This window comes from Pinus tabuliformis, chromosome 1_2, assembly GCF_031772625.1.
Source record: "Pinus tabuliformis cultivar Carrire ecotype Pingquan chromosome 1_2, CPIR1, whole genome shotgun sequence".
Lineage (NCBI taxonomy): Eukaryota > Viridiplantae > Streptophyta > Pinopsida > Pinales > Pinaceae > Pinus > Pinus tabuliformis.
The window spans coordinates 1,162,848,207-1,162,920,295 of NC_142298.1; positions in this window are offsets into that span (position 1 = coordinate 1,162,848,207).

Here is a 72,089-nt window from a genome sequence, read left to right on the forward strand (position 1 = left end):
CCAAAACTTCCCTTGCAGATGGTTCATATTTTCCATCAACACTTCATCAGCCGAAGGTTGTAAGCAAGCATAGAGAAGACAGACACAAGATTGGTCAAGTGCAGTAGTGTCATAAGTCTCTTCCTATCTCAACCACATACTCTATTCAAAATCCAGAATGTGGTAATTGGAAGCAGTTATTTTCGGAAACAAAAATACTAATATATCAAGTGAACAAAATGAATGTAAACAAAAATAGAAAGCAAAACAAACAAATAAAAGAAAAATCAAAATTAAAAGTTAGAGTGAAGCGATTAAGCAAACACACAAGCAAGCAAGCAAACAAACATGCAAAGAAAGAAAGAAAACAAGCATGCAAGCAAGAAAACTAAAAGCAAACACTACAACTACTCCTAAACTAACGGTGCATGGGCCTGATCACGTGAAGTGATATTTCCAATGCAGCCACCGACACATTGGTTGACGCATGTTGGTGAAGTCTTGGTCCACAAGCAACCCAATTGTGTGAACCATCAAATGTGGAAGATACAATAATGAAAACAGACACACTCCAAGCTTACAAGCATCCACAGAACAAAAATGAGTGAAAGACCATGTCATGCACTCTATGGACTTGCCATGGTGTTGTGTTACATTGTGTGTAGATGTTGAGTGTATGCATTCCCTTGACCGTGATATGCAAGCAAATGTGAGAAAGGTAGACCACTTACATTGCACAAGTGTGCTTGATGTGTGATATTCCTCCAACGCATGAGCGATGGGATCTTGTAGTTGGAGTGGAGGAAGTAAAATTTGAGTGTTAGATTGATCTTGAGTGCATACATATGAGTGATGAGGAGCCTTGAGTGTTTGAAAAATTTCTTGATCAGAAGAGAAACCAACCTTAGAACAGCAAGGGCCTGACATAACCATCAGCTCAGGATGAAGTGCCTCGACCGTCTATGGGGTTTCAACATCGTCGACAGATGGATCTTTGTAGACCATTGGTGTTATGAAACCAGCTCAAGAAAAGATAGAAAAGATAGATCAACGCCTTAGAATTCAGCCTCTTCGAGGGGGCAACCTCCTTTACATTACATAAATGAACAATTCTTGGATGATTCAAATGACAAAACCTCCTTTCTATATATAGGAGTCTAAGGAGTCACAATATAACCCAGCCGACCTAACAATAAGAATATAAAGCCACAAAAATAGCAATAGAGGGATTCTATGGGGCACAGTAATAACAATATGGGGGCAATAGGGGCACAACAATATTAATAAGGGGTATAACTACAATAGTAATGGGGTAATCACTAGTATTATAGGGACCCAACATGCCCCTCTCCTTCAAAAAAGTGTTGTCCTCAATGCTTGAGTAGTTCTGGATACTTCTGTATAAAATTCTCATCCTCCCATGTGGAATCTTCAGCGGATAAGTTCTTCCACTTGATAAGATACTCTGAAATTGATCGATTTCGTAGCTGTCGAGTTCTTGTTTCTGTGACTGCTTCCGGTTCCAATATAACTTTTCCTTCCTCGTCAAGTTCTGGAAATATTGTTTGAACTGGGAGCTTGTCGCCTATCAACTTCTTTAAACATGAAACATGGAAAACTGGGTGCAATTGAGAAGTTGTAGGAAGCTCCAATTTCTATGTCATAGTACCAATCTTTTGCAACACCTTGTATGGACCATAATACTTTGGTGATAATTTATTATCCTTCTTAGCTTGCTTGAGGGACATTTGCTTATATGGTTTTAGACATAAGAATACCCAATCACCTACATCAAAACTTCTTTCACTGCAATGTTGATCTGCATGTTGTTTCATTCTATATTGTGCCAACACAAGGTTATCCTTTAAGAGTTGGAGGACTTGTTGTTGATGTTCGATGTGATGTTCCACTACCTGAACCTTAGAATTTTCTCTTAAATATGATGTGATGGATGGTGGTTGATACCCATAAAGTGCCATAAATGGGGTCATTTTTGTTGTTGTATGGAAGGAATTGTTATACCACCATTCAGCGAGAGGCAACCATTTGACCCATTGTGTCTGTTTATCATATACAAAGCAACGAAGATATCCTTCCAAACATTTGTTTACTATCTCAGTTTGCCCATCAAATTGAGGATGATAAGATGAGCTATGAGCTAACTGAGTACCAAGACAAGAAAATAATTCTGTCCAAAAGTTTCCAGTGAAAATGGGATCTCTGTCACTTACAATAATCTTTGGGTTTCCATGTAGCTTTTGAATTGTTTCCATAAATGCAGTAGAAATTGTATTGGATTTAAATGGATGTGATAATGCACAAAAGTGTGCATACTTGGTAAGTCTGTCAACTACCACCATGATGACACTCTTTCCCTCAAACTTGGGTAAACCTGCGATAAAATCCATTGAAACCTCGTCCCAACGTTGGCTTGGAATGGATAAAGGTTGTAATACACCCGGTGTCTTAATTGTTTCAACTTTATTTTGTTGGCAAACCAAACATTCTGCCACAAACTTTTGAATATCTGATTTAAGGCCATCCCAAAAAAATTCCTTCTTAACCTTGTGGTAAGTTTTTAAAAATCGTGAGTGCCCTCCTAATGGAGAAGTGTGCAATTCCATAAGAATCTTTTGTTTTAGCTAGGAATTCTTACAGAGGTATAAGCGATCTTTTTACCATAACGAATCATTTTGCCAGCTAAATGTATCAGACGTACTGGAATCTTGTTGTAACTTTTGAATAAGTTCCCACACTTCTTCGTCCTTCTTCCATTCCTCCCTTGCTTCATTTATCCAATCTGGTTGGATAATAGAAATGGCGCACAACAATGCTTCCACATCCTCATCCTTTCTTGAGAGTGCATCTGCCACCACATTTTGCTTCCCTTTTTTGTAGATGATTTCAAAGTCATAACCCAACATCTTTGTGACCCACTTTTGTTGCTCTTCAGAGGATAATCTTTGTTCTAAAAAGTATTTAAGGCTATCATGATCCGTTTTTACCTTGAAGTGTCTTCCCATTAGGTAGGGTTGCCATTTCTTAAGTGCATGGAGTATTGCCAACATTTCCTTCTCGTAAATAGCTTTTCTTAAAAACTTTCCCTTGATTGGACGACTTTCAAAAGCAATGGGTCTTTCATCTTGCATTAGAACAGCACCAATTCCATTTCATGAAGCATCACATTCCACAATAAAGGTTTTTGTGAAGTATGGTGTAGCTAAGACCGGTGCTTGGCACATTGCCTCTTTAAGATGTTCAAAGGCCTTTGTTGCTTCCGGAGTCCATGAAAATGCATATTTCTTCAATAATGTTGTTAGAGGTGCTGCTATTCTCCCATAATTCTTAACAAACTTGCGATAATACCTTTTCAACCCGAGAAATCCTCGCAGATGCTTTATGGATGTGGGGATTTTCCATTCCTTAATGGCTTGAATTTTGCTAGGGTCTACCTTAACTCCTTCATGAGATACAATATGACCCAGATATTCCACCTCTTGGACACCAAAGAAACATTTGGATCTTTTTTCATATAATTGTTTCTCCTCCAATAGTTGTAGCACCCTGTTAACATGTTCAACATGATCCTTCCAAGGCTTGTTGTAGATTAGTATATCATCAAAAAATACTAACAAAATTTTTCTAGGGAATGGTTTGAAAATTGAATTCATCAAACCTTGAAATGTTGAAGGTGCATTGGTAAGGCTAAAAGGCATGACCAAAAATTCATAATGACCCTCATGAGTTCTAAATGTTGTTTTCGGAATGTCTTCAGTCTTCATTCTAATTTGATGATATCCTGAACGAACATCCAACTTGGTGAAGTAAATTGATCCATGCAATTCATCAAGTAATTCATCAATGATAGGAATGGGGAACTTATCTTTATTAGTGATCTTGTTGAGCTCCCTATAATTCGGACAGATGCACCATGATCCATCCTTCTTGTGCACCAATACTACTAGATTAGAGAAAGAACTTTGACTCGGTTGAACTATACCAGCCTCTAGCATTTCTGCAACCATACGTTCAATTTCACTCTTTTGGACATAGGGATATTTGTACGGCCTGATGTTTGGAGGAACACTTCCTGGAATTAGATGAATAGCATGATCATGATCAGGCATAGGTGGGAGACCTTTGGGAGTCTCAAATACCTTGGAATGATTGTCCAGGAATTTTTGGAGATCTGGAGAAATAGATGATTCCGATGTGGAAACATCTAGCAAACATAATTGTGCAATTACACCTCTTTGTTCCTTTTTTAGAAGCTTTATCATGCCATTAGAGCTGATTATCTTTCCTGGTTTTCCTACAATACCCCTTAATTCAACTTCCTTTCCTTCCATAGAAAATTTGATGAAAAGCTCTTGAAAATTAAAAGCTATTATACCCAAGGATTGTAGCCATTAGACTCCTAGTACAACATCAGCACCTCCCATTGGAATGGAAAGCATTGGGCTAGTCATTACATATTCTCCCATTGATAGCTTGATATTATGGCACTTTTGTTATAGACATTTTTGTGCCTTATAGCACTGAGCATAAAATGTCCATAATCTAAGGGATCCAAAGTCCCTAAGCATGTTGTTCCTACCCCTAGAGGAACAAGGCTAACAAACCACAGCAATTCACAGAAGTTCTCCACCAGAAACTGCTCAAAAACAAGTCAATTCAGGATCATGTCAATGGCTCCACTGACCATCTGCGCTGAATGTCAATGGCAACACTAGCTACCTGCACTGAATGTCAAAGCCAACACTGGCTACCTGCGCTGAGCGAGAGTGGACATGTGGCAAGCTCATTTCTCAAGGTGTCAAAACCCAGGAAGCTTCCAAAATGACACTTGCCTCAGGGAATTCGACTGGTGATGAGTAAGAGGTTCCAAATCTCCAAGTGGAAGCAAGAACCTCCAAGTGGAATCAAGAACTGATAGAGGGAGAGGACACTAGTCAGATCTCAAGCTGACTCATCCTCTCTCCAAAACATCTATATATGGATCTCTCCTCCATGAGATCTGGGGGCTGGAATTTTGTTATTGCAAAGAATTGTTGTTGGTTTGAGACTGGAATCATTGGGTGCTTAATGCTTTGAAGGGAGGTGAAGATAGGAATTCCATTTTGCTGGGAAGGAGATGCTGGACTCTGGGTTGTATCTCTTCCTGAACCTTGTTATTCATCAATAAAGCTATCTTGGTTTTCTCCTATATACTGATGTATCTTTGATGTATGATTGCATTAGTGTATTTGGTTTATTTCTAATCCTGAATCAGTTATGAATGTGAATATCTGTCTTTGTGTAGTGTTCTTCTCTTGTCGCAAGTAGCTGTTCTCTTATGATCTTGCAGGAACCTGTTGAAGCTGGGCGAGCGAGAAGGCAAGTAGCTGTGAACACCCAAAGAGAAGAGGATCTGGATCGAGGGACAAACGGAAGACACCGGTTAGTCCATCCATCTCTCTTCATTCTTAATTCATAAAGGAAGAATACTAGAATAGCTGTCTCTGTTTGTTGCTAAGGCACTGTCACACCTTAGGTGGATAGGATCATCCTGCATAGGCATTTTTCCCCACAACAAATTGGTGACCACACTGGGGAGATTTGTTTTAGTCATTTTATTTGTGTCTCTATCATTGTTTGTTTCATAGACTCAACAACAACAATCGAACTGCTTCTGCTATTCTCAGTTGCAAAGTAGATAATTGCTGCCTTGATCCAATCACTGGATTTGTCTATGATCTGAACAATGGACTCACAAATGATTTGATGATCCTTTGTGATAGATCTTAGTACCCCCTCAAAGCATCCATTTGATTGTACCTTACTTGTGTTTTTGATTTGGCCTGAAACCGTTGATTAATTAGCAATCTGTGACCCAGAACCTAGTGAGAAACGAGAGTTTCTCCTTCAGCGCAACCACTGTGAAGGCATTCTGCATTTCAACGCAGGCCCCATGAAGGCTACCTGCGCTGAATGTCAAAACCACAGTGTTGAGGTTGCGCTGAACCAGTTTTGCCTTGTGCAGCTGGGGTTCTCTGCTCTCTGTTGCCCTGTTTTGATCTCTGATTTCTGCAGCCTGTAACCAGCATAGGTACCAGTCTGATAACTCCTTTTCTCTGCTTAAATTCTGCCTCCTTTTGTACAAAAAGACTATGAGTGTTTTTATGTGTTTGTGGCATCATTTACAGTTTTCCTTTGCATGAGCGAAATAATCATCTTGTAGCCCTTGATTCAGATCTGTTGATTGTGATCTTAGGAGAGAGTTCATTGGTTGTTTACAGTTGATTATACATTTGCTTTTGCTTATTGGTTTGAGTTTGTCTCTTTTAAGTGTCAAAACAAGTATTCATTTCGAAAGTCGCAAAGTGTTGTAATCTCTTCTACCCTTGTTGATTTCGAAAAAGTAAACTTGTTTGTACTTGTCATTTAAAAGCAAATTCAAAGTTGTACAAAAAGCTTTCTTTGTAGGCATCAATACTAAGAAAGCGGAAAACAAACACCTGCATTGTGCATTTGCATTTTGATAAGTTTGCATGCTTGATTTAGGAAAAAGTGCATTAGAGTGTGTTGATTGCTCTTTGAGAAAAGATGGTGTCTTTCTTTTCCCTTAGTAGCTAGAATTTTCAAAGTTGAAAGATATAAAGCTTGCTTATCATCTTAGACTACATTTAGGAATTGTATCATACATCTTGTGGTTATCCAGAAAGGCAAACTTCTAAAAAGATCAACTTAAAATAAACTGAATGAACCTAACAACGCTTTGCAACATAACGCACAACATAGAGGTCTAGGCTAGAGATGTGTTCCGACGTCGTTAAGCCTAGTGACTGTCGATCTCGTGGAAGGTGGGTGATTCCTCCCGAGGGACGATAGCGCCAGTACGGATTATGCTCCCACGTACCGTCGCGTATATATTGGGAGACCCCTATAGGAATATAACCTTTATCCTTAGGAAGCCGTGTCGGCTGCCCTACTGATCGCAATGCACTGAACACAGCATTCAGGAAGATCGACCGCCCGTACCTTAAAAAGTATTCTGCGGTTTTGCGAAAAGTTTGGCACACCCTCTGCCTAGAACTCCAGAGCAGTTCCTTTTGGCCTTTTTCAGACTCTATAATAGAAAAAGTCCATCCGAGCATTTGTCACTTCGGGCTCGTTAAAACATCGAAGGAGACTAGAGTCATCTTTAGCTTTTTCTCGTCTCTTTAAAAGTGAAAAACCAAGTTGTGTCTAAAGCGTCGTTAACAATTTATTTTAAACGGAACAATCACCCTTTATTCTCGCGTTGATCTTTAGGTTGAAAAGATGGAGCACACCAACCAAGGAATTCCCCTTGGTGGAAATCCTAGTCCCTTCTCCTCTTGGGGAGATGTTGGTGCACCCCACATGGCCACTTTGTCACTTCCAGGATTGACAATTGGCGTGCCGATTTGGCTCTTTTCAACCAATGTCATTCAGAACACCACTATTCCTGAACAGTCGAGTCAACAGTTAGATCAGACAAGAGTTGCCCACTAGCCTTCCACTTCATCTTCCTCTCCTCCTTCCTCTTCGCTTGATGGAACTGGTAGAACAAAAAATCGAGTTCCTAAGGAGAAGAAGGAGAAGAAGAAGAAAGAAAAGAAGAAGAAGGAGCCTAAGGCGACTGAGGGAAAACAAGTTTCGTCTGACGAAAATCCACACACAACACTCACTAGGCCTAAATCGCCATGTGTCATATGCAAGGGAGACCACTTCGATAGAGATTGTCCCTGTATCCCTCGGATACTGAGGGACTGGTCCCCCCAAATGCACAATTCGGTAGCATCGACCTCTGATAGCCATGTTGACTGCTCACCGTCAACTAGTGGGAGTGAAGCCCTAGGACAGAGAGGGAAAGCTAAATTTCCCTGCAGACTGTGTGAAGGCGATCATGCCATCCACCGTTGTCCCTTCTTAGACGAGGCAAAAAGAGTTCTGGAAGATCGCCCGATTTTACGAGCGCAACTTCCTCCTGGATATCAAAGACTCCTGCCAAGTCCTTCGCTAGTTGAGAACCCGGCTGGCCCGCTCAGGTGGTCAGCCGAAGCGCCTGTCATTGAAGATGAACCGTCTGAATCCATACCTGACGAAAGTCTAAAGGTTGAAACGACAGTTGACCTGGTTTTTCCTTCAGAGGCTCTATCTTCGAATGATACCATCACAGAGGAGAATAAAGACGACACTGTCCAAATTCTCTTCATCAACACTGACTCTGATGAACAAGGGGGCAATGCCCCCATTTCTTTATCGTAGGAAGGAAGTTTTTCAGAGCGATATCCGGCCGTATACTCGGTCCCACCACCAAGCAACCTAGTTGTCTCGTTCGACTGGAACCAACTAGGCAGACCCCGCTTGCCAGCTAGCATACCATTCAGAATTATCGTCCAAATATATAGGATGGTAATGGCTGGCACAGTTATTGATGAAGGGGCATCTGTGAGTATCCTTTCCTCTATTTCTTGGAAAGCGCTTGGTTCGCCAACGCTTTTGCCTGAAATGAGAAATCTATCAGGCTTTGATAAAGGAACCAGTCAACCTTTAGGGATCCTCCCCAATGTGCCCATAACATTGAAAGGGAAGACCGTTCAAATGAACGTGATGGTCGTTCAAGGACCCTTGGATTATAACCTACTCCTTGGACGAGACTATATATATTGCATGGGAGCCATCATCTCATCACTCTTTAGAGTAATGTGTTTTCTGCATGAAGGAAGAATGGTCAAGCTCGTGGACCAACTTTCTTTCCCCGGATCGTGCATCGCAAATAGTCATATACCATCCCTAAATGGTCTATTCACGCAAGAAGTGTCTCAACCCACGGTCCGTCCTCCTGATGAGCGCAAGTAATCTGGGAGGATATGACTGGAACCCAGGGGGCATGCGTCCTGGCCTGCTTCGGCAGGGAAACTTTGGGTATAGAGTAGGTTTCCGCGGGAGAATATGACTAGTCCGTACCCCGTCCGTCTACGAAGAGGGTTGTTCTAGAATAGGATTCTTTCGTCAAATTTATGTGAGTTGGCGGGCTACATCGCTCACCTTTGCCTATTTCGGTAGACATTGCTGAAGAAGTGTTTTGTTTGAAAGATTAACGAGACAATCTTTGGGTAACCTGAAAGAGGTAAGCCTCTCTCTTTGAAACAATTGTTTTGAAGGAAAAGAAGTAGAGGTAACCTTGAAATTGTACTTTATACCTGGGGGCATGCAAACCTTTTGGACTACAAGCAAGGGGCGGCTATTTATTTTTTAAATTTTTAGGTCCTTCCCTTTAAACCTGTAGGTCTACCCCTTTAAACTCGTAGGATTAGTCGTTCCCGAACTTGCATAAAGAAAGGATGCGGGGCAAAGCTTTGTGAGATGAAGCTCCATAAAAAATAGAATCTCAATGAGACACTCTTATCATATGACTGGTATAATCGAGCAGTTTTAGCACAAAGTTCATGCTCGTTAAAAAATAAACACAAGATCCGAGCAGTTTTAGCACATAGTTCATGCTCGTTAAAAAATAAACATAAGTTTGAGCAGTGTTTTTCCGTGTTCAAGCTCGTTAAAAAATGAACTACTCGGTAAATGACCACTGTGAATGTAACTTTATCAGCCATTGAAGCCTTCGTCGTGTTTGTACCGTCACCTCCACTTTTCATTTGGCCGATTGTTTACCTCCATATGATTGTTTACCCATTTTGAGGAACAACTACGAAGAGTGATTTCACCTAGCCATCCTTGTGACACTGCTGTGATTGGAAAATTCCAACATGTACCTGGAATCAGCAGCTAACCCTGTTTATCACTCGTTCCTCAAAAGACGAGTCTTCTTTAAGCTCTTTTCAACTGACTCGTAAAATATGAAAAGATTGCTGAGTTTTGGCCTTCCAGCTTGTTAAAGCGACCGGAAGTGCTATCCCTCCTCTAGATTTTAATCTTTTTGGACCTGAGGGATTATTGCACAAAAAGATCGAGCGCTTGTTTTGTTCGGCTTGTTAAAACTATCGAAAAATCATCCCTTATGTATTGTTTTATACTTTTTCGGACCTAAGGGATTAGATGACGAAAACGGAGTTTTGGAGTTAACTTTATGTACCTTTTCAGACTCTCTAAAAATGAAAAGGGCCGAGTTATCCTTGTCGTTAGACTCGTTAAAATCATTAAATAGTGACAAACTTGTCTTTAGACGAGAACGAGTTTCACTATTGCTAGGCTCGTTAAAACATAGCGATGGGCTTGCCCGAAGGGCAGGTTATAGAACAAGCATACGTTATCCTCCTCAAGCTTGACAAAAAAAAAGAGGTACTGGTCAGCAATGACTGGGGAAAAATTGGGAGAAACTAAAGAAAACTTTGATGGTAGCAAGTCGCTCTTGAACATGACACTTTTCCTCCGTATCACAATCGGGTTGGGTTGTCTCATTCACCGGTCACATCACCATGGTCTCGCCATACCATCCATAATTGGGGTAATGCTACCGATCCATCGCATCAGTGTCGCCATATGTTCAAGAGAAGTCGTTCAGAAAGAGTCAACCGTGTCCCATCCACTGCCATACATTATCCTTCATCCATTCATGACCGCCACCCTGAATCATATGTCACAGATCGTTTTCACCTCCATCAAAATCATTAGCTCCGTTCCGTGTCACTGATGTGGGATTCATTAAGGCCCTCCTTTGACGGATCGCTTCTTGTCGACGTCAGCTCATTATCCAAGAAGTTGATCTAGGAACAACCCCTTCAGTACTTTGAAGCTTGCATGCCTCAATGGCAAGTTTCTCACTTCCGGCGACAGGTATACATCAATGACCTTCAACCAGAAGATTTTGCGTGGTGTTCGACGCCAAGTCCTTTATTCACACCACGTGAATTGTACTGCAGTACCTTGAGGGTCATTATCATTATCGGTGATTCCTCTCGTGCTTGTTAACGGTTTACCTCATTGACCGGTAATCAAGAAATGTCTTTCCATGTTCGACTTTAGAACAATTATCACATGGATCGACTTGTACTTAGAGTGAAGATCGAACGAGTTTGAAGACCCCGGATCTAGTTTCATCCATCCGGGCTGCGATATATATTCAGGAAAAATAAAGACATTTGACATGTACATCATTGCAGCAGATGATCATCCTACTCAAAGGATGATAATTTCATCAAAATTATCAGTCTACCATCAGACGATTGTCTGTTCTATGTACAGAAAAATGAATCTATAAAGCTGAGCATGGGAATGCCCGCCTCAGCTAGATCATGAAAGCAGTATGAAAAATAATGTATTGTATTGTAACTTATTACAGGTCTCCTCCCAGCATTTGGATGAACTTCGGATCCTCCTGGATAAAGCATTTCACCCGATAAACGACCTCATACTTTAGGGGGCAACTATTATAGACATTTTTGTGCCGTACAACACTGAGCATGAAATGTCCATAATCTAAGGGATCCAAAGTCCCTAAGCATGTTGTTCCTACCCCTAGAGGAACAAGGCTAACAAACCACAGCAATTCATAGAAGTTCTCCACCAAAAACTGCTCAAAAACAAGTCAATTCAGGATCATGTCAATGGCTCCACTGACCATCTGCACTGAATGTCAATGGAAACACTGGCCACCTGCGCTGAATGTCAAAGCCAACACTGGCTACCTGCGCTGAGTGAGAGTGGACATGTGGCAAGCTCACTTCTCAAGGTGTCAAAACCCAGGAAGCTTCCAAAATGACACTTGCCTCAGGGAATTCGACTGGTGATGAGTAAGAGGTTCCAAATCTCCAAGTGGAAGCAAGAACCTCCAAGTGGAATCAAGAACTGATAGAGGGAGAGGACACTAGTCAGATCTCAAGCTGACTCATCCTCTCTCCAAAACATCTATATATGGATCTCTCCTCCATGAGATCTGGGGGCTGGAATTTTGTTATTGCAAAGAATTGTTGTTGGTTTGAGACTGGAATCATTGGGTGCTTAATGCTTTGAAGGGAGGTGAAGATAGGAATTCCATTTTGCTGGGAAGGAGATGCTGGATTGGAGCCCTCTGGGTTGTATCTCTTCCTGAACCTTGTTATTCATCAATAAATCTATCTTGGTTTTCTCCTATATACTGATGTATCTTTGATGTATGATTGCATTAGTGTATTTGGTTTATTTCTAATCTTGAATCAGTTATGAATGTGAATATCTGTCTTTGTGTAGTGTTCTTCTCTTGTCGCAAGTAGCTGTTCTCTTGTGATCTTGCAGGAACCTATTGAAGCTGGGTGAGCGAGAAGGCAAGTAGCAGTGAACACCCAAAGAGAAGAGGATCTGGATCGAGGGACAAACGGAATACACCGGTTAGTCCATCCATCTCTCTTCATTCTTAATTCATAAAGGAAAAATACTAGAATAGCTGTCTCTGTTTGTTGCTAAGGCACTGTCACACCTTAGGTGGATAGGATCGTCCTGCATAGGCATTTTTCCCCACAACAACTTTCTAAAGAAATTTATTGTTCCTCCATTTTCAATCATCACTTGACACTCTGGTGCTGGATATAGGAATCAATTCAATTCTTTTGCTACCTTACAATGAATAAAATTGTGGGTGCTTCCTGAATCAATCAACACTATTACCTTTTTCTTCTTGATTTGTCCTTCTATCTTGATGGTTTGAGGAGTGGTAATTCCTGCCAATGCATTACAAGATATGGTCGGATTTATTTGTTTTTCATCTAGGCTTTGTTCCTAGAGTATATCTTCTTCTTTTGACCTTTCTTGTTCCTTTTCTTCTTCCTCTTCACAATCTATGTAGAATAATTTATTCTCAGCACACTTATGACCTTTAGTGTATTTTCTATCACAACTGTAACAAAGCCCTTTTGCTCTTTTTTCTTCCAATTGTTATGGTGTCAACCTTATAGGTTGTGGAAGACTAGGGGCAACAACACTTCCGTCTTTATAGTTGTGAGTGGTATGCTTCCTGGTTGCCATAAGTTTGCTTTCCATTTTTCTTGCTAACCTGAACGCCTTCTCTAATGAATCAGGTTCCCAAAGGTGAACATCATGTTGGATATTATCCTTTAAAGACCCCATGAACACATCAATCCTATGCTCCTCTGGAATATCTTTTACCTTTATGTTCAATTTTTGGAACTCCTCAATGTGCTCCATTATTGAACCCTTTTGTTTGAGACTTATCAATTTGCTAAAAAAAGTGTTCCTTTTTGTATGCTCATAATGTGCTATCAATTCTTCCGTAAAAATTGCCCAAGTGATAAATTGTTTACGAGAGTAAAGCCATTGATACCATACAAACTGATTTGGTTCCAAATATAAAGTTTCCATACGTACCTTTTGTGTGTTTTGCACATTATTGAGATCGAAAAATTGCTCCATTTGTAATATCCATGTTGCAGGATCCTTGCCATCAAACTTCCTCATATCGATTTTTGGAATATGGTGGGTTTTCGATTCCACATTAGAGTCTAAGAAATCATGATTAACATTTGTTTTGTTCACATCATGAGTTTCCTTTACTACCTTCTCACCATTGGTAAGTATTTCTTGTAGAAAATTTGTCAAATTTGTCTTCAGATCTGCCATGCCTGTCTTCAAATTTGTGTTCAAATCTATCTTCAAGTTGTCCATCTTAGCTTCTATGCCATTCATTTTAGCTTCCACGCCATTCATCTTAGCTTCCACACCATTTATCTTAGCTTATGTTAGCTTTTGTGACATTGACATTTGTTGCACTTGTTCTTGTAATTTTGATATATCATGTAGCATTTCTTCCTCTTCTTCATGAGTCATGCTCAAGCTTTTAGGTTCCTTACTAGGTGTTTGCATTTTCTTTCCTCGAGGCATCAGTTACCAATAATAATGCTCTACTATTCCCTTTGAATTCCTTCAAAATAAATTTTCAAACCAAGCTTAAGCAAAAATTTAAGAAAATCTACACATCTTTTTTCACTTTGTAGGAGCTCGATATTGCCTCTGATGTATCTCTGTACTTTCCAATCATCTAGTTCTGAATTTGTGACCTGTAGTATCCCTATGTGTCCTATTTCCAGTGCCACAAGTCTGGCCCAATTTGGATTCTCCAAGGAAGAGTTATGCGAAATCTCCCACAGTGACTTGATTATAGACTAGTTCAGTAGAGTGAACTTGTACGACGTGCCACGAGTCACTGTTTCGACCTTTGGATCTGAAAAATGCATAAAAGAAACTACAGTCTATCCTCTTTCTGTACCTTCTTATGAAAGTTCAATCCGATCCCCAGAGAGAAAGTTATGACTATTTTCCCCAGGTCATCTGTTTGGAATGTAATTCAAGAGTCTGCAAAAAGACCAACTTCCTTAGATCATATCTCCGCAAATATAGCGCAAAAATCTATAAAATTCAGACCCAAGGTTCAGCGCGATTTATTCTAAAATGGTTTTTTTTTTTAGTAGAAAAAAAGTTATAGCAAAAATTCCACGATGACCTATTTGGAGCAGCAAAACCCTAGAATCCAAAGCTCTGATACCAAATGTTATGAAACCAGCTCAAGAAAAGATAGAAAAGATGGATCAACGCCTTAGAATTCAGCCTCTTTGAGGGGGCAACCTCCTTTACATTACATAAATGAACAATTCTTGGATTATTCAAATGACAAAACCTCTTTTCTATATATAGGAGTCTAAGGAGTCACAATATAACCCGGCTGACCTAACAATAATAATATAAAGCCACAAAAATAACAACAGAGGGATTCTATGGGGCACAGTAATAACAATATGGGGGCAATAGGGGCACAAAAATATTAATAAGGGGTATAACTACAATAGTAATGGGGTAATCACTAGTATTATAGGGACCCAACAATTGGATTAGATAGATTAAGAACGAGTGAATCAGCATCGTGATCATATGATGAGGTGAAGAGATCACGACAACTAAGATTAGAAAATTTAGGATGTTGGTTGGCATCCTCATGGTTTGATGAATCACACAGAGGGGTATATGAGAAGGAAGGATGTTCACCCTCTGTATTTCTAGAAAGAGTAGATGAAAGATCAAGTGGATTTTCAATGCATGATTGGTCCTCTCCATTTTTGGATGATGGCTTGATATACGGTGTGTCCTGCGAAGGATTAATAATGGGTGCATCCGTGGACGGAGATACACATGAAAAATCAGGGATGGGAGGATCAACAAGGATACCAGGAAAAAAATGGAGGAGGTACGAATAGACAAGGATGGTCCCCTGCTGCCGGTGGATGTTCAAGCTCCCTGTCATGCTCTTCATGAATGCTTGTGCGTGTTGGTTGTCCCACACCAACTTTGTCAGTAAATCTGTCCTTGTTCAAAACAAGTGTAGAGTCTAGAAGGGAAGAACACAAGAAGGTATCATCCAGAGGATGATCAGAATATGAAGATGGAGGTTGGGGTACAAATACATGTGTCAAGGTATGGGACTCACAACCAAATATGTGTGGAAATGAGAAGGACCGATGTCGAGAAGTCATGATGGTTCAACAAATGTGTGTGCATGCTCTCTGACATCCCTCTAAAGTGGTGGAGTGGTTTGATGAGGGGATGGCGGATAGTCACTTGTAACAGCGATCGTGTCCATCTGTGATTATGCAGCTCCACCAATGAAGAATTCTAAGTGGGGTTTGAGATTGAACTTCTTCTTTGGATGAGCAGATTTCTTAAGATAGTATTCAAATCGGTCCCAAAGATAGAAAAATTTCATCTAGATCTTTGGAGCTTGAAACTACAAAATACGGAAGCGCTGCCAAAAATCCATAGGCGATTCATGCAGAGCCTTACGTTGTTGTATCTATTTTTTTTCAAGATGTTCTGGATCAAAATGATGAAAATTGTATTCAATGAGATCACAGAAGTGCTCAAGTGAGTGCACACTACCAGCCAGTAGGATGCCAAGCCACTGATGTGGAGATTCGTGAAGTGTGGATGCAAGCAGCAAGCTAGTTTATTTGTCAGAACATCCATCATCCTCATGAAGCATGGAAAGAAAGTCATGTAAGAACTCAGTCTAGGCCACTTCGCCTTCACCATCATTTGTGTAAGTGGACAAGAGATCTAAAAATTCCCTTGTGATGGTGACATCTTCGGTATTGGAAAAACATCACGAAGGGAGAAGAGTGCAAGACTCCATGATAGATATGCAAAGGTTCAAAATAGGATGAGAGGACACAGCTTTTCATATGGCCCTCCTTCTAGCACCAGAAATCTTGATGGTGTTGGATTTGCCAACATTCAGGGGATCACCTCAGTATGAAGTCCCAACTAGACCTTACACCATTTGGTGTGGAATTCCCATATGGTACGATGGCCTGGTTGTCATTATCTTAAGGATTTGCCTCTACTCTTGCTTGTCAGCATGGGAGAGTGGTCTGCTTTGTCTTTGAGAAGTGAAGTTTGCATGCTTGGTGATTGTAAGTGTTACTTCTATCAATGGCTCTTTCATTGTAGAGGGAGAGAGGGTGAGAGCGAGCCCCAAGTTGGTTGGGAGAAGTCCCAACTCTGCTAGGAACACACAATGTAACAAGACATGCACATCTTCTGGTGGAATAGTCCACAGGGATGCGACAATCACAACACATAAGGGAAGAGAACACATATAACACTCAGCGGATTAGTCCGCACGAGTGCAACGATCGTTATAGCAAGTTTTGGTGAAAGGTTTTTCTGATGTCTAGGAGAGTATTCTGCACGGATGAGACAACGTTAACAACATATACAACACACTTCCATTAAAAAATTATCTATTACAAAAAGTGAAATAGTTCAAATGTAGAACACAGGTTAACGTAAGATGCATCACAAATGTTAAATATTAGTCTTACAATAGTTACAATACATGTGCAAAAACATGCTGACATGTTAGCAGGCTTCTAAATTAAGAAAAATTTTCAAGACACATCATTACAGCGTACATCACTAACCCCATGTGAGGGGCGTTGGGGCCACTGCTTACTCCTCAATGAAAATATTACAGACTCTCTTGGCTATGTGGGACGAGGTGAGGTGAAAAGTCCTTTGCATGTACAAATGAGGGGGTATTTATATCCAAGGGTAAAACTGACCCTTGTGCTTGTTCGACTAACCTCATGATTGTTTGACTTCCATGACTTTTCAACATTACATGACCCTTTGTACCATAAGTGGGTCTCTTGGACTTCCACGTTACATTACATTGATTTGGTAACATGGCCAAAAGTGCAGATGTGGACCACATGACTCATGACATGACTCAACATGACAGTGCTGGTACGTTCATGTTGCTGCTAGAGTACATGTCGAGCTACAGTACTACTAGGTGATGGATGTCTTTATGGTGTATCATGGCTTCACCTCCGCATGGAAAAGTGCACGGAGTTTTCGATGGTCGTTGTTCGCTTGATGTTGCTTTGGCACATTTCTCCTTTCTTGTATGTTGGAAGGCTTGACAAGTTCATCTATTCACGAAAGGTGCATGTTCATCCATTCATTTGTCCATGAGCACATCTCACATGTTTGCTTGCCCGCCCGTCACAAAAACTTCTTTTCATGATCACCCATTTACGAGAACATCTCTTTTCATGCATCATTTGTTCGTCTATTGATGAACCTATCACTTTGCATGTGCTCCCTTCGTTTATCCCATTTGTTGTTGCACCATGTTTGTTGGTGTACCTATATCTGTAGTCACTCATGATGAGATGACATCAAATCCAGAAACCTCCTAGTCTACCATGAAACATGATCATTTTGGATGCAGGTGACCAGGAGAGGCAACAAGGTTGCGAGTCAAGATTATGGCTCCGGGAATTGCTGATGAAAACTGTGCAAGAGTCAATGTGTGATGAAGATGGGCAATCCGAGTCAACAATTACTGTCCATGAGGTCTAGCTCAGTTGGAAGGAAAAACTACGCAAATTTTGATAGAAATGCTTCTTTATTGATCAAAACCCTTAAGGTAGGGAAACACCATACATTCACTCCTTAAGGAAGGAGAACACTCCACAAGCCATATGCCTATTCATACAATCATCCTTGACATCTCTCAATGTGGAGTCTCCAGCCTCTATATAGGCCTCATACATACAATACCATGGGTCAATACCATGGTTCCGTCAATACCATCTCTCTAATACCATGGGCCCATTACATTATTACTAACTACTTGTGGTCCCTTACACGATACGGGTTAACCACCTTATTTATTACTATGGCCCATCTCATTATTACATTATTCCCTTGGATACCTCCCTTTGTACCCCATACTATCCCCCCTAGGTATATAACATTCCACCCCCGTTAACATGTTTCGTCCCCGAAACATGGGAAGAACACAAATAATAAGATCTACTCAAAAGAGTACTCCACTGGTACCATGCAGATGCATCTAGCCATCTAAGAGAAAGGTGAACCCTTGATCTCGTTGGTGCCTTGCTCGCTTGAGATGGAAGTTGACTGTGGCAGCTCTTTTGTGTGTAGTAGGTGGATCTTCGCTCCTCGCTATCTGTCATTCGGGGGTTGTTGTGCTTGTGGCTAATTGGCTGCCATCTTGTCGGTTGTTTTCTTGCGGGGTGATGTGGGTGATGATATGTTGAAGTTTTAACCCATGGTGTCTTTTTCTTCAATTCAACCCTTACTAGAGCCTGACTGTTATCTGGTGCATGTTGTGGTGCCTCATGTGGTGTCTTATCTTCCAATATTACTTCAACCATTGAGCCCTCATCTAATGTGTCAACACCTGTAACCTTTTCTTCTTCAGCCTCTATTTTTGTTTGATTGTCGACCATCAACTACTCATCATCTGATGTATTAGAGCTTTGTACTTCTGCCTCCATAGTCTCTTCTTGGGTCTTAATGGAAATATCGTGCAATGTAATTTTCTTCCTTTTATACTATAGCTTCAGGAATTTCTTCTACACATTAATATTGATAGTACCCACGGATTCTATCCAAGGATATCCCAAAACAACCTCCATGTTATCCATATCTGAAGTATAAAAATCACCGTGCAACACATACTTATCCATAGAAAGCTTCAAATCCTTATAAGCTTGAACATCCTGTGTGTTTTCAATGTGTTTTGCTGGCACTTGTAATTTTTTTGCCAAGTTGACATTTATGAGATTTTGCTTGCAACTCGGATTTATAGACATAATGATTTTCTCCTTCTAAATCAATCCATGAACCTGCAATAAGGAGACACCAGTAGAAAATAACCCCTTACGTGTCTCATTCTTTTTTTTTTAGCACGAGACCGTTTGTCCATAAGGAGTTTTTCAAATTCTTCATCCGAAAATTTGGACAACTGTTTGATGCCAAGTGAGTTCCACCATATGGCAGCCTCCTCTTTCAAATGAAGCCATAAGAAACTTTTCCAATATTTTGGATGGTTTTTCTTAAAATATTTTATGAATTCTTCAATAGTAAGACCATTATTTTTCCTTGTAAAATATTGCTTGCTAGAAGCCATGAAGAGGGTTTTGAAAAAAAGTTCACTTGGCGAAAATTTAAAGTGGCCACAGTTTAGTCAATATTGCTCAGAATCTTTACTATGATCCATTTTCAGAAATGGAATGACCATTCTACATCTTCCCATGTGATAGAAATCCCAATCCAGGTACTGGAATTTCAGATCCACGCTGCAACTCTCCCTCCATCACCAAAAATCTGAAAAAAAACGTTGATTTTAAATCAGCGATATCGCCATCATCCGGACTCCGATTTGACTGATTTTTTTTTGAAATCGGGTATTTTTTCACAAAGAATCCAGATCGCCAATTATGTTTTGTATATTTTGACCCAAAACATACAGATCTGCACTACAAACGCGCTGCCCCGAAAAAATGTCTACAACACTACTGATTTTTAGATCAGCGATATCTCCTTCATCCAGACTCCGATTCGGCTGATATTTTTTTTGAAATCGGGTATTTTTTCACAAAGAATCTAGATATACAATTAGATTTTGCATATTTTCCCCCAAAGCACACAAATCTGTGCCGCAAACTCGCTGCCCCAAAAATTGCCTACAACACCATTGATTTTTAGATCAGCGATATCTCCTTCATTCGGACTTTGATTCGGCCGATTTTTTTTTAAAATCAGGTATTTTTCACAAAGAATCCATATCTATGATTAGATTTTGTAGATTTTTCCCCAAAACATATAGATCTGATCTGCAAACTCGCCGCCCCAAAATGTTCTTGCAAAAAATAAAAATAAAAATTCTCCACTTCTGCCCAAGAAAGTGCTCTGATACCACTTGTTATAGCTCTGATACCACTTGTTATAAATCTGATATGAAAATATATGATATTTCAGATAAACTCAAGAAATAACAAGATTTGAATATAGATATAAATGCTTCTTTATTGATCAAAACCATTAAGGTAGGGAAACACCATACATTCACTCCTTAAGGAAGGAGAACACTCCACAAACCATATGCCTGTTCATACAATAGTCCTTAACATCTCTCAATGTGGAGTCTCTAGCCTCTATATAGGCCTCATACATACAATACCATGGGTCAATACCATGGTTCCCTCAATACCATCTCTCCAATAGCATGGGCCCATTACATTATTACTAACTACTTATGGTCGCTTACATGATACGGGTTAACCACCTTATTTATTACTATGGCCCATCCCATTATTACATTACTCCCTTTGGTACCTCCCTTTGTACCCCATATTATCCCCCCCCAGGTATATAACAGACAATCCAGGCTATAGGAAGGTAAGACAGATAGACGTTGCACATTTTCTGGAATGAGCGGGTAGCTTGGGCTGGAAGGCAAAATTTGTGCAATTTTCTGGAGGAATAGGCCAGGCTGGATGGAGGATCAACAGGCAGAAATTGTGCAGTTTTTGGAGGAACTAGACAGGGGCCTAACAACCAAAACTACTCAATTCCCAGAGGGAACTGGAAGTTGGATGCTAGGTCACTGGAAGTCAAAACTGCACAATTCTCAGAGGGAACTGGCAGTTCGTTGTTGGGTCACTAGCAGTAGAAACTGTGCAATTCCCAAAGGGAACAAGATGTCAATTGCTGGGAGCTGCTGGCAAAGGAAACTAGACTGAGGCTGGGAGGACTATCCACTGATCATCTCTGCACAATTTCTGAGTTGAGCAGACTGCTGGGTAGCAGAGTGCCTGCTCATGAAAACTGCACAATTTTTTAGATGAGTAGCCAGTCGACTGATGAGAGGAATGGCTATAAAAATTGTGCAATCTTCTGAGGGAGATGGGCACGGGCACTGGGTGACTGTTCAACCTATCTGCATAATTTTCCCAACCAGTGGAGCAGCCATGGTCTGCAGCCTTTGCACAAATTCTGAGGGGAATGAGTCCTGGGATGGCTGCCTGGTCAAATCCTCCGATTGACTAGCTTGCAGGTTGATTGATATGTTTGCGTGCAACGCAACTTGAAATGACTTTCTTGGTGCTTTTGCACTATTCTAGGTGACAGTTGATCGAGTCGATGGTGGGGTGATGCTCCAGTTGTCAGAGGAGAGCCTGTTCGTCGATAATTCAACAAAATGACTAAGTGTGTGAATGAGTGAAAGATGCACATGTGATCTTGCAAACACACACCAACATGACTTGATGACGAGACAACCCAAACCATCCAGAACCACATGCTCAACATGACTGATTGATGGTGCAAGCGACAAGCACAAAAATTGTGATTGATCATTGATTAATCGTGACGATGCTTGTTTGTCAGTGAATGTGACTATGTGTGTGAGTGCGACAAATGCTTTCATAGTGAACATAACAAGTACACACAAAGTGAAGACTTTGAGAATAACCAGAACATGGTCACAAGCATGACTTAGATACCAACATGCAAAAACTTAGATGAAATGAACAAGGAAGGCGGACGCAAAGACTCACACGAGTTCATGGGGTGAACTCGAGTGTGTGTAGTTATCAAGAAAAGTTCTCAAGGGAGGCTTCGAAATTAGGTGTAGGCCAAAATTTTGGAGGGTGGTTGTAACCTCTACAACATAAGGAAAACAATTTTGACCATAACTGGAGCGAAATTCAACCAAATTGAGATCAGGAAAACGTGTTCCTAGTTGATTTGAGCATTCTGAACACTTTAAAGCAGGTTTTAGGAGCAGTAGAGAATTATAAACAACACTTTTTCCAATATTAAGCTAATATAGAGACCCAAGCCATGGAAGTTGGACGAAGGAGATGTAGCCTAAGAGGGGTGAACTCCTTCATCAAAACACTATTTTAAGTGTTCATTTTGATGGTTTGTGGTACATTTACTTGCTTCTATTCAACACTTCTTTTTCATGTTGTTTTCTCATGATCTTAACATGAAACTTGATAAATTTACCTATTTTCAATCATAAAAACCATAAGGGAACCTATGCCCATGAAGAAATTGACAAGAATTTGTTTATAAATCTGAAGTTGAAATTAGCACAGCAAAACTAACATTCAACATAAGATCAAGTTTGGTATTAGAGAAAGGATTATTTTCTTGATTGCTTGAGTTTTCTGCAAGTAGGGTTTTAATGGTTGCAAATTTGTGATGCTTATAATGTTAAAGTTGTAAATAGGAGAAGGGAAACTATTGGTTTCAACCCCTAAGGTAATTCCCAGAAGATGGAGAACCACAAGGCCACAATCACCACCCAAAGTTCCAATCTGAACAACACTTAAAGAACCGCAAGTTTTACCTTCAATTGAGATTAAGGAGGTACAAGCAGTACCAGAAGCCGAGCTTGAATCCAAAGCTATCATGTCTAGAGAAAGAGAGACTGAAGGTCTTTCAAAAGAGGAAGCATTCAATAGATATTTCTATGACTTGACTCACATGGTTAGAGTCCTTTATGAAGAGAGGAGCAATAGAATGGTTGGAGAGAGTTCTAAGTCTCCACATGGAGAAGGAAGCTCAAGAGATAAGAAAGATGAAAAGAAGGATTCAAAGGGTAATGGAGGAAAGCTTCCTCCATCTCCACCATCTTCATCTTCCTCATCATCTTCATCATCCTCAACATCTCAAACAACAACATCTTCCACTTCCACCACAAAAAACTATTCATACTCATTCAAACACCCCAAAGGAAAAAACTCCCTTACTCAAATTGGACATTAAGTTTGAACTTCCCATGTACAATGGTGAGGTGAATGCAGAAAAGTTAGACAATTGGATTCGACAATTGGAGGTTTATTGCAGAATTCAAAACCTTCAAGAAGATGACATAAAGATCCAGTTGGATTCATTGAGGATAGAAGGAGTAGCATTAGTATGGTGGGAAGCAAAGACTCAAGAGGAAATGTGAATTCATGGTAAGGTATCCATTTCTTGGGTTGAATTTTTCCTGCAATTAAACAACAATTTTATCCTTTAGCCTATATGCATAAATTCATTATGAGTTGTTAGAATTTTAGGCAAATTAAAGGCCAAACAGTCCAAGACTATACCCAGGAGTTTAGGAAGAGGGCTTTGTTGTTAGGAGTAAACTTGAATTCCCATGATATACCGTTGAAATATATTGGACATTTACATTCCTACTTAAAACATACTATCCTTATGTCCAATCCAAGCAATTTGGATGAGGTATGTGTGAAAGTCATGCACCTTGAGGCAAGAGGAAAGAGAATTTAGGAAGATGGTAGTAAGAAGAAGCCATTCAAGGTTATGGAGAAAGAGAAGGGAGGAAAATGGAAGGAAAAGAAGAATGCAAGTGCGAAGAAAGAAGGGGAGAAAACTATATGCCAACATCGTTCCAAAGCTGGGCATGATGAACCCATTGTTGGAAATTACATCCCAAACTAAGGCCTAAGAAACAAAACAATAAGGGAAAAAAAAAGACGACCGCTACCATACAACATGATCTTGGATCCGATTCAAGTGATGAGACCAAGATTTCAGCCATGGTCACAAAAGGAAAAGAAACTATTGCAAGCACTAGTTCCTCACATAGTCATAACAACACTCCAAATGAAGAATCAAGAATAGAATTGTTCCATGTAAGGGTAATTTCAAAACATACAAAGATTGATGCATTATTTGATAGTGGGTCACAATCAAACTTAATTTCAGAAGACTTGGTCAAAAATATTAACCTTGAAATTGTACATCATCATAAGCCATGTCCCTTGGGTTGGATAGTCAATAATGAAAATTTATAGGTTACAAGAAAATGCTCATTCAAGTTTTCCATTACTGAAAAGTTCATAGATGAAGTTGAGTTATATGTAGTTCCACTTGACATCTCAGTAATAATTTTGGGAAGTCCTTATTTGTATGATAGGAAAGCAGTATTTTATTGCCATGAGAACAAGTATATGTTTCTCAAGAATGGGGTGGAGTATATTGTGAGAGCCCATCGCAAAAAGTTAAACATTTCTTTGGTTAATGTGGAGCATATGAAGAGACTGGTAAATACAAGTAATTTATTTTTGCTTCTCATGATCAAGAAAAATAATGATAACGATTATGAATCTTTTGAAGCTTGTGATGACAAATTAAAATTTGATTTTTTTGATGTGGTAAGAAAGAATGGCAAGATGTTTTAGGAACCAAAGGGGTTACCTCCCAAGAGGGGAATTCATCATGAGATACAGCTGGAGGAGGATGCTCCACTTCCAAACATTGGCATGTATTGCATGTCTATTATGAATAGAATGGAAATCAGAAGGAAATTCAAGAATTGTTGAACAAAGGTATCATAGGCCCATCTACTTTGCCATGTGGTTCCCCCATTGTCTTGGTGCCAAATAAGGACGGTACTTGGCACATGTGTGTGGGTTTCCATGCACTAAACAAAATAACGGTAAAGAATCGTTATCCGCTACCAAGAATTGATGATTTGCTTGATCAATTGATGTATTCAAGTTATTTCACTAAGTTAGACTTACGAAGTGGTTATCATAAAGTTAGAATAGCTGAAGAGGACATTTGGAAAACTACTTTTAAAACTAAACAAGGATTGTTTGAGTGGCTTGTTATGCCTTTCAGTCTTACAAATGCTTGAGCTACTTTCATGAGAGTTATGAATGATGTATTGAGACGATTTCTATATGACCTTGTCATTGTTTACTTAGATGATATTCTCGTATTCAACAAATCCTGAGATGAACATGTCATGCATGTGAAAAAAGTACTTGATGTCTTGAGAAAAGAACAATTGTTTTTAAGGATTTCGAAGTGTGAATTTTGCAAGACATCTTTAGTGTATTTGGGACACATTGTTGGAGGAGGTGAGCTAAAGATAGACCCCTCTAAGGTGGAGGTCATTCTGAATTGGCCCAAGCCCAATACAGTTACAAAGGTAAGAAGATTTCTTGGGGCAGGAAAATATTGGAGGAAATTTATTGCCAATTTTTCTTCAATTGCAGCACCACTACATGCATTGACTAGTGTGAAGAAAGTCTTCCATTGGGGAGATTTACATCAGAAATCATTTGATGCTTTAAAGCAAAAGATTGGTTCAACACCAATATTGGCTCTTCTGAATCTTAGATATCCATTTGAGATTCAAACGAATGTCAGTGATTACGCCATGGGAGAAGTTATTATGTAGCATGGTAAGCCCATTTCATTTCATTCTAATATTTTTAATGGAGTTGTGACTAACTATCCCACATATGACAAAGAAATTTACGCATTGGTATAAAGTGTAAAAAAATGGAAACACTACTTGATGGGGTAGCAGACCATTATCCATACTGGCCATCAACCATTGTAGTACTTACAGCCACAGTCAAGGTTGTAGCAATCATGACACTTCAGATGGATGGGTTTTCTACAACAGTTTCATTTGGTTATCAAGTACAAAAAGGGAATCTACAATAAGGTAACTAATAGGATTTCTAGGCCTATTGTAAATTCATCTATTTTACTCAAGCACAATTCTATTTTACATGAAAGTTACATTGAGAAATATGCATATGATAATGACCTCCAAGATGTGTATGCAAGCTTGAGGTGAGGAAACCAATTTAAAGAGTCAGATTACCATGTACATAATAGTTTGTTGTATCACTTGAGAAAGCTATGTATTCCACAAGGAGAAAGAAAAAATATCATAAGGGAGGCGCACACTTCATTGATTGTTGGACACTGTGGTGTAAGCAAGACAGTAGCAAATCTCCAAAGGTATTTTTATTGGCCATGCATGTTTGATAATGTATCTCATTTCATTAGAGAATGTTCTTTGAGTGCAACAAGTAAGCCTAGCAATAGGAAACTATGATTGTACACTCCACTTTTGGTACCTTCACGTCCATGGGAGAGTATCTCAATGGATTTTGTAGGAGGTCTTCCGTTGTCAAGGAAAGGTCATGATTACTTGTATGTAGTTGTAGATAGGTTCAACAATATGTTTATTCTAAGACCATGTAAAAAGAAAATTACAGCTGAACAAACAACTCACCTTTTCTTCCAAAACATTTGGGTTCATTTTCGTCTTCCTACTTCCATTGTAGGTGATCAAGATTCTCGATTTGTTGGGAATTTTTGGTCAAATTTGTGGGACATGATGGAAACTAAGTTGAAGAAGAGTACAAGCTTTCATCCACAAATAGATGGACAAACCAAAGTGGTCAACAAGATAGTCATTCATCTTCTTAAAGGATATTGTAGAAAACATCCCAAGTTGTGGGATGAACAGTTGCATTACATACAACATGCACACAACAAGGCAAAGCATTCTTCGACAAATACATCACCATTTGAGGATTGTTTTGGAAACTTTCCAAGATCACCATTGGACTTCATCTTTAATAAATATGTTACTATCCATGGTCACAGTGACATCGATAAGGCAAGGAAGTTCATAGAGAAAACTCAGTTGATACTGCCAGGCCAGGCAGTAACTCCATAAGGCAAAAATGATTTGTGTGTTGCATTCCATCAGGTAGGTCTTCATTATATACATGAGGGAGATACTATTTAGTTCATCTCCCAATGACTGTTCATATTTCTAATTTATCTATTTACATAAATTAACCCAATCACAAGGATTAGGTGTCAACATTCCCCCCCTTAATCTGAAGGGATGTTGGTGAGTCCAAGCATCATTCTGAATCGTTCAAGCTTTTCTCTTCCAAGAACTTTGGTGAATATGTCTGCAATTTGCTCATTTGTGGAACAATGACGGAGATGGATTGTTTTGGCCTCAACATGATGTCGAATCAGATGATATTTAGTATTGATGTGCTTCGTTCGATCATGGAATTTTGGGTTCTTGGCCAACTTTATTACAGAGGTATTGTCAATCATGAGTGGAGTTGATTGTACTTGTTTTACCTACAAATCTTTAAGAATTTTCTTGAGCCACACAATTTCTTTTGTTGCTTCAGCTGCTGCCATGTATTCTGCTTCTGTTGTGGAATCTACTGGAACTGATTGTTTGCATGATCTCCAAGAGACAGCTCCTAATCCAAGACTCATAGCATATCCTGAAGTTGATACCCCAGTTTCTTTGTCTCCATGGAAGTCTAAATCAGAGTATCCAATCAAGATGAAGTCATCCACCTATGTATACTTGATTCCAAAGTCTTGAGTTCCCTTCAAGTACCTTAGAATTATTTTTGCAGCAGACCAATGTCCCTCACAAGGCTTTTGGATAAACTTGGAGAGGATTCCATCAACAAATGAAATGTTTGGTCTTGTAGTAGTTAGGTAGTTGAGACTTCCTACAAGCTGTCTATACTTTGTTGCATCCTCAAATTCTTTTCCTTCAATAGATGTGAGCTTTAAGTTTTGTTCCATTGGAGTAGTAAGAGGATTGCACTCTGTCATGCCAAACTTTTTCAACAGATCTCCAATGTATTTCTTTTGAGAAAGAAATATGGACTTTGGATGTTGGGTTACTTCAATTCCAAGATAGTAATGAACATAGCCCAAATCAGTCATTTCAAAACTTTTCCCCAATTCATTATTTATGGATGCAATGTAGCTTTCATTGTTCCCTGTCATCAAAAGATCATATACATATAACACAAGATATACAATTGTTTTGCCAACTTTCATGAAAAATAATGTTGCATCATCAAGATCAAAATGCTTGAAGTTGAGTTTCAGAAGATGCTCAGTTAGTTTTTCATACTAGGTTCGCGGTGCTTGTTTGAGGCCATACAAGGACTTCACAAGTTTGCATACTTTATGTTCATGTCCTTTAAAAGCAAATCCTTCAGGTTGGGACATAAAAACATTCTCTTTTAGATCTCCAATCAAGAAAGTAGTTTTTACATCCATTTGATGGACTTTCTAACCATTCTGAGCTGCTAGTGCAAAGAGTGTCCGGATGGTAGCCCATTTTGCTGTGGGGGAAAAAGTATCCTCATAATCAACCCCTTCCTTCTGTGCAAAACCTTTTGCCACAAGCCTAGCTTTGTGCTTGTCAAGTGAGCCATCAGCTTTACACTTGTTCTTGTAGACCCACTTGCAGCCAATTGGTTTGCTTCCTAATGGAGGATCAACCAGCTTCCAAGTGCCATTCTTTATGAGGGCATCATACTCCTTTTGCATCACTTCTTTCCATTCATCATGAGAAGCAGCTTCTTTGAAGGAAGTTGGTTCAAAATTTGTAGACAAGTTCAATTCACAATCATAAGAAACATCCATATCAACAGGTGAATTAGAGTCATCTACATCACCTCCATTTTGCTGGTTTGAATTTCTGGTTCCTGTCTTTCCAACTTCATCAGGATGAACACTTTCAAGTGTCTTTGTCAGCCACTTTGGGGGACCTTTCTCAGATGGTCCAGGCTGCTCCATTGATTGAGTTGGGACTGAATCAAGATTGAGTCTCCCAATTCTATCAATCACATCACTTAAAGCATCATCTATTGTTGGAGTTTCATGTGGGGGAGAATGTTCCTCAAAAGAAGATTCCACATGTTGATCTAGTATAGGAATCCCCCCTTAAAGATGTGGAATCTGATTATCAAATTCTTGAAATGATTTTGCTTTCGCGAATCTATCCAAGCAATCAAGTTTCCGCTCAACAACATTGTCAGTTTTGGATTATTCAAGAAAAATTACATCTCTAGATACAACGAACTTCTTATTTACTTCATCATAGAGGCAGTATGCTTTGGAGGTGTTTGAATACCCCAGAAAGATACACTTACGACTTCTAGCACCAAGTTTGTTTCTATGTACCTTTGGTATCAAGGCATAACAGGTGGAACCAAAGACCCTGAGATGCTTTACTGAAGGAACATTTCCATACCACATTTCATATGGAGTCTTGTTTCTTATAGCATTAGATGGACATCTATTCTTTATATATGCATCACATAGAACAACATCAGCCCAAAACATTATCTTTACATTTTTGAAGAAGAGTATGGATTGTACCATATTTAAGATTATCTTATTCATTCTTTCAGCTACACCATTTTGTTGGGGATTATAAGGCACAGTTGTTTGATGTTTGATCCCATGTTGGCGAAGATAATTTTCAAATTCATTTGATGTGTATTCTTTTCCATTATGCGAATAGACCCAATATGAGATTGTGCATCATTTTCAATCCATTTATGAAAATTCTTGAATGTTTGAAAAGCATCAGATTTGTTCTTCAATAAATAAACCCAACACATTCTGGTGTAGTCATCAATAAATGTCATGATATATTTATTTCCATTTGCAGAAGGAACAAGCATTGGACCACATAAATCTGAATGAATGAGTTCAAGTTTTCTATGTGCTATTGAATGTGAATCATGAAAAGATTGTTTGCTATGCTTTCCTAGAATGCAAGCATCACATTGCTTAAGTTTCCTAGGAATTGTAGGCAAACCAGCAACACCATTTTTCTTCAACAAGCAGAGACTGTCATAGTTCAAATGTACAGATTTGGCATGCCATAATAAACTTGATGGAAGTGTACCTTCTTCATGATAAGAATTCTATGAGAAATGTTGTGCACGAGCAGAGGTCCCTTGCAGCTTGAGAAGCCTTTCTTCTTCTATTCCCCTCATGACAAGTGAGTAGTCAGATGCTTTTCTTACCTCAAGCTTGCCATGAAACATATGAATTGAGTGACCTTGCTAGCAGATGTGGACCAAGGACAAAAAGTTTCTATTGAGTTGTGTGAGATATAGAACATGATGCAGAAGAAAGTCTAGAAGACCAAGAAGTTTAAGCCTGATTGTGCCAAGCCCTGATGGTTTGATTTTTGATTGGTCTGCAAATTATACTACTCCATCAACATTGTCAGTGAAATCTTCAAAAAAATCTTTTCTATGATTCATTTGGTAGGTTGCTCCTGAATCAAGCAGCCAATCATTTTTCCAAGAATCATGTGAAGCATTAAACAAATCTTCATTTACTCCAATGTTACATTGTGCCACAACATAGTGAGTGGATTCATGTGCTTTACCTTTGTCTGTATCATCCGTTTTAACTTTCTGTTGGTTTCTTTTTTGCTCAATTTTGTCCAATGGTAGCTTGCATGTAGAGGCATCATGTGATCCATTTATTTTGTAGCGTATGCAATGCAAATCTGCCTTTTCTCCTTGAGAGTGGCTTCCCCCTTACCTCTGAAATTTCTTCCTCTTCCTTTTCGACCACCTCTTCCTCTGGAAGAATCTTGAGCAAGATTATTCTTTCTGTGTGCAAGAAGAGTTGCCTTCTTTTCCAAATCCTTCACTTTTTCAACAAACTTCTCCATCATAAAAATTGAACAGAGCCCAAAAATAATTACAATATTCGTAGCAAAACACTAATAGTAATTTGCTATGTCTTTACAAAATGGAATCAACTGCAAGCTCTCAATATTCATATATCATGCAATATATATTGTATTCCTTATAACATATCCCACAATATTCATATACCAAGCACGGTCATCGAGTTAATGCACCAGAACAACAGTGTTCTTGGACAACAGTATTCTTGGACAGTAGGTAACACGCTACACCTTTATGCAATATATTTCCCTCACCTCATTGTTTATGCGAGAACTAAATGAAAGGCTCATCGATGGAATAAGATGACAACCCACGAAGGAACGGATCATATGAATAGAGGGAATAACGCATATGCAAAAACTCATACTCGCCCTATTCGTTTATATGTCAAACTCATAAATCTACATAAAGCACAACGCTGTATGCGATATCCTTTGCTACATCCTTGCGACATCGGTGGCAATCTCGATGGCCATTCTATGATTTACAAATGAATCCCACAAAAAATTATGTGAAGATGAGAAAAACTATGAAATGGGGGCGACACAAATGCGTATTGTGAGTGAGGGAAGGTAGTGGATTGGATGAGTTGATGGTGAGAGTATATATAAAATATGAAGAGCCGAGGCAGTGGATGGCATGCTGCTGGAACCAATACGATCACGCTCAAACTGCGTATCGCCGCGCTGTTAATCTCAACCCATCAGCCCTGCGAGCTTGGCAAGGGACTTGCTAAATTGTATGAAGCATCTGAAAATTTTGATAAGGTTCTGAAGGCCGAGGTGTATTCCAACAGACAGTAAAGTCTGAGCAGCGTAACAATTCAACGCATGGTTATATGCCAAAAAAAAACTTCAGACCAGCGTTTCTTACAAAACAGGAGCAGCGTACAAATTTAGAATACCAGCGTTTCTTACAAAATAGGAGCAGCATACAAATTCATAATACCAGCGTTTTTCAACAGGAGCAGCGGAAAAATCAATAGTTCAATGCAGCATTTCAGAGAAGCGTTCTGGTGACGGTGGCAGTAGCATTCAGGTGACTGTGGTGGCAGCATTTAGGTGACTGCGTGGAGCAGGCTACCAACATTTATGAACAAACAACGTTTTTGAATGGAGAGACAACGCTTTGTATGGAAGGCTATTTTGAATGGAGAGCAGAGTAGCAGAGGAGCAGAATAGGGAGTTACAAAGGGCATAGAAGCTAAAAGAGGAGATGGCTCTGATACCATGTCAGGCCAGACAGTAACTCCATAAGGAAAAAATGATTTGTGTGTTTCATTCCATCAGGTAGGTCTTCATTATATACATGAGGGAGAGACTGTTCAGTTCATCTCCCGATGACTATTCATATTTCTAATTTATCTATTTACATAAATTCACCCAATCACAAGGATTAGGTGTCAATAGATACATCACAAAGTGCAGGAACAATTTGAAAGAAGTCAGAGAAGCTACAAGGCAAGGCATGACAAACATTGCATCAATCATAAATTTCAAGTTGGCGATGAAGGTTGGTTATACATTAAAAAAGGGAGACTTCAAGGGGAAGGTAAAAAGCATAAGCCAATCTATTATGGTCCTTTTAAAATTCTAGAAAAGATTGGTAACAATGAATTTAAGCTAGATTTGCCTCCGTTCATGCAAATATACTTTGTTTTTAATGTTGAGAATTTAAGATTGTTTGAGCCTCCATTGATTGATGCTCAATGAGAGCATGGTTAGCTACCATCAATACATGATTTCTCGCCAGAATATCTTGATGAACTTCAGTAGGATCTCATACTTGACAGAAGAACTAGAACTTCAAAGAGAGGGAATGCCGAATACCTTAGAGTGGGAGTCAAGGGAAAAAATCATTCTAAGGCCAAATGGTTGTAGATCAAGAAGGTGAGGGAGATTTACCCTCACTTGCTAAACAATTGAGAGTATCTTTTGGGGCCCAAAAGGCTTCCAGTGGGGAGGAATGATCAGGTGCTCAACATTTAGCTCAAAAATCAAATTTCTCATAATGTCTTGAATCCTAAACGATTGCATTCGTGTTAGTGAAGTGATCCCAATGCAACTCATTTCACTGAAAAGCGAATTTGTATGAGGAAGATATCGTGTTCTATCCACTTTGCCAAATAATGGAATTTTTGAAAAAAATGTGTGCAGTCATTTCACAGTCAGCAGTCTGTACTACTAACATGGTAGGTGACTGGGTTGAGTCAATGTCGATCAATGCTTAATCAAAGTTTGACAAGTGTCAAGTTTTGGTTGCTTTTCAGGTTGGTGATGTGGTATATTTCTATTGGTTGAAAGTGGACCAACAAGGAGGGGACAAGTGGCAAGCCTGAAGGCCACCACATGTCCCTCCCCAAAGGATCGGCTATGGCATAGTGTAAAACTTTGGGTAGGACAATGGGGTCCAACCTGCAACCTGGCCCCAACAAACTCCACGTTACACCATTGCACCTATGTTATGTTTCTTATTATATAATGGTTCCCATACATATTTAAAGTTTAATATGGTTGCGGTTGGGGGTTAAAAGGGCCAGCCCATGGACCAACCCTCCCATGTGAACACTCCAGCAGTTATGATTAATACAACAACCAGCTCAATGGTCAGTAAAACCGCACCAGCAAATGATAACCCCGAACTTTCTGCCATCACATGTGTCCACCATCCCTCAAACCGCTAGGTCAATGGTTAGCTAACCGCGTGTATTTGCATGCTAATCCATGTTTAACTACTAATTAATTCGCAATTAAACAAATAATTAAACTGCAGTTAGAATGGTGGCATATTCAGTGGAGCAACAAGATTCAGAGATTCCTCGAAAATTAGCGAGATTAACTGGATTTCCTCCAATTTTAGAGGTGGTTTACTAGGGAAAACAATTTTTACCATAACTTGAGCAAAATTTGACCAAATTGAGATCAAGAAAAGGTATTCCTAGCTCATTTATCATTCTAAACACACTGAAGTAGGTTTAAGGAGAGATAGAGCATTATACACAACACTTTATCCATTCTTGAGCTAATATAGAGGCCCAATCCATGGAAGCTGGACCAAGGAGTTGTAGCCTAGGAGGCATGAAATCCTTCATCAAAACACTGTGTTAAGTGTCCATTTTGATGGTTTGATGTACATTTACTTGCTTTTGTTCAACACTTGTTTTTCATGCTATTTTCTCATGACCTTAACATAAAACTTAATAAATTTACTCGTTTTCAATCACAAACACCATAAGGGAACCTATGCACATGAAGAAATTGACAAGCATTTATTTATAAATTTGAAGTTGAAATTAGCACATCAAAACTAGCGTTCAACAACAGATCAAAGTGTCTCATGATGCAAAGGTGATCCCTGTTGTGCTGATGTAGAAGGCTTGGCCCCTTCCACAATCTATGGAGAAAACACAAGCCTGTTCCCTCTTTGATAAGTTTTGACCACTTTATCCCCACCTTTCTTCTTCTTCACTGTAGACCTACTATATGAGCCAATTTTTGTTTGAGTAGGGGGTGTTGATGATGAAATAGGTCTAGTAGGCTGGTTGGAAGAAGGCAAAAAGACCTTTACTTCAATGAATGTCTCCTAGGAAATGTTTAGCTGCTTAAGATGATGAAGGAAAATAATCTTGATGAGAGAGTGATGAAAGAGGTTGTTTCATTGTAGCTCATTGTTTCTATGTTGCACTTTGTATGCCATCTTGTCTAGGCTTCTATACAGGTAGTAGGGTATGTTGAGCAGTTTCACCCTAGTAAAATGCATAAGCAGTCTGATGTGATAGCTGTAGAGCCTAGAGAATCTCCCCTCACAAGTGAAATACTTCATGATGATCTTCATCAAAGGTGAAAACCTGTCAAGGAGCTGGCCAAAAGGAAAGATTTTCTTAATGTTATCTTTGTATGGAGCCTTGAGGTAGGGCTGATACAATTGAGCATCCAATTCTTGGGTCTTAAACCATTTTTCACCCATGTTAGGTATCCCTGTGGCTGCTGCTATGATGTCAGTTGAGATGGTAAAGGTTACCCCTGCAATAGTGACTTGACCTTTCTTGAGGTTGGTGACAAACAATCTGGTCAATTCAAGATGATATTGCACTTTTTGGACCAACTCACAAAATTCAAAACACCCAACATGTTGAAAACACTTGATGGAAAGTGGTGATGACATCAACTCCTGAGTATTTGATGGTTCATATCTTGACACTTTCCCACCCTTGTTATAATTTTTCTTCTCCTCCTCCATAGTAGACTGTGATAGCAAACCCTAGGGGAAAAATAGGGGAAGGAAAAAAAACAATGGAATGATGGGTTTAGGGATTTAGCGATGTGTTTAGGTGTGTAAGAGGTTAGGGTATGGTAGGAGAGGGATTCTTAGGGTTTACAAATTGAAAAAGATAGTCTTCAAGAAAATTGTAGCTTCAGATCAAATGATAAGTTTCCACGCCATAAGTATTGATAAACTGAGTGAAAGATAATGTGAGAGGCTTAAAATTACTTGTTTGACCCTTATGAAAGATTGTGCTGATCTTGGAGACTTTTTGCAACCACTTAGAAACTCCTTATCACAAAGCATAGCACCACTGCAAAAGGTGCGACGTCTAAAGGAAAATCACAACATGGAGTTTGGAAAAGTGTAACGAAAGAAGGAAAAGCACAACAACTGGGGGCAAAAACTGATTCTTTTTTTTTTTAATGTATGGCCCTAGACTAATGAGGAAATGATGGAAGATGGATGAGACAAATGAGAGAAAAATGGTCTTTTATAGCTCCGAGAAGGGAATTTATTTGATTATAGTGAGGTGGCCCACCATATACTTTTCTTGTTGTTGATTAGAAAATCATGTACTTGTGAAACTTTTGAATGAAACTTTGGTATTCTTTGAAGATAAATAGAACATATATTTGAAATAGAATTTCTTTTTGAAACATTTTTTAATCACTACTCCTTCACTTGCCAATTTACGAATGGGATGAAGAATTGAATGAATGAAACCCTAGTGACCTAATGGATGAACAATGAACTAAATGAAAACCATGATACTGAAAATGAGATGACCATGGCACTTTTCAGAGATGGCACATCCAAATGGGTAATGGCAGTGATTGGAACATGAAAATCTTGAAGGAGCACCAGTAGACCTAGAGACACGAGCCAATGACCAAAGTTTATTCTGAAAACGTAGTGACATGATAAAATTCTACTTTGAGACCCCTAACAAAACTTAGTAAAAGGATATTTGATCACTGGTGAGAGGAAGAACTGACTGACACCAATAGAAGGACCAGAATCATTGGATCAACGGTTGTGAGCTGCATTTACTCTACAATGGAAAGGAGGAAATGGGAAGAAACTTCAATGGGATGGGTGCATGGTCATCAATGTGGCAGATTAAGAAAGACGGATGAAGGCATGGGACTGTTGGAGGGAAGTGATAGGAGGAGGGATGTGTGGTGGCAGTGGAATGGAGGTTGAACAGGGATGTGGTGGGTGAACGTTGGATGGAAAATTATCTTGAAGTTTAGAAAGATGGTGTATCTCAGTAGTCCCTAATATGGAAACTATAAAAAATTTATTGATGTATTTGTAAAATTATTCAAATTTATAATGAATTTATATATACTCTCTATATAATGTTGGCAATTTTTAAGGTAAAATAATTTTATATTGTAAAATTTGGGCTAATCATTTTTATAAAAAATGGAAATTGGCGAATCTTTTTTTTGGAAAAATCATGGAAAATTAGCCCACCTACGAATATTAGCCCCTAAAATTTTCCATGGTCGGCAGGAAGGCGAGTTCCGATAGGATGGAAAAAACCACTTTTGAAGGGTTGGGCGGGGGGGGTAGGTTTTTTGTGGTATGAGAGGGTGAGGGGGTACAAAATTATGAGGAGAGGACACGTAGCTGTGGGGAAATTGCTTTTCGGACCCCCGTAGCCCTCGCCATTAAAGCGAATCACTGGGGGGTGGCCCGGAAAGACTTAAGGGTCATTAGATCGAAAGAGTATGGTGATCAGGAAAGGTAGTGTGTGCGATGTTTAGTGTCGGCGGTCCCATGACACATTTCAAACAAATAAACTTTGCACCAGAGTCCAAACATTGGACAAATGACCAAATTCAAAAATTACATAATAAATCAATATTTTTCCTATGCTAATGTAACGTTAAACCCTATTTATTTTTTCATTCTTAAAGGACTAAGAAAATTTATTTCAAACAACTAAACTAATCTAACAACTGCATTAATCTAGATTAAACTATTGGATTAAATTATTCACCTATTCTACCTATCTAATCTCAGCCAAGATCACACTATTTGGCTAAGTTATTTAATCTAATCTAATTAACATAAATTGAAACTTTCTTGAAAATGATTAAACTATATGTTTCAAGCAAAAAGGTATTGTGGCATTTAGACAAGCTGCACAAAATTTCATGAATTTATTCTTTGCAAAACCAGTAGACTATTAGTGGCACTTCAACTACCATCACTTTCACATTTATTCATTTTTTGTTTTGTGGGGTTATTTTATCATTTATTTTCTTTTCCTTTTTCTATTTTTGTATTTATACCCTCTTTTCATTTTTATTTTCATTTTTCTATCTTTTTTGGAAATCATTTGTAGTAAGCAATATTATTTACAGTCTGAAATACTGAAAGCAATTATTCAATCACCATTTGATCCTATAAATTATAGGACAGTAACATTGTCTCTAGTTGGGGATTGCACTTCTTGGTCAAGTGTCAAGAACAATAGACTAGTAGCCTTGAATTCTTATCTTTAGCGTCTGACTGCATTTGATTTTTTTTTGTGTTTGTTGTAGTTATGGTGGAAAAATGACTAAAATCTTAGGGCCTTCTCCATGGAATTCAACTTTCCACTCATGACAGTACAAAGTAAATGGTATCTACAATGGGTGTGATCAAAACTGTTGTTTAGTCCTGAACAACATAATGCTTTAGCACCCTTCCATTGAGATGTCCTCTAGGTAACTCTATTCCATCTGTGTTCTTTAGAAAAAAAAAAAAAAGAAAAAAAAAAAGAAAAAAAAAAAACTTTGTTACCTCTATAAGCATAAATAATGTAAGGTCCCATCCACAGATTGTCAAACTTACCATGCTTGCCTTTCTCTTCTCTTCTGGAATCCCATTTCAGAACATGATTGTCGATATAAAAATCATCAACCTTAGTTCTTTTGTCAAATGTCTTCTTGATTCTTTCTTGGATCAACTGAGTTCTGTTATGAACTTCCTCTCTTGATTGTTGCAAATGAATTGTCTGGTTTATTCTCCTCTATAAATCATTTGGTTCAACCTCCAATTCTTGTAGCATTTTTAAAACAGGAATTCCCAACGAGGTTGGAAAAACAACATCTATTCCATAAACTAGTTGGTATGGAGACATGCCTATTGAATTTTTGGTAGTAAGCTTGTCTTCCCATAATGCATTAACCAGCTTGTTGTGTCATGGTTTCTTATTATCCTTCAATGACATTTTAATAATATTAAAAAAGATTTTATTGGAAGATTCTACCCTGAGGGTAATAGGTTGTATAATTTCCCAATGTTATTTGATATTTGTTGCAAAAATCTACCATCCTCTTTGACCTGAAAGTTGCAGCATTGTTAGTAATAATTTTCCTAGGGCATCCAAATATTGCAAGGATATTGTTCTCCAGGAATTTTATGATGACTACATTAGAGGCTTGTCTATTCGGTATGGATTCTATCCATTTTGTAAAGTAATCAGTGGCTGTAAGAATCCACTTATGTTGGGCAGAAGAGGTAGGGTGAATTTCTCCTATAAATTCAAGGCCCCATTGTTGGAAAGGAGTTTCAGCAGATATAGGCCTTAAGGGTAAAGGCAATAGTTTCTTTTTTCCTTCGAATATTTGGCATTTGTGGCATGAAGTAACTTTCTTTTGGACATCAGAAAATAAGGTGGGCCAATAAAAACCTGCCCTCAAAATCTTATTGGCAGTAGTCTTCCAGTACAGGTGTCCACCGTAGTCTCCTTCATGAAACTCTTGCATGACTTTATCTACTTCATTTTTCAACAAACAGTTCAGTAAAACTCCACCAGCATCTTTCCAATACAAATTTTCATCCAAAATACAAAACTTGGTAGCTTTAAGTTTAATAAATCTAGCTTTTGTTTTATTTAAACCCAACAAAGCTTGTAAATGATGTATATCATAAATAATGTTTGCATATGAGGGAGAGGTAGCAAAAACTTATGCTACTTGTGGAGTTACCAACTCATCTAGTTCATTGAATATTGCTAAAAAATTTATATCTAAATCATGTAAGTTAGATTCTACCATTAATTTTGCTAACCGTTGACCTTTGGTGACTTTAGTGGGTCAGATTTAGTATCATATCCTGATATAACAACAATCCACTTGCCACTTTTCCCATCGGGATCATTTTGGGTAATTATATCTTTTACTATTGCATTTGGAACAAAAGAAATAATATTTGAATGAAGAATATACACACTAAAATATTTTATGTCTTCTACACTAGGAAAGCCATCTAACAAGGAAATTCTACTGGATCCAACCACCTTCTACAGAATGTGGTCCATCTTGGGCAAAGGGTAACTATCTTTTAAAGAGGCTTTATTCAGATTTCGAAAATCAATATAGAGTCTGATCTCACCATTCTTTCTCCGAGTGGGAACCATATCGGATACCCATTTGGAATATCTCAAGGGCACTATGATCTTTGCATCATACATTCCTTTTACTTCCTTTCCGATAAGTGTTAGGACTCCAATATGTACCATTTTGTTATATATTTTGATATCATTTTACTCTCAAAACCATAAGCTCCAATGTCTTTTTCATTCACTATATCCTAAGGTATATGGAAACCTTCTCTTTATTATATGGTTAATCTGTCTTACATTTAATTCCATAATACTCTTATATTTTATCAATTATTGAAGTGCATTGTTGCTAACATAAGTTGAAGATCGCAGATAAAGTTATATGCCTTGATGAGAACGAGCGGCTGTAGCTGAAACAGCTGACTGAGTTGCGGGAACAGCCGACTACGTTGCTGAAACAGCTGGTCCCGTTGCTGAAACAGCTGGTCCCGTTGCTGAAACAGCTGGTCCCGTTGCTGAAACAGCTGGTCCCGATGCTGAAACAGTTAACTCAGCTGCTGAAACAGCCGACAAAGCACGCAAATTCCGTTATGCGTAATTTGCGATTCTGAAGAACTTTTTGTGGATAATAGCAGCAGGCCGAAGATACGGTTACCTGAATTATTGTAAAGATAGCATGACTGTTGTCTCGGTTGTAACAGTATCTCTTTTTAAAAAAGAACAGAATAGTCTTGTTTTGAACAGAATCGAGATATCCGCTCTTGTGTAAAATTGTAAATGATGTCTCCTCTTTAAAAAGAGGAGACATCATCATTAGAGGGGATCGAACTGTAATTTTGAGAACAGCATTGTGTGAGACAGGAGCTAGTCTCCTTTTTGTATGTACCAGTTTCTTGATAGATGAATAAAGACCTGTTTTGAGCATTCTAGTTTAATTCTTTCTCTTGGGGAATCTTGTGAGAAGGAAAGGGCCCGCCTTCCTCACAAGATCCACCCCTTTATTCCTGTAGTTGTTTATTTCCTATGTATTCGCATTGTATTTAGTTCTGTTGCTGAACACTAGTTACATGGTTTGTGATACTCTGTTTCTTAGCGCTACATGTATTGATTGCACGAGTGGATGATGAGAGCATGTGCTGAAGATCCCTGTACAGAGGGATAGGGTCTTGCTCCATTGATTGCTTTCTTTTACTTGCAGTGTGATTAGAACAGAGAGGCCAAGTGCTGAAGATTCCTGTTCCTGGGAATAGGGTCTTGACCTCTTAAGGTTACTTCTTTTGCAGTGTGATTAGTGCCAGGCAGCAGGTGCTGAAGTTCCCACCAAGGAATAGGGTCCTGTTCCTGTTATAGTTGAATGATTTCTTTTCTTATACATTTATTTCCCTTTTACTGTAACAGAGAAATCGTGTCTGCTATAAGTTAATTGACTTCAGCTTTAATTAAGTAGACTGTGAATTGATAGATTGCTGAATTTAACAATTGTGTGTGACTTTCTTTTACTACAACATTGAACTGCTTTTGAAATTGAGCATATCCAGTGCGCTATTACCTTTGGAATAAAAAGACCTTCTCGGGTTGACAATTTATGTGGAGCTCGAATTGTGAAAACAATTAGAGCGGCCAACATTTTGGCGCCGTTGCCGGGGAAGGTAATTATAGATTTCAAAAAGCATTTATCTATTTTTTTTCTAATGTGCAGATTGTATGAGAGGACGAGGAAACCAGAAGAAAAATAATCGCGCAGGTGGCAAGGGCTGGGGAGGACGAAAAACGTTTATTGACGAAATCGTATCAAAGGCTGAATCATCACAAAGACTGAGTTCTCGAAAGTCAAAATTTCAGCGTTCCCCTCAGTCAGATTACAGAACAGAAGAAGTTGTGGGTCCTGAACATACAGAAGAAGTTGTGGGTCCTGAACATACAGAAGAAGTTGTGGGTCCTGAAAATACAGAAGAACCAGCAGTCAGCGCTGAAGAGTCAGAGGAAAGTAGCAGAATAGAAGAACATATCGAGGAGATAGTAGAAAGCGCTGGACGACCGGTAGGAAATATTGAAGAACCAATAGAGGATTCTGACGATCGAGAAAGTGCAGTAGGAGGACCAACAATGGAAGACAACAATGATAATCTCCTCTTTGGAGGAGGACGTACAGGTCCTGAAGAAGAAAGAAGGGATGAAAATTCTCTTTCTACCTTGGGATTTCCCATCAGTGATCTTCCTGCAGGAACAATGAAAAATATCCCATTGTCTGCCCTACCTAACTTTCATGGTTTATCTACTGAGGATCCTGATGAGTTTCTTTTTGAATTTGATATTTTATGCAGAAGCTATGATTATGTTACTAATGCTCAAAAGTTGAAACTGTTTCCAGCCACCTTGAAAGGAAATGCCTTGAGATGGTTCATGAGCCTTGGGAGCCAGGTAATCACAACATGGGAGCAAATGAAACAAAAATTTTTGCTTAAATATCAGGACTACTGCCGGACAAGAGAGAAGAAGGATGAATTATTCAATATGGCACAAAAATCGGATGAAAGCTTGGAGGACTACATCGAAAGATTGCAATACAACATACAGAGATCCGATCATCCAGACATAAGTAAGGAAATTCGTAAAACAATATTACTTAGAGGGTTAAGGGATGATTGTTTAAATATGTTAAATATGCTTGCTAAGGGAGATATATCTAAAGAATCATATGATGAGATTTGTGAACTTGCTAAAAGATGTTCTAGGGGAGCTGCAAGAAACAGAATAAGAGATTCCACCTATTCAAGGGTACAGAAATCAGCCAATGGAGGAGCAACAAGAGCAGAGATAGGTAATTTGCTTGAAGAATTTAAAACCGAAATGCTAAGTTCTTTTGCTTCGCAGATTGACACTTTGCAGGTTAAGAAGAAGCAGGCTGAGGCAGAAGCAACTCTGGCTGTCTACTGCCCGAAATGTAGAGATAAACATCCACTAAGGGAGTGCCCAAGAGATAAAGTACCAGTTTGCACCCTTTGTGAGAAAGATCATGAGACAGAACAATGTCCATCTCTACCGGGGATAAAAGCAGCGATGCAGCCAACAGAGGAAGAAGCTGAAGCAGTCTACCTGCTAACTCAAAGAAGACAGTGGCAACCTAAAGGGCAAGGTACGAATTCTGGTATGCCATTTAATCGTTGGAACAATTATTCTGCTTTTGGCCAAACAGGCTACCCCCCCTTCAACCAAATGCAATATCCACTTTTCAATCAAATGAGTTTCCCACCCATGCAAATGCAAAACCCTCCCTTTGTTGATCCTTCAATGTGGACTCCTTGGCCTCCACAGCAACCACCTCCTTTCAATCCTTGGAACCCAAGTTGGAATAATCAATCACTTCCATACCCATATCAGATGCCTCAATTCCAACAATCACTCTCTCTGCCATCAAATGCCCCACCAAACAACCAAATGAGACCCCAACTACCCGCGCAACCAAATCCTAACCCCAACAATAAAGCTGTGCAAGTTATTGAAATTCAGAATCAGTCTATATCCCCTACTATGCAATGTAATGATATTCATTTGAGATCTGGAAGAGTAGTAGAGCCTATTATTGATGATATAACTGGTTCAGATAAAAATGAAACCGAAAAGCAAAAAGAAGCTCAACCACCTTCTAACAAAAATGCTGAATCAACAGAACCTCCATTCCCCGAGCGTTTGGTTTTAACCAAAACAACTGAAACACCTGCTTTTAATTTTATGGGGGAATTGCAAAATTTGTATATTAAGATTCCACTTTTACAAGCATTAAAAGATGTACCAATTTATGCCAAAACATTAAGGGATATTTGTGTGAAGAAACCTGGTAGGAAAACCAAGGATCCCCTTACAGTACATGTGATGGGAGACTTGTCTGCATTAATGTCCGGAAAAACCTCTCCTGTAAAATATGGTGATCCTGGCCATCCTACTGTTACAGTTCAGATTGGTAAAGCAGTAATCCCCGGGTTTTGGTAGATTTAGGTGCAGCAATTAATATAATGACTCTGGAAACTTCACAATTGTTACAGCTGAATAACACAATCAGAGATACACCCACCATTTTAGAGTTAGCGGACCGTTCCACAATTAAGCCAGAAGGGGTTGTTGAAGACCTGCTCATTTCAGTTGAATCCTGGAAATATCCAGCTGATTTTGTTGTATTGCAAACTAAAACAAAGCTGGGGGGACATCCCTTAATTCTAGGAAGGCCATGGTTGGCCACAGCTGATGCATTTATAAGTTGCAGATCTGGTTCAATGACAATTTCTAATGGTTATGAAACAAAACAGTTAACTCTTTATCCTCACGCCACGCCAGTAGTTAATAATGAAGATTCTATATGGATGGATTATGATGATAATGTTGTTCAGCCGATTCTAACTATAGGACAAGCTTTAACTCTTAAAGACAATACAGAAGATGAAATAATCAATAATTTTATTTGTGAACCTTCTTCTGTTATTGCTGAAACACACAATCAATTGACTGCAATTTTTGAAACTGATATACAAGAAAAGATTGAACCTGAAGATTCATCTCAAATTTTGAACACGATCCCATCTAAGAGCGTAACAGTTGAAATTGAACCCGGTAAGACATTAAACATAAATCCTGATTTAACAGACACTGAAACAGGGCAGCTAATGAAGTTATTACACAAATATAAGGAGGCATTTGCCTGGGATTACACGGACATGAAAGGTATTTCTTCGGAATTATGTACTCAGAGAATTTACATTAAAGAAGGATGCCGACCTGTTTGTCAACCCCAAAGACGGATGAATCCTAATTTACGAGAAATTGTTAAAGAAGAACTTCAAAAATTGCTTAATGCAGGGTTTATATACCCCATATCTGACAGTGAATGGGTTTCCCCGTTAGTATTTGTTCCTAAGAAAAACGGGAAATGGAGGGTATGTGTTGACTATAGAGCTTTAAACAAAGCTACCCAAAAGGATCACTTTCCCTTACCGTTCATTGATCAGGTGTTGGACAGTCTTGCAGGGAAGAAATTCTTCTCTTTTCTAGATGGATTCAGTGGTTATAATCAGATAAAAATTGCACCCCAGGATCAAGACAAGACCACTTTCACCAGTCCTTGGGGAACTTTCGCCTATAGAGTTCTCCCATTTGGATTATGCAATGCACCAGCAACCTTTCAAAGAGCTGTTATAGGAATTTTCTCAGATATGCTGAATGACTGTATGGAAATATTTATGGATGATTTTACCCCCTATGGTGTGTCTTTTGAAGAGGGATTACAAAACCTTGAGAAAGTACTAGAAAGATGTATTCAAGCCCACCTTTCCTTAAGTACCGAAAAATGTCACATGATGATGAGTGAGGGAATAGTGCTTGGACATTTTATTTCATCTCTAGGTATTCAGGTAGATCCATCTAAAATATTAGTCATTCAGAATCTTCCTGTTCCTAAAACTCAAACTGATGTGAGAAGTTTTTTAGGACATGCTGGTTATTATAGGAGATTTATTAAAGATTTCTCTAAAATAGCTTCTCCATTGTTTGTATTGCTTATGAAAAATGCTGAATTCAAGTGGACTAGTTCTTGTCAAAAAGCTTTTGAAGAACTGAAGCATCAGCTGTCTACTGCTCCTATTTTGAGGGGGCCTGACTGGAATCTTCCATTTCACATATCCTCTGATGCTTCAGACAGTGCTATTGGAGCAGTCCTGGGACAAGAGGAAAATCATCTTCCTTATGCTATATACTTTATCAGTAAGAACATGACCTCTGCTGAGCTTAACTATACAGTTACCGAGAAAGAGTTCCTTGCAGTAATCTATGCCATTAATAAATTCAGACACTATATTACTGGTTATCCTACGTTTGTGCACACTGATCATTCAGCTATTAAATACTTAATGAACAAATCTGTTACAAATGCTAGAGTTACCAGATGGCTATTACTATTGCAGGAATTTGATATTACAATTATAGATCGGCCTGGTAAAGAAAATGTGGTGGCTGATTTTCTTTCACGGTTAAAAACTGATAATGATATTCCAGTGGATGATAGTTTTCCTGACGAATATTTGTTTGCAGTTTCTGCTCATTCTCCATGGTATGCAGATATTGCTAACTACTTGGTTGCAGGAAAACTACCAGCACACCTGTCATATAGGGAAAAGAGAAGAATTGTTCAACAAAGTGCCAGGTATAGCTGGATCAGCGGATGTCTCTTCTATACTGGGCTTGATCAGGAGATTCGAAGATGCATTAGAGAAGATGAAGTGTATGACATACTGAAAGCTTGTCATGATGGCCCTTGTGGAGGCCATTTTGCTGATAAAAGAACAGCGCATAAAATTCTGAGGATGGGTTACTATTGGCCCTCACTATTCAAGGATGCAAAGAAGTATGTAAGGGCTTGTGATAGCTGCCAGAGAATGGGTCAACCCAATCATAGAGACCAAATGCCACTAAACCCCCAGGTAGTTTCTGAACCATTTGAAAGATGGGCCTTGGACTTCATAGGACCCATTAACCCTCCATCCAATCAAAGAACTTATATATTAGTCTGCACAGACTATATGACTAAGTGGGTGGAAGCCAAAGCACTTATTAGAGCCAATGAAGAGGCTGTTTTGTCCTTCTTGTTTGAAGATATTTTCACTAGATTTGGAATCCCCAGAGAGCTAGTTACTGATGGAGGACCTCCATTCAATTCTCATGGTTTCAAATCTACTCTTCACAAATATCATATTCAACATAGAATGACCACACCATACCACCCCCAGGCCAATGGGCAGGTGGAAAGCACAAACAAAGTTTTAGAAGCCATTCTAACTAAAACAGTGAAGGACAACCGAAAGGATTGGTCCCAAAGGCTCCCTGAGGCATTATGGGCTTACAGGACTACTTGGAGAAACACTACCGGTTTTTCTCCCTATGAATTGGTTTATGGTAAAAATGCTATTTTTCCTGTGGAATTTGAAATTAAAACTTTAAAGACCGCCTTAGCTGTTAATCTTGATTTGAATGATGTGCAGACAGCTAGATTGCAGCAACTTTTGGAGTTGGATGAAAAGAGATTGGATGCCATTCACCAAACAAACATGATTCAGCAACAAAGGATGAAATGGCATGACAAAATTATCAAACACAAGCAGTTCCAAAAAGGTAATTGGGCCTTGCTGTATGATTCTCGGTTTGAAAATTTTCAGGGAAAGCTACGTACACGTTGGCTTGGACCGTATGAAGTAGAAGATGTCTTTCCAAACGGAACGGTAAGACTTGTAACAATTGATGATGCTAAAATACCTCTACTAGTCAATGGCCATAGGCTCCGTTTATACGAGCGCCCTGTTTCTAAAGAAGATTTCAAGACTGCTTGCATGACTGATATTCATTATCTTTTTCCAGGGGAGTCTTCTGCTCCTCACAGCACTTAATTTTCTGCACTATATTTTTAGTAGTAGATTAGATTTAGCACTAATAATCCCTGTCAAGGATTGGCATGTTACAATTGAATTTTGCAGATTCTGGAAAGGCAATAAGGAGGACAGATTCATCATGAGAAGATCTGAAGCTTTAAATCAAGAAGCTTCTGCCCATCATTTTATCCTCTTCCCTAAAGTAATATCCCTCCATTACTTCTATCATTCCCACCACTCCCGAAATATCTTCCTTCAGTCTGTGTTACCCATCCCTTACTGCTGAAATAAACCCTTATCATTCACAGACCTAAGTCAGTTATCACAATTTTCTGATTTTTCCCGTTGCTGAAACACCCGTTTCAGCAACGTAACACCAATTTTTCCCCTTGCTGAAACACCTGTTTCAGCAACATAACACCAACTTTTTCCGTTGCTGAAATACCTGTTTCAGCAACATATCATTGATTCTACCCATTGCTGAAACACCTGTTTCAGCAATATATTATCAATTTCCTCCGATTGATGAAACACCTGCTTCAGCAATGTATCGTTCATTTGTCAATTGCTCACACATCAGTCTCAACAACTTGTTATTATCAAAGCAGCATCTCTCTTTGACAACATATAAGCTTTCTGGTCCTTCACGATCATACTTCAGATCTTTTTGGTGAAAATTATTTGCAATATACCAGAATCAATTACACAGACCCTTCTATGATCATTCAAGGCTATTGCAACCGACACTTCGAATTATTAAAGGTAAAGTATAAGGTATATGGTTTTAATGTAATTCGGTTAAATCATATTAAAAGAGAGGATTTCATTTCATAATGATTGCATATCTCCCCACGTCCAATCATTATTATACCATACGTAGGGGGGGGGAATTCCAAAAATGGAATGATTATTTCGCATGCACCAACCTGCCGCCTGTTATCATATCCATTTTTGCCGTCATTTAGACTATGCAGCCATTGTTGCAACAACTAAGTCTGATCAGGGTCTGAGAATACTGAATTGTGCCTCTGCGGAAAAACTCAGAGCTTTAGCCATGGGAAAGGCGGCCATTAGAAATGAGCCCGGCTCCATAAGTCTTCTACAGCTCTTTCCTGAAGCATATCAGATCTTCCAACAAGCAGGGTGGACAGCATATTTTGAAAGGTTGGGAGATTTTAACGCAGAAGAAGTATTAGAATTCGCACAGAACTTTGAAGGCAATTTCTCAGTGGTCCGAGGGGTTCACATTTCAGTGACAGAGGATGACATAGTTCAGGTATCAGGGTTGCCAGCTGAGGGCATTCGCTGGTTTAGCAGGAAGACGGTCGTTCTTAACGCGCAGCAAGACTTTTTGCGCCCGGACGAGCAAGTGGAACCTAGAGGCCGCGGGGTCAGTCTGCATTCACTTCCTCAACCATGGCCATCAGTGGCAGAATTCGTCAAACACTACCTCACATGCGAAGGGCGTTATCAGGTAGTGTACAACCATGACTTTGTTCTGCTGAATCATTTGAGGAATGGAAGATTGGTTAATATCCCTTATTATCTGCTTGGTTGTATTAAAAACATGTCGTATTATTGTAAGCAAGCCAAATCTCCAATGACATCCCTTACCCATCACCGCTTATGCCAGCTGCTAATACAGAGGGGTTTTGCTCAGCAAAATCCCCCTCTGCAGGCCCTACCTGAAATTCCTTTGCAGGCCCCACCTGAAGTCCCTCTGCAAGCCCCACCAGAAATTCCCCAACTACCTGAAGTCCCTCTGCAAGCCCCACCAGAAATTCCCCAACCACCTGAAGTCCCTTTGCAAACCCCACCCGAAACTCCTCAGCAAGAGAAAACGTCCCAATTGTCTGAAAATCCTCATAAAGAACAACAGGAGGAAACCCTGAATTCTCCCGTCAACCCAACCCCGAGCTCGCCTCAGTTAGCAGAGCTAACACCCTCTACCATTCCTGTCCCTAGTGACGATTCTCCAACACCCCCTTCTTCACCCATTAAGAAAAAAAGGAAAACCCCAGCAGTCACAAGTTCTAGACCACGGACAAGGTCCACATCCAAAATTCCTACCTCTCCGCAAAACCCTGTCCTGAAGAAAAAGCACTCCCGTTCAAGAAAAAGGAAAGGCAGCGATTTTGCTGCCTTCCTACCAAAAAGGAAAAGGACAAAGACTGTTGAGGCAGAATCTACCTCCATTTTCCCTAACCCTGCCACTATTGCATTGAAACCCTTATCCCCATCCCGAACTCCCCAGCCGGCCTCGTCCGAAGACACTGTCACACAAAAATCAGTGCCTCGGGATAATACGACATTGGTTATGGATCAAGGAGTGACTGCTCCACAAGAACCAGTCACTCGCCCAGTGACTGTAACACAAGAACCAGTCACTGAGGAAGAAGAATACACCAAGCAGGTCGATAATGGGAAATGCCCAGTGACTGTTCCACAAGAACCAGTCACTGAGGCAGAAGAATTTACAGAGCAAGTTGTTAGTGAAGAATGCCCAGTGACTGTTCCACAAGAACCAGTCACTGAGGCAGAAGAAATTACAGAGCAGGTTGTTAGTGAAAAATGCCCAGTGACTGTCCCACAAGAACCAGTCACTGAGGCAGAAGAATTTACAGAGCAGATCAATACTGAAGAATGCCCAGTGACTGTCCCACAAGAACCAGTCACTGAGGCACAGGAACACAACAAGCAAGATGATAGTGGGAAATGCCCAGAAACTGAAATGCCAGAACTAGAGACTGAAATACCAGAACTGGAGATGGAAATACCAGAACTCGAGATTGAAATATCAGAATTGGAGATTGAAACACAGGAATCCATTCCTAACCCGGTGGATGAAACACAAGAACCACCCACTGTGGTACCAGAACTGGAGACCGAAACACAGGAATCCATCCCTAACCCGGTGGATGAAACACAAGAACCACCCACTGTGGTACCAGCATTAGTCACTGAGAAGCAAGAATTCATGACTGGTCCGATAGAGGAAATACAAGCACCACTCACCGTGGTTTCAGAACTAGTTGCTGAGGAACAAGGATTTATTCCTGATAGAGCACGAGGACTATTTACTGTGGTATCAGAACTAGTTACTGGTGAACAAGAATCCATTCCTGGCACGATGGATGAAACACAAGAGGCACCCATTGTGGTGCAACAACCAGCTACCACTGTGCATCAGCAAAATATACCAGCAGAAACAACTAGCATACAAGGTCCACATACGATGGCATCTCTACTGCAGGAAAATGAGTTCCTGAAGTCTGAAATAGAAGCTTACAAAGCTGAGTTAGCAATGGCTCGAGAGGCTTTTGAAAAAGAACTCAATCTCCATACATTAGCACAAGTAGCCTCAATGCAAAACAGGGAGACATGCATAGAATATATGTGCAAAGAGTGTGGCATCATTTATCAGAATGCAGGCTATAAAGTAGTTGAAATTTCACTCCCTGAGACAATTATGACAGAGGGAACACAAGAGGAATGCCCCACTGCTCCACAAGAACCAGTAGGACCTCCTATGATGCAAGAAGAAGAAGAAGAAATCGAACAAGAGATATCTCATCCTTTGGGGACTGATGCAGCTATCTCGGCAGAAGAAACACTGCCAGAGCACACCACTATTGATTCAGATATTCCAGCAGAAGAAACATTGCCAGAGCACATGACTATTGACTCAGATATTCCAGCTGAGGAAACATCGCCAGAGCATACTACTATTGATACAGCTGTTTCGGCAGAAGAGACACTGCCTCAGCACACTACTGGTGTAAGTATCCCGACAGAAGAAATAATGCCCCAATGCATTTCCTCTGAGGCAGCCATACAGACAGAGGGAATAGTGCCCAAACCTACTACTTCTGTTAAAAAGACACAGACTCGGCCATGGGACCCATTGGAACAATTCAACAGATGGAAGAAGGAACATGCTGAGAAACAGGATATAGTATTACAACATCATAAGTTGCAATGGCAAAACTTTGTATACACTAACTGGGAGAACTTGGAGCAATTACTGCAAGAGCACAGGGAATATAAGAAGGAAGCCAGACAGTCTAAGGAACGGATAGCCCTGATGTTTTCATTGGTGCGAAAGTTGATGGTTACACGGAAACCTTCTGTAAACTACGCTCTTTTTCTTGCTGAACGACTAGCTTACTTTCAAATTAAATCAATAGCACATGGTAGACCACATGAAGTACTGACTTCAGAAAAATTTGTTGAGACCTTCAAGGAGGCCCCTGAAAGCGACCAGCATCTGCTGTGCGAACTCTACCTTCATAATGAAGCCATGCCTGAAGAAAGAAGAATTAATCTTATTCCAATTGCAGGGGATATACAAATTAGGGCATTTGCTTCATTTTTGTCTAATCAGCTCACTTGGCAGACTGCGTTCAATACAAGCAGTCATAATGAGGAGAATAAACTCCTGTGGATTAGGCCAGAGCCGGTAAGCCCAGCCATGTTTATAGCACAGTACTATGAATTCTTGCAGAAGCCATGTATGAGCGAGCACATAGAGCAATTACAGGCTTCAATCCTTTTTAATTGTCAAGAGCATATTCGAATGAAGGGTCCTGCTGCACTGAAGGCCAATGATCTCTTTTGGCAGCAATCAGATAAGGAAAGACAGGATTATCATCCTTTTAACCCTCTCAATTTTCACGCTGCATTGTATAGAGTCCCTAAGTATATTGATTGCATTCAGCATTGTGGAGTCAACTGGATTGGGTATCATTTCCGTTTTCCAATCTTATGGCTGCCTTCAGAAAAATATCAAAATCATTACCTGTTGACTGACGAAGAGGAAGCCTCGGCATGGCAACAGTTGCAGACCAACAGCGGATTCCGAGCTCCTACAGACGCCACTTTCTCCAGCTACTGCCTGAGTAATTTGCATTGCCAGTCCCAGTACTCAGACTCTGATTCAGACGAAGGGGTTGCCTGAGGACATGCAACATTTTTAGCTGGGGGGGATGTTAGGACTCCAATATGTACCATTTTGTTATATATTTTGATATCATTTTACTCTCAAAACCATAAGCTCCAATGTCTTTTTCATTCACTATATCCTAAGGTATATGGAAACCTTCTCTTTATTATATGGTTAATCTGTCTTACATTTAATTCCATAATACTCTTATATTTTATCAATTATTGAAGTGCATTGTTGCTAACATAAGTTGAAGATTGCAGATAAAGTTATATGCCTTGATGAGAACGAGCGGCTGTAGCTGAAACAGCTGACTGAGTTGCGGGAACAGCCGACTATGTTGCTGAAACATCTGGTCCCGTTGCTGAAACAGCTGGTCCTGTTGCTGAAACAGCTGGTCCCGTTGCTGAAACAGCTGGTCCCGTTGCTGAAACAGCTGGTCCCGATGCTGAAACAGTTAACTCAGCTGCTGAAACAGCCGACAAAGCATGCAAATTCCGTTATGCGTAATTTGCGATTCTGAAGAACATTTTGTGGATAATAGCAGCAGGCCGAAGATACGGTTACCTGAATTATTGTAAAGATAGCATGACTGTTGTCTCGGTTGTAACAATATCTCTTTTTAAAAAAGAACAGAATAGTCTTGTTTTGAACAGAATCGAGATATCCGCTCTTGTGTAAAATTGTAAATGATGTCTCCTCTTTAAAAAGAGGAGACATCATCATTAGAGGGGATCGAACTGTAATTTTGAGAACAGCATTGTGTGAGACAGGAGCTAGTCTCCTTTTTGTATGTACCAGTTTCTTGACAGATGAATAAAGACCTGTTTTGAGCATTCTAGTTTAATTCTTTCTCTTGGGGAATCTTGTGAGAAGGAAAGGGCCCGCCTTCCTCACAAGATCCACCCCTTTATTCCTGTAGTTGTTTATTTCCTATGTATTCGCATTGTATTTAGTTCTGTTGCTGAACACTAGTTACATGGTTTGTGATACTCTGTTTCTTAGCGCTACATGTATTGATTGCACGAGTGGATGATGAGAGCATGTGCTGAAGATCCCTGTACAGAGGGATAGGGTCTTGCTCCATTGATTGCTTTCTTTTACTTGCAGTGTGATTAGAACAGAGAGGCCAAGTGCTGAAGATTCCTGTTCCTGGGAATAGGGTCTTGACCTCTTAAGGTTACTTCTTTTGCAGTGTGATTAGTGCCAGGCAGCAGGTGCTGAAGTTCCCACCAAGGAATAGGGTCCTGTTCCTGTTATAGTTGAATGATTTCTTTTCTTATACATTTATTTCCCTTTTACTGTAACAGAGAAATCGTGTCTGCTATAAGTTAATTGACTTCAGCTTTAATTAAGTAGACTGTGAATTGATAGATTGCTGAATTTAACAATTGTGTGTGACTTTCTTTTACTACAACATTGAACTGCTTTTGAAATTGAGCATATCCAGTGCGCTATTACCTTTGGAATAAAAAGACCTTCTCGGGTTGACAATTTATGTGGAGCTCGAATTGTGAAAACAATTAGAGCGGCCAACAATAAGAGGCATAAGATTTGGGTTGATTCTCAACTTTTGTCTAAAAGGTTTATGATCTTCTTTTAAGGGAATCTTATGTTGTATAATTCTTATATCATAGGATTTTAAATCCTCATAACTCCAGGTGAAAACATCAGCGAATTCTTTTAACAATTCAATGTATTTTAGCTTCTCAGTTAGGGGTAAGGATTTGGATTGTTTGATCATTTTGGGTTCTTGTTTAGTCCCAATATTGTATTCCTCAATACCAACTCTAGTGGGTTCAATTTCTGGCTTCTTAGCTACATCATTGAAATCAAACAAATTTTCTAATGGAACTAGCCCTCTAGGTAAGACACTATCTTTGAGCTGTAAAATTTTTGTTTCTTACTTCTCTTCATTTATTTCATTCAATTATAATTTATCCACACTACTATGTACAGTATCTTCTGCATCAAGTTCTATCTATATTAGCATCTTCAAATTCCTCTTTGGATTGCAAAAAATTCTCAATCTAGGCATCATTCAAAAACATGTCGGTATCTAATATTATTAGGTATAGTAGGTCTATTTTTCACTTTGATAATATATTGGTGAGTAGGAAGAAATGGTAATTTACAAGTACTTTCCAAAGTAGCAAGACAATCAGGTAGAATTTTTTGATCTCTTGAAACCACAGACAAACTATATTCAGTGAAAGAATCTAGAAAATCCAACACAACATTCCTATATGCTCTCATCCTTGGATGTTTTGCAGAATATTCTCCTTTGATTTGTTTTATTACCAACTCAAAATCTCCATGAATGGAAATATGTTTAGCACCTAGCTTATTTAAAAGTTGTAACCCTAAGATTAAGGCTTCGTACTCTACTACATTATTAGAACACTAAAAATTCAATTTATAGGAATGACCCTCTGAGCGATGAGTGTAAGAATTGGAAACCCATATACCAGCACTTGCCTCTTATTTACTTGTAGGTTTTAACCCCATACAGAAATTACCTGCATACGAATTCTAAAACATAGAAAATAAACTATGCGAGAGCATAACACATAAAACACATATACACAGAGATTTTCTCTGGATCCCAAAATCGGGACTACCAGCTTGATTTTTCATTATGTTCCTTTCAATGTTACAATTTTATACATGCCGAAGCATTCAATACCATGGACCGAAAATCATTGCATCCAAAACCATGGACCAAAAACCATCGCATCCAAAACCATGTGCAAAAATCATGTACAAAACCATCGGTGGGTCCGCCCAACCTAACATAGGGTCCAAAACCAAAATTTTTTGGGGCGCTGCCCTGGACCCCATAGAGTGGGGTTACCTACACCCCTCAAACCCCCTGTGAGCCCCCCGCTACTCAATTGGCGCAACGAAGGGGGGGCTCCGGCTCCCCTCTAACCCCCCAGTTAACTACATGGGATAGTCGTGGAAAGAATATAACACAACCCATTCTCCCACTTGTTGTTTTCTTTCCACAAGGGGCCACAAGAGAGCTTAGTCATTTATCTAGCCCTGCAATGCCCATTGTTTCTCTACACCAAGAGAACTTCTCAGAGCTCATAAATTTTGTCAATGCATCTGCAGTATTCTTCAAAGTGTCCACCTTTACTGGCAACACCTTTTTGTCTTCTATCATATCCCTCACAAAGTGATACTGAACATTAATGTGCTTTGTCTTTGAATGATATGCAGGGTTCTTTGCCAAGAAAATTGCACTTTGGCTGTCACAATCTATCCTTATAGCTCCCTGTACTAATCCCATACTTGAACACAATCTCTGCAACCAAACTGCTTCCTTACTTGCATGAGTGGCTACCATGTATTCTGCCTTTGTAGTTGATAATGCCACTATAGATTGTTTCTTACTCTTCCAACTAACTGCACCTCCAAATAAGTTAAACACATACCCACTTGTAGATCTTCTCTGATCCAGGTCTCCAGCCCAGTCTGCATCAACGAATCCATGAATATCCAACACTCTGTCCAATCCTGGTCTTCCTTGGTAGCACAAACCATAATCACTAGTGCCACACAAATACCTGAAATCCCGCTTCACTATTGTCTAATGCTCCTTTCTCGGTTTTGACATAAACTTGCTCAATACTCCCACGACATGTGCAATGTCTAGTCTAGTATAGACCATTGCATACATTAGGCTACCTACTGCACTTGCATATGGAACACGAGACATGTCTTCTTCCTCTTCTTGTGTCTTGGGACAGTGTTCAGCAAATAACTTTACACCTACAAGAATAGGAACCTTCACCACTTTACTATCTTGCACATTAAGCCTCTGCAGTATTGTCTCGACATACTTCCTTTGGTTTAGCCAGAGCTTCCTCTTTTTCTGGTCTCTTTTAATTTTCATGCCAAAAATAAAGTTTGCAGCACCAAGATCTTTCATGTTGAATTTGGAGGACAATTGGGTCTTCAAATCCTGGATAATTTCTTTGTCATTTCCAACCAGCAACATATCATCCACATACAAGACCAGATAAATAACACGGTCACCAATTAATTTAAAATACACACAGTGATCTGCTTTGCTTCTAGTGAAACCAAGTCCCCGTATAAATGTATCAAATTTTCGATACCACATCCTTGGTGACTGTTTTAACCCATACAGAGACTTCTTTAACTTGCATACCAGTTCTTTTTTACCCTTCACCGCAAAACCTTCAGGTTGCTTCATGTAGATCTCCTCTTCCAGATCTTTGTGAAGAAATGATGTCTTCACATCCATCTGTTGTACCTCAAAATCGAAAGTAGCAACAACAGATAAAAGTAATCTAATAGAAGTTACCTTGGTAATAGGAGAAAAAATATCACCAAAACCAATTCATGGTGCCTGGGAATAACCTTTTGCTACCAACCGAGCTTTGTATTTCTCCATCTTTCCTTCTGTATTTGTCTTCTTCTTGAACACCCATTTGCTGCCAATGGGTTTCCTTCCAGCTGGCAACTCCACCAGATCCCAAGCCTCATTTTTGTGCAAAGATTCCATTTCATCAACCATGGTCTCTTTCAAGAGTTTTCCATCCTCTGAATCTACTATTTCCCTCATAGTTCTAGGATCATCATCAGTAATAGATAAAGCAAATTTTGAACAGAAAGTAGATGGACTATACCTTTCTGGCTGCCTTGTTTCTCGAATTGATCTTCTCACACCCAGAGTTTGTGGTTGTTCATCTTCTGATCCATCTTCTATTGTAGAGTCTAATTCTTCCTCCTTTAGCTCAAACTCTATCTTCTCAGGTTCCTTTGGTTGGACTTCATTCCTAATAAAATATTTCACCTCTTTGAACACCACATCTCAGTCGTACACAACCTTCCTTGTTACTGGGTTCCAAATCTTATAGCCCTTTAAACCATCCTTATACCCAACAAAGATGCAATTTTTAGATTTACTATCCAACTTTGTTCTTTTCTTCTTTGGAATATGTACATATGCATCACATCAAAATACCTTCAGATGTCAGAGAGAGGGTTTCTTACAGTCCATACCTCTTGTGAAGTCTTATACTCGTGAAGTCTTATCCTCCAACGCTGATGAAGGTGACCTGTTGATCAAGTAACATGCAGTCTCCACTGCCTCTACCCAGAATTCATGTTCTAACCCAGCACCACTGAGCATGCTTCTTGCCCTTTCCATCAATGTCTTGTTCATTCTTTCTACAACTCCATTTTTCCGAGTTTTATATGGAGTAGTATTCTTCCATGATATACCACACTTCTTACAGAATTCTTCAAATTCCTTACTGCAAAACTCTCCACCATTATCTGTCCTCAGCACCTTTATCTTCTTCTCTATCTGGTTTTCCACCAGAGCCTTAAATTCTTTAAACCTATCAAAGACTTCAGATTTCTTCTTAAGGAAATATATCCATCTATTCCTTGAGAAGTCATCTATAAATGATACATAGTACACAAACTTACCCATTGATGGAACCTTCACAAGTCCAATCACATCACTGTGCACAAGCTCTAATATATGTTTTGCCCTCTTACTACCAGAGGGGAAACTCACTCGATTATGCTTCCCATATACACAATTTTCACAAAAATCAAAATTCAGAGAGCTATTATTCATACCTTCTACAATAACTTTACCATGAAGTATTCGAAGGCCCTTCTCTCCAATATGTCCAAGCCTTTGATGCCACAACGTGGTATTCTCTCCAGAGACCACCAGATTTTCTACTCCACTTTCAGGAACCATAGAACTATTGCACCCATCAACAACCATGCTACCTTCCAAGTTGTACAGAGTTCCATCCGAACTCCCCACATCAATACAAGTTCTCCCCGAACCATCTTGCAAGTATCCTTCTTAAACATTATTTTTGCATCAGCATCATGCAACTTGCTTACAAAAATCAGATTTCTGGTCAATGTAGGAATACGCAGAACACCCGAAAGTGTTCTAACCCTTCCACCTTGCAACTTCAACTTTAATTTTTCGTGACCAACAATTCTAGCCTTCCTATCATCCCCTAGGAAGACATCACCACCATCATATTTATCATACTTGTAGAACCACTCTCTATGGGGACTGAAGTGAAAGGATGCACCTGAGTCAATCAACCATGCCTCATGATCTACATGTGTACTTGAAGAAGCCAAGTACACATCCCCACCTTCATTTGAGGTGGTTTTTTCCTCTATGGAAGGAGCATCATCAGATCCCTTTCCTTTATCGGGAGCTTTAGATTTACAGCCCCTTTTGTAGTGCCCTTCCTTTCCGCATTTCCAGCACACCACCTTTATAGGTTTTCCTGGAGATGTAGATCTCCCTCTAGATTTAGATCTCCCACTCAATGACTTATTTTTGTTTCTGTTCTAGGACCGTCCTCGTATAGACAAGGCATCACCATTCTGGCTCTCCATATTTTTCCGTCTCATCTCCTCCGTCAGCAAGGATGAGACTATTTCATCAAATTGCAAGGCAGTTGCGTTACTAACTATTGCAATAACTAGACTATCCCATGAATCTATTAGAGAACGAACAAACTGATGCACTTATCTTCATCTAAAATTTTAATATAAACAGATGCTAACTAACTTACCACAGTATTAAATGCATTCAGAAGTTCCTTCACCGAGTCTCCATCTTTCATCCTTAGGCTATATAGCTTTTTCTGCAGGAACAGTTTATTCACCAGAGACTTAGATTGGTACAAAGTCGCTAACTTGTCCCACAAAGCCTTCGTTGTAGCTTCCCCAGATACATTCAACAATATTGAATCTAAGACACACAATCGTATTGTGCTCTTTGCCTTTCGATCCAACTTCTTCCATTATTCATGGGACACTCTCGTTGGTTTAGTACCCGGATCTACTGCGATCCACTGATCTTTATCCACCAACAGATCCTCCATCTTGAGTTTCCACAACTAAAAAATCTGACCATTAAATTTCTCGATCTTTATCTTTCCACTGCTCACCATCTTCTTTCACCACCAAAATCGATCTCATAGATCTCCCACTAAACAGGGTCTACCACAGGCCCGAATGAAACCCCTCAGCAACAAAGGTGTCCCCTTGAAGCCAAAACAACTCCAATACCAAATGTAGGTTTTAACCCCGTACAGAAACTACTTGCATATAAATTCTAAAACACAGAAAATAAACAATGCGAAAGCATAACACATAAAACACATATACACAGAGATTTTCCCGTGGATCCCAAAACCAGGACTACTAGCTTGATTTTTCATTATGTTCCTTATAATGTTACAATACATATTTATACATGCCAAAGCATTCAATACCATGGTCCGAAAACCATCACGTCCAAAACCATGGACCAAAAACCATCGCGTCCAAAACCATGTGCAAAAATCATGCTTAAAACCATAGGTGGGTCCACCCAACCTAACATACGGTCCAAAACCATCACCCCTCAAACCCCCTGTGAACCCCCTGCTATGCAATTGGTGCAACGAATGGGGGGCTCCACCCTCCATCTAATCCCCCGGTTAACTACGTGGGCTAGTCGTGGAAAGAATATAACACAACCCAACATTACTAATAGATCCATCAAAACTCAAATTCCATAAAACTTCATCTGATTTATCCTTCTCACTAATTCATGTTTGACATTCATTAATGTGACATAACAGAGTGTTTTGGTTAGGAACTTGTTCTTATACATTTGCATCATTATATAGAATAAATGAGTCAAGGTCTGAATGAACATAATATAAGGGATAATTATTAGGTCTCTCCTGAGTTGTGACCATGAATTTCATGAGTTTCTCCCTATAAAGTCTCCTATTCTGACCAAATACCAAGATTGTAGCATAGGTCATATCCATCTGTAAGGTTCCCTGGAGTTTGGCTCCCCATGAACGGGAAAGAAACATGCCATATTTGGGAGGTATATCAGCAACAACTATGTCCATTAGCACACTTTTGGCTGGTATTTGGACTAAGTTGACACATAAATCCTTTATAAGTCCAAGGCACTTTACTTGACTGGAATCAAATGAATACAGATCTTTATACCTTCTGGTTATATCTAATCCCAATTTCTCCATGATTACCTTAGGCATAAGATTGTGGGAGGCCCCTGAGTCAAGCATAGCATTGTGTAAGATTTTATCATGAATGGTCAAACTAACATAAAAGGGAGGTACATCTCCCTCTTGAAGTTTACCATCAACTTCAGGGCCAAATAATATTTTAGGTTGATCATCTGATACATTGACTATATCAATGTTCTCTCCTATGCTCAGAGCTTTCATTACCTGTGATCTATAGGAAGTTTTATTCATTAATTCTGTCAAAGGAATGGGTATTTTGAGTTTTTCCAATTCATTTTCTATATTAAATTGTGTCTAAGCTTTATTTAAATTGGTAGCCTCTCGTTTATCATCAAAATACTTTTGGGATAAGTCTCTTTGTTGGCTAGTAGAGGGGTCATTAGTTTGAATTGATTTCGATGCAGTATCAACTTTTTCCTAGATTGTAACATCAAGATTATTTCTAGCAAGAATCTCAAAATTATTCTTGGTAGGATTTTCAACTGAAATTGTAGTTGGAGTATCAAGAGTTTTCCTACTCCTTAGATTGTATTTCTTATGGACTTCCATAATGGCATTCTCAAAACACTTCTTATAATATTATGATTCTTTAGGTTCTATTTCATCCTCGGACAACATGCAAAGGTCTTGTTCTTCCTGAGTAAAAAAAATAGAGTCATTATCATTTACTCCCATTAAATTTATTTGAGTGTCCTCTATATCATCAGTTACCTCATCCTGCTCATATGTATAATTTTCTTGGAAAGGAGGTCCTACTTGCTGGTTTGGGCCTTTTGGGTCCCTTTGTTTAATCTGGGGTTGAATTTTTCTAAAGTTTGGATTCCTTATTTGCTTAGTTTGATTTTCTCTCAAAGGAGCCCTATCAATTATACTAATTCTATCAGTCATTTTCTCCACTATTCTTAGTAGACTATATATTTTATAATCAATGGAAGAAGAAGATGAAGGTTCTTATTTTATTGTTACTATTTTTTTCAGCTTTTAATTTAGCTTTTTTAGCTAATAAATTAGCGTCCACTTTGAGTGCATTTGCGTGCATTTCCTCTAAGGTAGAGGGATCTCTTTCTCTTCATCGATAGACCATGTCAACATCAAATACTTCTAGGAAATCTATCAGGGTCAAGCCCGGAGTTGGTTTAATGGTAGCCAGGATTGCATTGTAAACCTTATTAAACCTGTCACATTATTCTTCTATAGGTCCTCTCTTAATTCTTTTTTATTCATTAAGGATCTATAGAGGACTCTTTCTGGTTTCTCACCTATTTCGGGAATATTGGTTAAATACAACAAGGTTAGCTATACTATCGGCTCCTAAGTTTTTTAACCATTGTCACCTCTCCACCTAAGCCCTGGGAAAAGAGCCTGAGTTTTACATCATTTTCATCTACTTCATGAAGATCAAAAAACTCATTCATTTTATCTTGTGTTGTTGTGCATTGATATCACTAGTGCTATCAAATTGGGGAATCTTGGTCTTATAGTCTTGGGGCATATCATGCAACTATGAAGGTAAAACCAAGGGGCATAAGTGCAAGCCATGATGTATGGTTTTATGGGAGGTGTAGATGTAAGATTTGTTGGAATAGGTTGGGTTACTATTTGTGATACTACTGGATGAGTAGTAGAAATTACGGAAGAGGTAGGGCTGAATGATGTTGGATGAACTGATTGGGAAGAGGAAGTTGATGTTGCAATAGTAAGAGCAGAATTTTCAATAGATTATTGAATGTAAGCTTGATGTACAACCTGATCAAGTGTTGACACACGATCATGCAATTTTTCGAAGTTCTGGAGCGCTTGCTGATCCAAATCAAATTCAACAGATGTTCTTATTGGTTTGTAAGGCTAAAGAATGGATTCATCAACCACTGTTTGATCAAGAAAAGTTTCAGACTTGGTCCTGAAAATATTGTGTTCAAATGGTAAGTCGAACTGAATATCTTGTATGGTGTTGAGGTTTTCAGGAAGGGAATTTTCCCTAGACAGGGGCTATTTATTCATTGGCTTTTAGCTAAACTTCTTTTTCTTAGTATCCTTTCAGGATTGTCTAAAATATCAATTGGTTCTGGATCAGGATTGGCTCGGGTATGAATTCTTTGTGGAGACAGATCTTTAAAAATTAAAAACAACCTCTAATCCTTTATTTCCAATATTTTTATCATTAGAATTCTTGAAATAAAGATGTATAAACTAGGGAAATTAACCTTATGAAAATGAAATGAAGGATTATTTTTAATTCCCTAGTATGGTTGCTAGAATGTTAGCACTCTATAATTTTCTGAGGTTGCAAAAGAAAATCACAAAGGTAACCACAAACCTACTTTGGAAGTTGGGATCTAGCCTTGCCAGCTTCAAAGAGGGATCTCTCTGTAATATTTAACTTGGTTGTATTAAATATTAGGATAGTTATGAAGTTTAAGGTTTGATTTGTATTTGAATGGTTGGTTGATAACTAGATTACCATTGGGTTATGGAGTCTATTTCATAAAATATGGATCGATTTCAGTGTTTAGAGATAGATCTCACAGGGCAGGGTAGCCAAACTGATTGGATTCTTTTAGTTTATGAGATGGGGAAGGAAGAACAGATTAAGGTTCACTTTAGATATAGAGTATTACTACCTGAATTCTATATTTAAAGTTTAGAAGAAAACATGGAAATTATTCAAAGTTGGAAGCAGAGTATAGATCTAAACAAATGATGTCCTTTAATTATCTATTGAATAATTCAGATTAAGAAACAAATATGTATGATAAAAAGAGAAACATAAAAACATAGAATGATAGAGGCACTTCAACAACAACTAGACACAAGAATCTTGTGAAAGAGATTTTTGTATTACTGTTAAATCTGTTGATGCTTAAATAATGTACAATAGTGTTCTTTTGTATTAAAATCAACTCTTGGTACTTCTAAAGATGAAGTATTTATAAGATATTTACAAACAACCCTGTCAAAACAAACTAGGATGTATTTAGGAAAATTCAAACTGTCTGTAGCGTTGGCACTAAATTAATGGAACCACTGACTGTCTAGCCCTTTGAATTCTACTATGTTATTGACATTGAGATGCACAACCAAATTCGCTGCTTACTCTAGTAATTCACATAATTTATTCCAGCGTTGCTCACATGGGATAGATGCATTCAGTAACTTTCTGTAAACTTCATCAAGTTCAATGTATTTAGAAAATGTCAGTTTGGAAATCAATATGTGTTTAATTGCATATTGAATGTCCAGGTCATATGTCAATGCTTCCAAGAATGTCTCTCCTCTCATAAAGAATCTTCCACCTACAACCTTCGAAATGTCTCTCGCTTTGGTCATTAGTTCCTCACTGTAATCAAACCACATGCTAAGCTTATCATTAATAACTAATAAATTTGGAAGTCCTTTCTTATAGAGGGGTTCCATCTTGGTGAAGAATCTGTGTATAGAGGTATCCATAATCTCATAGTTTTCTTCAATCTATCTCATTATATTTCTCTTAGTCAACACCTTCTTGACTTCCAATATTGTTTATGTTCTATCTTCAATCTCTAACTCTTCTAATTCATATTTTTTTCTGGACTTAAGGAACTTGATGAGCTCTGTGGATTCACTAGGTTTGTCACCCAACAGCTTTATGACTTCTTCAATGGCTTCATTGGACCTTTGAATTAGTTCATGTTGTTCAAAATGATTTGTATTGAAGCCCAAATGTCTATCATGTCTTCATTGATTCACTTCCAAATATTCTCTTTTACTTGTGCCAATGTATTACCCATGGAACTATATTTTTCCATCTTCTGCAGTCTCTAGGACAATGTTTGGGATCTTTGTACTTCTGTTAGGAAGGAATTCTCAAATCTTACTTTCTGCTCTTGTAGGAATTTCACCTCTTGCGTTAGTTTCTTTATCTCTTCTCCCTATATAGACATGTTTTCCATGGATTCGGCCAACTTAATTGAATCATCTGCAGCTGATGTGGGAAGTAATGTAGAAGAGGGTGTTCCTACTATTGTGGATGCTGTAGGGATACCTGTTTGAAGTAGACATGTAATTGGTGTTGCATTAAGTGGAGCTACTGCTATTTGTGAACTTTGTTATTTTTCTTTGATCATCTTTTCCATCTCTGCGTCCATCTCTTTGATCTATGCACTCTGCTCCACTAGGAGCTTCAACATTTCTTCTTTCTGAAACTTTCTCTCCTAACTCCTTTCACTGGGGATCTTCAGTCACAGACAACTTCAATTTTTTCTTTAGGGCTGCTATGTCACCATTCTTTTTCTTAATAATCTCCTCCATGGAATTTGAATTATTGAGATCAAAACCTGCTTTGATCACCATTTCCTCCAAATATTTAATTTTGTTTTCCTTAGCAAGAGAGGAAACTTTCTCCAATTCAAGTTGTTATTGAACATTATTTAAAGAAAGTTGTAATTTGGAAGCAGTGAGGGTAGTCTGTGTGAAGGTTGAGTAGAACATTTCTCCTCTCTGCATGTGCATGTCCATTTGATCCAAAGGATGAACATCCTTTGCCTTAAACTCAAAGGTAGTCTACTTGATGTCAGCTATTGATATTTGTTGTGGAACTTGGGCCTGCAAGAATGCCATATGAATTCTTCCCTTCTCTATGTCATAGGTTGAAATGAGCCTGTTGAGGCAAATCAATTACCTATCATTTAATTGTCCACCTAGGGGTTTCGTAAAACTTGCGAAGCATGCATGCACTATATCTTAGAAATTAACTTTCAATTTAGATTAATCTAACTACGAAACCAAATAATGAAAAACCAAATTCACCTATTCTAATTCAGCACTCAATTCAAAAGAAATTATAGTACAGTTCGCAGAAGTGAAATCTTAATCTTTCAATCTTGCAAGAATTGAAAAGCACACCACTCTTTCATAAATGAAAGCAAAAAAAAAAAACAATCATTCTTAACCTCTCACACAAGAAAAGATATGAAAGAAAATAAAAACAAATGTTCTTAACTTCTAGGTAGAAAGCAAATAAAGACAATCACTCTTAACCTCTCACAGAGGAAAAGATATGAAAGTAGATAAAAATAAATGATCTTAACTTCTAGGTTGAAAGAAAATAAATACAATCACTCTTAACCTCTCACACAGGAAAATATATGAAAGAAATAAATCTTAATCTATGATAGCAATAAATATTAATCTATGTAAAACAATAAATCTCACACATTGTAGGTGGCCAATACAAAAGCATGAGAGGTGGCATGTTGAAAGGCTCCAAATGCCAGCATAACCAAATCAAGGTGAACATCACTCATGAGCTCGGTGCCAAATCCAAATTCTATGTTCAAAACTTGAGAATTTCCCCAACTTCACACATTCCCTTCAAAGGAGAAGGCTCTCCTATTTATACAAAAACATAAGAAGCTAACTCATTAATGAAGGTCCATTATTATCTCCCTAGATCCCTAGAAAATCTCATCGAGTTACAACTCAAATAGGTAATGATGAGACACATATCCTCTTTGACTGTTATCCAAATCTTCTTCCATATCTTGAAGATAATTCGAATTTGAGTATTGGAAGCCACATAAGGGTGCCTTCGAAGCTTCCAAATGACCTACACATGTCATGAAACTCAAGCCACTTTTAAGTATTAGCAAGTATATGTCATTTTTGTAACTTTTAACCATTTAATTCACTTATAATACTAGAAATAATTAACGTTTGGAAAAAAACAAAGGTAACCCATATAATTATGAAAATGAAGGCTAATGAGAGGTTATCTAGTCATGGAGTTGTGACATATGAGTTAAATGGTGGTGATAAAGGAGAAAGTGGATGATATTTTGAATACATTTTGGAGACTCTACATTCCCACCAACTGATGTTATTGCATGTCCTCATACAATCTCATCCAATCTACTGCATTTCTTAATCATGATTTGCTTTTGAATGAGCTTGGCTTATTTTGTTTTGCAAAGTATCCCTTGTCATACATTGAATTGCAACATGTTTGGTTCATTCTTGTGTGACAACAAAATCTTAATTGGTATTAGTTCTTGTGTTTTAATACCTTGTTTCTTTTTGTTGCAGCAAGATTCATTGAACATGTTTAAGAATGTATAAATCATCCATATAATTTGCTCATCATTTAGACATTTATTTGCAAATCACATAACTTTTGAACTATAATTCAATCATAATTGATTAGGACGAGTATGTTAGGTTGAAATGAAGTGAAATGGAATGAAGTGATATGGATGTGATCATAAATGGATGTCCCTTCCCCCCAACTAAGGGTGTTTATGATTTTTTTTCAAATGAGAAAGGAAATATGGTGAAGTATTTTCCAAAAATTATAATTTTAGTATTCAAGGAATTCTATGGTTAAAAACTAGAAAATAACATACCTTTACTTATCTAATAAGTGGAAAAGCTATGCGTATGTAGAGAAGTTGTAGCTTCTGCTGGATCATGGAATAGAATGTAGAATTTCATCTGCTTCTTGGTCGCATAAATGGTGGATGAGGTGCTGAAAGTGGAGTCTTTATTGCTACTGCTAAATCTATTGTATCTGCTACAAAATGCTGAAATGATATAGTCTTTACCCGCTACAAAACCCGATGGTACAATTCTAATCATGCAAATAAATGTGTTTTTGTCGAGCATGAAGAGAAGTCATTGGATTACCGGCCATTGATGAATGTCATTAACCAATGCGAGGCAAAATCGCCATTAATGTCAACAAGTGCCAAGGTACCTAAGTACATCTTGCAAAGTGCGAATAGATGAGCTGATGTCGAGCCAATTGAAAGATCCAATGATTAAGGGACATTTATGTATTCCCATGATTGTCAGCGAGATAAGTTGTCATTGATGCATACAAGCCTCAACGTACTAATAAGGACTCTAGCCTTGAACCTAGATAATGTGCTGATGTCAATAGGCCAAGACTTTTTAGAAGGGAGGCCTTAATGAATCCTCCATCATCTAACGCGAGTATGAAATGATGATTTTGGAAGGACTATGAATGAAAAATTTTGCGGTGGATCAATTTTATTTAATGGAAAGGAAAATGACAAAAGGGTAAACAAGCAAACGGAAAGCAAAATGACAAATCAACATGTAAACAAGATGAATGTCTCTATTAATGGGTTAATGAATGGAAATTATGGAAAATGTGAAGGAAACATGCGACTCTTTGCAAGGAAAATGGTGATGATGCTTAGCGAAAATGCTTGAATAGATTGTGAGTTTGGAGAGGAAAAATGATAGCATTTATGGATGATAGAAATGGATTTAATTGGTTCATGTCCCATGAAATTGGTCCTAGAAAGCCAATCGTGCACAATTGGCTTCCTTCAATTCTTCGATTTCCCTGGAACCTGAAAACAAACATGGCACTAACATTACAACAAATGTAAGTGTGTTCAAAGAGAAGTGATCAATTTATCTAGGTACACACGAAAAAATTGCATAATTGACACGTTCATGATGTTTTTTTATTTCAAATAGTTAATCCAATTTCGCAATTGTGATAATAAATCCAATTTCTAAAATAAAACAATTTCCTCAATCAAAAATTCATCAATTGACCTTGCAGATAAAGCACCTTCATAGTACTTTTTCTTTCCTTCATCATGCTTTAAAACATCATCATTAGACAAATCCAATAAATTTTGGTCATGATTTTCTGATTAGAGTGCATTGTTGACAAATAGACCATTGAGTTAAATACATAGCTGTAGAATTGTGGTTCAGCTATAGAATTGTGCAGTTTCTATAGCTAAAATATTGAACATACAATTAATTACACACATCTATGCATTTTTATTATGAACAGATAACTAGTCTATTCTTCAAATTGATCAGTACCTCTTCTAGAAAAATGAGCAAATTCCTACTTGTTTTATTGATGCAATAAACAAATTTTATTAAAAAGGAAAAAAAAAGAATTATATTATTTTTTTGGAAGACATATAGCCTTCATAATAGGTTGTAGAATGAACTCCTCTACTCAATAATCAAAATAAATACACCCTATCATCCATGAAAATGAAACTTCAAAGCCAACACTACTACTATTGCAATGGATCATTGTTAAAACCGGATGTGGAAAAGAAACCTATAACTCTGACCCTCAGTGAACTGTAATTCAAAACATGAGTGCTAAAACATAAATGAAAGTGAGATGTGGTGCATGCACCAATGAAGTTCCAATGATAAGCAGAAGCATAATTTCAAGTGGAGATTTGATATTATCACTTACGAATTCCATCTCTTCAAGTTGTGCTAGGCATCAATGATTATATAGGAATCTCCTTCTAGCATGATGGTGATGTTATGGCGTGTGTCCAAAGTCATACCTGCATCCAGGGATTGCATCTCGACTGATATATTAATATCTATGCCTCTAAAGCTTGAGAATAGAAGAATTATCTTTCCAATAACATATCTTGTGGATTTTCTGTCGATACAGCGCACCACATGATACATAAGAATAACACGTGCACCACTGCAATTTCTCTGGTTTTTTTGCTTTTTCTACAGGTCTGCCAAAGCGACAAAATGTCTATAAATTCTATGGATATTCCACCTCCTGTAGATCAGGGAAACTATATTTTCTCCTTCCATCATGGCTGCAACTGTCTGTGCATTAAATTCTAAATCTGTTTTTCTCATGCAATTTCGAAAATAAGGCTCCATAGAACCCTACATGTCTCCCAATAGGTTACAAATTTTCTAAAAGTATTCCTGGGTTTTATAATTTACCCCGTTCTGAGACAATCCCATGTTTTATTTTTTCCAAATCCATTTTTGTTTGGCAAGAAATCGTGTTTTAAAACTAATATTTTTAAGTTGTCACGCACTTCCTCTACTTCAGGTAACTATTTCTAACGCTAGTGGAAATCGAAAGCTAGCTCATGGGCCACATGGGATTCTTATGAAATATCCTCAATACATGACCAAAATTTCTCAGTTCTACAAAGAACCCAAATCACAGAACAAGAATCTAGTGAATTTGGTCACACCATAGTACTTTCATCAGTTGAATAGGCAAGGGACCAACTTTTCCCATCAGACTACACCTCCACCACCAAAATCGGTTTCAATTCTAGTTCTCCCTCTAATCCAATGAAGCACAAGAAGGAAAGTGCGAATAGGTAGGCAGTGATGAGGGCTGACCTGATTGTAGCCATGCTCCAACTAGGATTCATAGATTTCAAGAGTGCTGTCATCCCTCTGGCTCTTGCACCATCGGATGGTAGACATGGCAATGTAATTAATGATTTTTCAAGCTGTTGAAGCTCTATTTAGGAGATTTGAAATTTACGAGATCTGTCCAAATATTTGAAATCTTTTCATGCCTTACATTCCTCATCATCATGGATTCCCAATTCAATTACTTAATCTCAAAATCCCTGCAGATTTTTCTAGAAAATCTTTCATTAATGCTTGCGAAATCCTTTGCCTTGTTTTTCGATCTTTATCCAATCTTCAATGAAAGTCATCCCAAAAATCTGGATCAAAATAAGTCACTTCATCTCACATTCCACATTTAGAATCCCCATATGCAACAAAGTAACAAATTATTCGACAGGATGTCAAGTAAACTATAGAAATATATATAAGATCTCCATAAAATCAAACCTCCAACTAATATATAACATGCGTAAGTCAATCACATGAAACCCGTAATCGTTCATCATTTTAATCAATCGATTACAACAACAATTACCAATTATTGGAGGTTGAATTGCACACCCAATTCATTTTTTTATTTGCATGGTATCTGAAGCCCCAACAACCAAAAGCAGGTTCAATCCTGGTGATTCACCATTATTTTACTTGCCATGAAACAAAAACGGTTTACCGCAAAGTAGATTAATGTGCGAAGGCTAGGATCTCAATGACATATGCAATTTTTTATTTTATTCACACATTGAATGCTAAAGCCCAACTTTGAAAGATTGGATCCAATGCTACGGTTCCAATGTTGTAGAAGTTCATTTCTCAACCTTCATTTTTTTTTTCAAACTCTCAAACAATGTTTGTGTCAATTCGTTATCGTTGGCTTATATGAAATTATTATTTTTTTATTTGTTTTTTTTTAATTGTGTTGGGTTTTGATTATTTATCACATATAGTGGGTTATGTATGTGTATCACTTTTTACTGTTTTGTTTTTATTTGTGTTTTTTAATTATTTTTGTTTAATTTGTGTTTTGTGTTTTATGTATTTTTTTTTCGTTTAGTTTATTTTTAATGACTTAAAAAAAAAAATAGATGTTTTTCTTCTTTTATATAAATACATTATTGTCAAATTATTAAAATGAAAGAAAATAAATACAATCTAAAAATTATAAATTCTGAATAAAAAAGAAATCAAGAACTTTTTTTTGTTTTAAATGCAATCAAGCTTGATTTTATTTCCTAATTTATCTACTTGAAAGGATTTTTTTTATTTTTATTTTTAAGTATATGAATGTTTCCAATGGAACCATTTACGGATTAAACTTTCTAGAACGTTCATATCCAAATTTGTAAAATGTACCTGATTGTGCTTGAGGACATGAGAAATCGTTTTAACGTTTAGATTTGCCACAAATATCTCTTGAAGAACGGATGAATGTCATGGCGCCATTTCATTTCGATACCATTCCTCAATGTAGTACTTGTGCTCCAAAGAATGTTTAATCTGCATTCTAGATCCTTTGTCCATAAATGGTCAATATCAAATTTTTTTATATTTTTATAAAAATGATATGCAGCTAAATGATTCATTCATCTACATACTTTAATCATGCATCTAGAAAAAAACTAAAAAAAAATGAACTCTAAACTAAAAGCTAGTTCCTATGCACACTTCCCCGGGAACAGCGCCAAAATGTTGAGGCAAATCAATTACGTATCATTTAATTGTCAACCTGGGGGTTTCATAAAACTTGCAAAGCATGTGTGCACTATATATGCTAGAAAATAAATTTCAATTTAGATCAATATAACTACGAAACCAAATAATGAAAAACCCAATTTACCTATTCTAATTCCACACTCAATTCAAAATAAATTATAGTACAATTATAGTACAACGTGCGGAATTGAAATATTAATCTTTCAATCTTGTAGGAATTGAAAGGCACACCTCTTTCAGAAATGACATGAAAAAAAAAACAATCATTCTTAAATCTCACACAGGAAAATATATGAAAGAAAATAAAAACAAATGCTCTTAACTTCTAGGTAGAAAGCAAATGGAAACAATCACCCTTAACCTCTCACACAGGAAAAGATATGAAAGAAAATAAAAATAAATTCTCTTAACTTCTAGGTAGAGAGAAAATAAAGACAATCACTCTTAACCTCTCACACAAGAAAATATATGAAAGAAATAAATCTTAATCTATGAAATAAATAAATATTAATCTATGAAAAAAAAAATCTCACACATTGTAGGTGGCCAATCCAAAAGCATGAGAGATTGCAAGTTGAGAGGCTCCAAATGCAAGCATAACCAAATCAAGGTGAAAATCACTCATGAGCATGGTGCCAAATCAAAATTATATATTCAAAACTTGAGCATTTCCCCAACTTTATACATTCCTTTCAAAGGAGAAGCCTATTCTATTTATACAAAAACATAAGAAACTACCTCATTAATGGAGGTCCATTATTTTCTCCCTAGATCCCTAGAAAATCTCATAGAGTTACAAATCAAATAGGTAATGATGAGACACATATCTTCTTTGACCTTTATCAAAATCTTCTTCCATATCTTTAAGATAATTCGAATTTGAGTATTGGAGGCCACATAAGGGTGCCTTCAAAGCTTCCAAATGACCTACACATGTCATGAAACTCAAGCCACTTTTAAGTATTAGCAAGTGTATGTCATTTTTCTAAGTTTTAACCATTTAATTCACTTATAATACTAGAAATCATTAACTTTTGGAAAACACAAAGGTAACCCATATAATTATGAAAATGGAGGCTAATGATAGGTTATATGGTCATGGAGTTGTAACATGTGGGTGAAATGGTGGTGATAAAGGTGAAAGTGGATGGTATTTTGAATACATTTTGGAGACTCTAGATAACCTGTGCTGGATTGAGGAAGACTGTTTCTTGAATTGAGCAAATATGTTGTCATGAATGGCTTCATTCCTTTTTTTAATCTCTTTATATCTCTGGAAAATAACCAATTTCCTCTGTTATGTATATGACTCTAGTGTCTGAGGTATTGTAGCTCGAATCTCTTTGGTAGTCGAGGATGATGGAGAATCAATGGTACTGTTATCAAACATAAAAGTATGAAAGCTTTAGAGTACAACGATACCATGTGTTAGTGGTGGAAGTCTATCTTAAAATTTTGTATATATCTTGAACTCTTTGGCCGAGACTTTTGTAACTAAAGGAGAGTCTTCTTCTCTCGGTTTGTTCTTAGTCTTTTCTC